This window comes from Durio zibethinus, chromosome 2, assembly GCF_047325235.1.
Source record: "Durio zibethinus cultivar Kanyao isolate XHJ-2024 chromosome 2, ASM4732523v1, whole genome shotgun sequence".
Lineage (NCBI taxonomy): Eukaryota > Viridiplantae > Streptophyta > Magnoliopsida > Malvales > Malvaceae > Durio > Durio zibethinus.
In genome coordinates, this window is record NC_143163.1 from 11,064,182 (window position 1) to 11,136,270 (window position 72,089).

At 30.2% G+C, this 72,089-nt stretch overlaps 2 protein-coding genes across 8 annotated transcripts; one reads left to right on the forward strand and one right to left on the reverse strand.

The window, feature by feature from the left end:
- Positions 1-13,659: 13,659 nt before the first annotated feature.
- LOC111309270 (uncharacterized) lies at positions 13,660-21,686 on the reverse strand. 7 transcript variants are annotated; one of them, XR_016331101.1, is made up of 6 exons: positions 21,118-21,686; positions 20,220-20,364; positions 18,447-18,631; positions 16,770-17,194; positions 14,125-14,382; positions 13,660-14,009 (listed from the first exon to the last, which is right to left on the reverse strand). XR_016331101.1 is itself a non-coding variant. In XM_089749996.1 (3 exons), the coding sequence occupies exons 1-3, from the start codon at positions 21,372-21,374 to the stop codon at positions 18,623-18,625; spliced, it is 387 nt and encodes a 128-aa protein (XP_089606122.1). In that variant the 5' UTR covers positions 21,375-21,686; the 3' UTR covers positions 17,947-18,622. The 7 variants fall into 7 exon arrangements, 2 of the variants coding, with proteins under 2 accessions (XP_089606122.1, XP_022764027.2); XR_002692393.2 differs by lacking the exons at positions 13,660-14,009; positions 14,125-14,382 and having other exon boundaries at positions 16,768-17,194; XR_002692392.2 differs by lacking the exons at positions 13,660-14,009; positions 14,125-14,382; positions 16,770-17,194 and adding an exon at positions 17,947-18,176.
- Positions 21,687-24,460: 2,774 nt separating this feature from the next.
- LOC111309271 (protein ULTRAPETALA 1-like) lies at positions 24,461-28,914 on the forward strand. Its single transcript, XM_022908293.2, has 3 exons — positions 24,461-25,016; positions 26,427-26,751; positions 28,537-28,914. The coding sequence occupies exons 1-3, from the start codon at positions 24,806-24,808 to the stop codon at positions 28,709-28,711; spliced, it is 711 nt and encodes a 236-aa protein (XP_022764028.2). The 5' UTR covers positions 24,461-24,805; the 3' UTR covers positions 28,712-28,914.
- Positions 28,915-72,089: the final 43,175 nt, after the last annotated feature.

The window sequence follows — 72,089 nt, forward strand, 5'->3', positions numbered from 1 at the left end:
GCTACTATTTTTCCCAACGTATGTATATGTGACACTTTTAGCGACGTTTTTGGCAAATGCTTCTAATCTTTTAGTGGCATTTATAAACGTCACTAAACCCCTGTAGTGATTCTTTAATTGAGGAAAACAATGACACTTTAAGAAAGATTGCCCCACGATCAAAAGGAAAATAAGAGCACCGAATACAACTAAAGAAAACTTTATTGCAATGATTTCTAAAATCAATGTCATTGAAGACAAAAAGGCATGATGGATTGATTTTGACACCACTAAACATGCATGCACCAACAAGGCATTGTTCAAAACTTTCCAAAAAGAAGAAGACAATGTGTTGTATATGAAAAATTCATCTACTACTGAAATCAAAAGTCGAGGATCCATTGATATAGAATTTACATCTACTAAGACATTGACTATTATTAATGTGTTGTATGTTTCAGAAGTTAGGAAAAATCTTTTATTTACTAGTTTGCTTAACAAGTATGGTTTCAAGTTATTGTTTGAAGGAAACAAGTTTATTTTGTCTAAAGGTGGTATATTTGTGATAAATCGTTATGCTTTTTATGGCATGTTCAAACTTAATATACTTCATAATAATAACAATGACAATAATAATAATAATAATTCTTTTGCCTACTTACTTGATTGATTCTTTTGATCTTTGGCATTATGGATTAAGACATGTACATTATAATAGAAAGAATTAAATTTTGTTTAATTCCAATCATTAAAAAAATGATGAAAAATGTAAAACATGCATGTTACTAAGATAATAAGGAAGCCTTTTAATAAGGTTGAAAGAAGTTCTAAAATCTTAGAGTTAGTACATAGTGATGTGTGTGATTTATATAGTACTCTATCAATTGGTGAAAATAAGTACTTTGTAACTTTTATTGATGACTACTCAAGATTTTGCTAATGTTTACTTTATGCATTCTAAAGATAAAGCATTAGATAAGTTTTAACTTATAAAAATGAAGTAGAATTGCATTGTTATTCTAAGATTTTGACATTAAGAATTGATAGGAAAGGTAAATATTTTCATCCTAACTTTTTTGTTTCTAATGGAATTTCTCATGAAGTTATACCACGTAATAGTCCATAATCAAATGATGTGGCTGAAAGAAAGAATAAGTCTTTAACAGAAATGATTAATGCCTTGTTGTCCTATTCTACTTTAGGTCAAGGTTTTTGGTGAGGCATTGTTAACAGTATGCCATACCCAAAATATGGTTCTTAACAAAAGGAACAAGTTAATCCCATATGAATTATGAAAGAAAAGAAAGCTAACCTAAATAATTTTAAAGTATGGGGCTATAAAATTATAGTTAGGTTTCCGAACCTAAGAAAAAGAAATAAGGTGAAAAGAGAATGTAGTGTATATTCATTGGGTATGAGCAAAATAGCAAGACATATAGGTTCATGGTAATAGAACCTTATGATTTAATACCTATTAATATAGTGATTGAATTTGGAGATGCCATGTTTAATAAATTTAAATTCAAATTAAAATCTAATTTTAAGATCAATGATTTAGAAGACTCACAAGTACAAAGGAAAAAACTTTCATAAGTAGAGAAGATAACCTTGTACCTAGAATAAGTAAAAGAGCAAAAAAAGTTAAAACTTTTGGCTTGGATTTCTAAATGTACCTAATTGAAGGGATAGGAGAAAATATCAATAAACACATTGAATATAATTTCAATGTAGAAACGGATTCTAGGACATTGGAAGAGGCTATGAAGTCTTAAGATATAGCATTTTGGAAAAAAGCTATAAATTATGAAATAGATTCCATTATGGGAAACAATACATAGATCTTAGTTGATCTTCTTTCTGGTTGCAAACCAATTGGTTGCAAGTGGATTTTGAAAAAAAAAAATAAAAGTTGATGGAACTATAGATGAGTTCAAGGCTAGATTTGTTGGTAAGGGACTTTTACAAAAACATAGTATTGATTATTTTTATACCTATGCACTGGTAGCAAGAATTGCTACCATTAGAATACTTATAGCATTAGCTTTCATATACAAACTTAAAATTCACCAAATGGATGTTAAAATGGCATTCCTAAATAGTGAGTTTGATGAATAAGTTTATATGGAACAACCAAAAAATTTATACTTCCAAGTGAAAAAAAATGTGTAAATTGATTAAGTCATTATATGGACTTAAACATGTTCCTAAGTAATGGAATAAAAAATTTGATAATGTGGTACTAGCAAATGCATTCAAGATAAGTGAATCTGATAAATATGTCTATAGTAAGTTTGACAAAGACAAATGTGTTATCATATGCTTATATGTAAATGACATGTTAATCTTTGGTGTGAACTTTTAACAAGTTGAAAGTACTAAAAGATTTCTTTCAAGCAATTTTGCTATGATAGACATGGGTGTTGCAAATGTGATTTTAGAAATTAAGATTATTAGAAACAATTCTAATATAAGTTTAACACAATCATATTATATTAAGAAAGTTCTTAAAAAATTTAGTCATCTAGATGGTGTAACAGTTTTAACACTTTTTTATCCTAGTTTGAAATGAATTTCAAATAAAGGAATGTCGATTGTACAACTAGAATATGCAAAGGTAATAAGCTGTTTGATATATGCAATGACACATACAAGACCGAATATAGCCTATGTAGTTGGCAAACTTAGTATACAAGTAACCCAAGTAATTTGCATTAGAATACAATTTCAAGAGTTCTTAAATATTTAAAGAAATCTATAAACTATGAAATTATATATTATGGTGAACTTTAAATTCTAGAAGGTTACACAGTAAAGACACTAAATTTTGTCCAAAACTTTTTAGCATGGTTAACTTTAGCCTATTTACAATCCTTTAAGAGCATATAAAATGTATCAATATTTAGGCCTAATAAAAAGAAGACCCATATAATTACTGTCAAACTCTTTTGCATGGGATTTATATGAATGATACCTTTTCATGTGAATGCATGAAAAATAAAATGGGGTAAACCTCAAAGTCAACCCTAATCAAAATAGACATTAGCAAAAATAGGTTTGGAAATTTGGAGCCTTTTTTAGTATATATGTTGTTTTATTGTTCATATATGGCTGTTGTAAATACATAGAGTTTTTGTTTTCCTATCTTTCTTTTGTTTTTGCATGGATTTTGCATGTAAAAACATAAAACCTCATCTTTTTTCTCGTTTATTGATTTCTTTTCTACATAAAGGTGCATTAGATATGGTTTATTTTGCATGTAGATTGCGTCAAAGTTTCCATCATTACTTCTAATATTTTTTTTATATGGGGTCAATTTCTTACTGGTTGCCCTTCCACTGAAATCAAAAGTTTGGTTTCATGTCTATTATTATGCTGCTTATGCATGTGGCTCATTAGAATAAGGAAGCCAAAGGTTTGTTTGTTTTCAATAATATTTCATGTTAATGGTATATCCTCACATCCATGCACATTTTTAAGTTGGTTGAGATAAATTATAATTCAAAATTCATGAATTGATCAAATTTTGATACTTATTTTTAATTTTTATGCTATTTAATTTTTCCATGCTTTGATTTATTTGGAATGCAATTTGTTTCCCATATATCTTAGGTTTATGCCAAAAAATAAATAAATAATAATAATAATAATAATATCCCTACCTAGATGTTGCAAGAATTCAAAAATCAAAATTTTAAAATAATAATTTTGCCTATATGTTAAGGAATTATTAAATAATAAAAATAAAATAATAAATTAATTTTAATGGAAAAAGAAATGTATAAAACATAAAATTAATTTTTAGAAATTATAAAATGAGCATGTTCCAACTAGTTATAAAGATAATTTTTCAAAAATTATGAAAAACAAAACTTCTTCTGAATAAATATAATTTTTTTTAAAGAATTATAAAAATAAACTTGCTCCGAAAGTCTACTTAAATGTTGGAGACTGTTAGAGAGGCTCATAAATTCTTAAAATTTGAACCCAAATTTAACTAAATCCTAAACTTAGTTTTTTAAAAAAAAATCATAAGGATTTGCATGAAAACTTTTTATAAAGTAATTTATTCCCAAATATCGCCTAGATGCTGGGTATTTATAAAATTTTATTTCATTAAGAATTTCATACATTTCCACAACTTGAAATAAATTTGTTAAAATTAACAAGTATAAAATAATAATAATAATAATAATAATACTAATAATAGGACGAGATTTTAACTATAAAATTTCGCTCCTAAACAGTGCATAGATATTAGAGAGTCTAGGTGATTTTTTTATATTTGAAAACCCGATTATTAAATTCACATTGGATCATCATTTTGCATATGTTTTATTTTTAGAATAATGTCTTCATTTATAATGCATATATATATGTTTGCTATAGTTATAAATGTTTAATATTAATTATATTATATTCTTTTTTTTTACATTAAAATTTTTTTAAAATTTTTTATTTTTGAATAAATAAAATTAAAATAGCATTTCGTGAAATATAATTGATTAATATTTTACCTAGATGTTGGAGGGTCATCAATAATTATCATTTATAAAGAATGTTATTTTATTATTTTTAGAAGGAATATTAGACAAATCTTAAATGAAAAGCTATCTTCAATTCTGCCTTTATGTCGGAGATTTTGAAGGTATTTCTTTAACTTGACGATTTTCATAACATTCTTAAATAAAGATTTTTTTAAAATTAATTTTATTTCTTACAAAGAAATGGAATTATAATTTTCATATAGAAAATGATTTTTTATTCAAAATTACAAATAACGCATAATTAATTGGTACCAATTTTGTGGGCATTGTGGGGGTGCTAATCCTTTTTCATATGTAATTGACTCCTGAACCCAATCTGTTTTCGTAGACCAAAATTATCGTTTTAATAAACTCATTGTTTTTATTAAAAAGATAAATTTTTGGATGGCCAATCACACCCCTAAAAAAGATTGGTGATGACTCCCTATGTTTTTTTCATGATTTTAAAATTCTTACATCTAACGATCGAGTCTCCAGACTAATACACTATGACACACAGATGCAAGTCGGATTACAAATATGGAAGATCATTCATTCACAAGTGGATGGTATTCATGTTTGCTAAGGATGCAATTGGTTGGAGTCCTAAGAAACAAACATGTATCACTAATTTTACTATGGCCTCAAATTTTGTGACATTAGCTTTTGCTTGTAAAGAAGTGAAATGATTCAGGAATTTGTTATTTAAAATTCCTTTATGGCCAAAACCAATGCCAAGACCAATGTTACCCATTTCTATCCATTGTGATAGTCAAGTTACATTGACAAAGGTTTATAGCCAAGTGTATAATGGAGAGTCAAGATACATTGGTCTAAGACATGTTATATTAGATAGCTAATTTTAGATGAGGTGATCATTATAGATTTTATCAAGTCAAATGAAAACTTGATGAATACATTGACAAAAGGTTTATCTAGGGATATGGTGCCTAAGACTTCAAAAGAAATGGGACTTAAGCCTTTAAAATAAGTCACACATGATGGAACCTTAACTTTATACTTAATTGCATATAGGTCTTGAGTTTTAATGAGTCAAAGGATATCATTTGAATGTAGCTATAAATACTTAAATTATTAAAACCATCTCAAGGAAAATAAGTACTTGAACCATATATTTAGGAAAGGTTGAGAATTATCTCTTAAGAATTCATAACATGGCATATTAATGTTGGAATGTTTATATGGTTGCATTCTTGATGGAGTTTACCTATATGAGTATAAGTGATGCCCTTTATAGAAGCAAAGGCTTGACTTTGAAAATACTAATGAATATACAAGACATATAACCATTGAAATGGTGTTAGAGTATTGCTAAATTATGCTTTAGTGAGAGTTTGAAGTTTAGTGTGTGGTATGGTGCATGATTAGTCGCTTAGGTTGGTTGGTTTATGTTGGGAATATTGACTCAAATCTCCTAAGAGATTTATTTGAGATTTGTTTGAGATTTGTCAGATATTGCTTGATGGACAAGAAGACTTGCAAAAGAAGAATTTTAAGAGAAAGAGGATTCTTAATAGGTAAGTTTGACTTGCAAGAGAAGAATTCTAAAAGGAGAGGATTCTTAATGGACAAGTTTGTATGGTTATAAATAGGTGAAGTCTCTACAGTGTTAGGTATGAGAAAAAAAGATGTAAGAGAGTTGTAGGGTTTTATGGGATAGACACCCTATAGGAGTGTTGGGACTTTACGTCTTATGGGTGTGTATGTTTGTTTGTGAGTGGACTAGAGGAGACTGAGAGAGTCCACATAGGTATGATGTATGAGAGCATATGGGTATGTGTTTGGTTATGTTGAAAGAGTGCACAAGGGTTTGGGTTTGTGTTTGTTTGGGTTGAGAATACTCCATAGAACTAGAGGAGATTGAGAGTGTCTTATGAGTATTGATTGTTGAGTGAAGTTGATGATTTGATGTAAGTTTGTAATTCTTTACAACTAGTGGATCTTGTTTCTCATCCATGGATGTAGGTCAGTTGGACCGAACCACGTTAAATTGTTGTCTCTTGTGTGTTTGATTTATTGTTTGATTTCGCTTTCGCTGGTGTGATTGGATTAGAGGCTTTTAGCCCAACAAATGGTATCAGAGCTGTGGTATTCCCCAACAAATGGTATTAGAGCTGTGGTGATCCCCAACAAATGGTATCAAAGCTGTGGTGTTCCCCAACAAGTGGTATCAAAGTTGAAAGTTCAAGATGTAAAAGAGATGTGAAAGAGCTAAAGAACACCAACAAGTGGTATCAAAGCTGAAAGTTCAAGATGTGAAAGAGATGTGAAAGAGCTGAAAGTTTGAGATGTGAGAAGAGCTAAAGGTTTCAGATGTGAAAAGTGCATGGTTTGAGACATGAGAAGAAGCAAGTCCAGAGGAGCTCGATTTAAGAGAAGAGTTCGAGTTTAAGATTGATGATTGGTTTGTATGAAATTTGAAGACACAAGAGAAGATGATTGTGAGACTTTCATTGCAGGTGAAGTCAAGCATGTCTAGCATGAAGATAGATGATTAATGAAATTTGAGTCAAGGTGGAGATTGTTGGGAATATTGACTCAAATCTCCTAAGAGATTTGTTTGAGATTTGTTTGAGATTTGTCAGATATTGCTTGATGGACAAGAAGACTTGCAAAAGAAGAATTTCAAGAGAAAGAGGATTCTTAATAGGTAAGTTTGACTTGCAAGAGAAGAATTCTAAAAGGAGAGGATTCTTAATGGACAAGTTTGTATGGTTATAAATAGGTGAAGTCTCTACAGTGTTAGGTATGAGAAAAAAAGATGTAAGAGAGTTGTAGGATTTTATGGGATAGACACCCTATAGGAGTGTTGGGACTTTACGTCTTATGGGTGTGTATGTTTGTTTGTGAGTGGACTAGAGGAGACTGAGAGGGTCCACATAGGTATGATGTATGAGAGCATATGGGTATGTGTTTGGTTATGTTGAAAGAGTGCACAAGGGTTTGGGTTTGTGTTTGTTTGGGTTGAGAATACTCCATAGAACTAGAGGAGATTGAGAGTGTCTTATGAGTATTGATTGTTGAGTGAAGTTGATGATTTGATGTAAGTTTGTAATTCTTTACAACTAGTGGATCTTGTTTCTCATCCATGGATGTAAGTCAGTTGGACCGAACCACGTTAAATTGTTGTCTCTTGTGTGTTTGATTTATTGTTTGATTTCGCTTCCGCTGGTGTGATTGGATTAGAGGCTTTTAGCCCAACAAATGGTATCAGAGCTGTGGTATTCCCCAATAAATGGTATCAGAGCTGTGGTGATCCCCAACAAATGGTATCAAAGCTGTGGTGTTCCCCAACAAGTGGTATCAAAGTTGAAAGTTCAAGATGTGAAAGAGATGTGAAAGAGCTGAAGAACACCAACAAGTGGTATCAAAGTTGAAAGTTCAAGATGTGAAAGAGATGTGAAAGAGCTGAAAGTTCGAGATGTGAGAAGAGCTAAAGGTTTCAGATGTGAAAAGTGCATGGTTTGAGACATGAGAAGAAGCAAGTCCAGAGGAGCTCGATTTAAGAGAAGAGTTCGAGTTTAAGATTGATGATTGGTTTGTATGAAATGTGAAGACACAAGAGAAAATGATTGTGAGACTTTCATTGCAGGTGAAGTCAAGCATGTCTAGCATGAAGATAGATGATTAATGGAATTTGAGTCAAGGTGGAGATTGTTGGGAATATTGACTCAAATCTCCTAAGAGATTTGTTTGAGATTTGTCAGATATTGCTTGATGGACAAGAAGACTTGCAAAAGAAGAATTTCAAGAGAAAGAGGATTCTTAATAGGTAAGTTTGACTTGCAAGAGAAGAATTCTAAAAGGAGAGGATTCTTAATGAACAAATTTGTATGGTTATAAATAGGTGAAGTCTCTACAGTGTTAGGTATGAGAAAAAAAGATGTAAGAGAGTTGTAGGGTTTTATGGGATAGACACCCTATAGGAGTGTTGAGACTTTACGTCTTATGGGTGTGTATGTTTGTTTGTGAGTGGACTAGAGGAGACTGAGAGGGTCTACATAGGTATGATGTATGAGAGCATATGGGTATGTGTTTGGTTATGTTGAAAGAGTGTACAAGGGTTTGGGTTTGTGTTTGTTTGGGTTGAGAATACTCCATAGGACTAGAGGAGATTGAGAGTGTCTTATGAGTATTGATTGTTGAGTGAAGTTGATGATTTGATTTAAGTTTGTAATTCTTTACAACTAGTGGATCTTGTTTCTCATCCATGGATGTAGGTCAGTTGGACCGAACCACGTTAAATTGTTGTCTCTTGTGTGTTTGATTTATTGTTTGATTTTGCTTCCGTTGGTGTGATTGGATTGAAGTCTTTTAGCCCAACAGTTTAAAGATCTAAGATCTACCTATTTCAATTTGACTAACTTAACAACAATGTATTACTATGGTAAAGATTTTAAATTATAATATACAATATCTTTACTTTTGCATTAAATTTTTGAAAGTACAATAGCTTAGCCTTATTTTGAAAATAAGTGGGAGAATGTTAAAAATATTTTTAAAATAATGAAAATATGATTAAGTAAGAAACTTAATCAAAGAGAAATTATGTTAAACTAAAATATAGCTTAAGAAAAGTTCCTATGATCATATTGACATGATTCTATTATAGAAAAAGTCAAATAAAAAGATTGCTGTGTATGAAAAATTATGATTTAAAAAAAATGAATAGTAATTTCTCTCTTTATGAAAAGTTTGACTATTCAAATGAATAAATATATATTTAATCTTTCAAAGAGAAATATTTTTAAGTAAAAGAAAGTGATCTTTGATTAAAATAATATAATTAAATAGTCACAATCTTAAATTAAATCTCTATAAATAGATATTTATGTGGGTTCATTTGAAATACAATTAAATTCTAAATTACACATTTTCTTCTCCTAACTTTCTTTTAGAAGGTTAGTTGTTTTGGCATTGTTTGATGTTAGAAAGTCTTGTTGAAAAGAAGGCACTTTCATTTCTCAGTAAGTAGTGTTTAAAAATTTGATTTTTTTAATACAAAGTAAATTAAACTTATGCTTCATTGTATATCTTGAAAGCTATTCAATTTAACTTATTTTGCCTACTTTTTTTTCATACCATAATTGATGGAGGCAAAATAAGTTTTAAGGAGTTGTAGCACACCTTAAAACCATTTTTGTTCGTGATTGAAGATTCAATTGCACTATAAGAAGGTTACTAAAAGATTATAAGAAAATCAAAATTTTATTATTTAGTATTCTTAACCTTGTGATTTTTTTTAACAAGTGAGATATGTAAATTTTCAAAAAAAAAAAATCTTGTTTAGTTTTCTAATGCAATCTACTTGAGAATGTAAAGACCAATATCATTTAGCTGTACAAAGAACATCCGCATCTCAACTAAGATACTAATCTATGTATTTTTTTTTTTCAAGTTTAAAAAGATCTATAGAAGAATATATGAATGATGAACACAATACCGTCAATTTTTTTAAATGAAAAAATTTAAAGTGAAAGAAGATTTTTTTTTAATTCAGAATTAGAATAAATTATAAATTTAAAAAATAATTTAAATTGAATTTATTGATAACTTATTAAAAACTTATTGATAATAAAAAAATTTTAATTTTATAAATAAAATATTTTATCATTAGTATCTCAACCCTGCCATTTATTATATCATTTATTCGGTTTTTCATATTAAAAAAAAAAAAAAGGACCAAAACTTTTTCCTTGGGCTTTGGGATGGATTGGCAAATTGATAATTTTTTCCTTGAGCTGTGTTGTACTACAACGAATTAAAACCTTAGCGAATCTGCAGAGGGAAGCATGATGCTACCGCTGATATTTCAAGCATTACCAAAAAGCTGAGAATACAGAAGCTTAGGTTCAGATTCGCATAAAATCTTTCGACTTTGTGCAGACTTATAAGAGCATTTGCAGCCTGTCCCCAACACTGTACAAAAGTGCCCACCATTTTGCGCGCACAACACTGAACTTGTCAGAATCTTTTTTGTATCCAACTGATCCATCCCTTTGATTGACTTCATCTGGTTCTAACCTTTTCTTTGATCCTTATCAGCTCCAACCAGACACATAAAAAAAATAAATATAAAAATAGTTTTTATATTATATATTTTTTATTAATTTAATATTAAAAAAATAAAATTATCTATTTTATATTAAAAATTTTATTATATTATTTATTTTAATATTTAAATTAATATCATCAATTAATTTGTTTACATAACATGAATGATTAATAAAATATTGATACATAAAAAAAATTAATCAATATGACACATCATATCTTCAATTGTCATATCAATATTAATAAAAAAATTCAAAATTTTTTTAATAAAATTAAAAAAAATTAAAATTAAAATATTTTTACAATAATTTGAGATATTTCAAAAAAGTAAAAAAAATTAAAATATATATATGTATATTTTTAGAAATTATAAAAAGTTAAAAAATTATTAAAACTTAAAAAAATTAAAAAATCTCAAAATTTTCATAAAAAATCTAAAAACTTTATGAAAAATATAAAAATTTTAATAAAAATAAAATTTTCTTAAAATTCAAAAAAAGATTCACAAAATTTTAAAAATTAAAAATCTAAAAAAATTTTTAAAAAATATGAAAATTTAAAAAATTTTCTTAAAAATTATCAAAAATTAAAAATTTTAAAAAATCTGAAATATGCTAAAAAATGAAAAAAAATTCTGAAATAAAAAATAAAAAATTCAAAATTAATAAAAATTAAAAAAATTAAAAAAATTAAAAAATTTTATAAAATATATAAAAATTAAAATTGTAACATTCAAAAAATAAAAAATTTTCATAATTTAAAAAAAATTATTTTTATTATTTTTAATTTTTAAGTTTTTTGTATTTTTTGAATTTTAAGAAAATTTTATTTTATTAAAATTTTCATTTTTTGAAATTTTCATAAAATTTTTGGATTTTTTTTTTATAAATTTTTAAATTTCAAGATTTTTTGAATTTTTAAGTTTTCATATATTTTTAAAATTTTTTAAATATTTCAATTTTTTAAATTTTAAAAAATATTTCATATTTTTAAAAAAATTTTAAAATTTTCTTTTAATATTTTTTTGGTATAGACTTGACTTTTTTTAACATATTTTAATATTTTATTGGATGTTTATATTACATCAATAAATTATCTTGCGACCTTAATTTCAAGTATTAAAATAATTGATGAAATAAAAGTTGAAATATTAAATTAAAAATTTTATTTTTTAGATACTAAATTGACAAAAAAATATAATATAAAAATTATTTTTATATTTAATCCAATAAAAAATAAAAGAAACCCCCCCCCCCCCCCCCCTCCTCTCCATCGAATTCCTACATTTTCCATAGCGATAAACCAAGCACCCTCAAGGCTCTAGCCGGGTTCTAGTTCTACAGGGTACATACTTTTATTTTTCTATCTTTTAATCTGCCTAGACCAAACGACAATAAAATGTATCAATAATCTGAATATTCAAAACGACCTAACTAATTATATTGGTGACCCAAAATTTTGGGTTTTTGGACCATTGGGCCTCTCTGCCTGAAATAATTAGGAAGGGGAGCTGAGTTGTCGGTATTTTGGTTCAGATACAACTTGAGGTCTTTATCTTTTAACAGTATTAATGTAGTCTTTAGAAACTCGTCAGCAGATTGGAATCATTGGTAGTCCTCATCCTCGATTTGAGCTGCTTTAGACGCTTCTTCAACATTCAAGCTTCTTGTCAGATTTTAAATAAAAATTTAAATGATATATTAATATTTTTAAGTTATTCAAATATAATTTAAATGAAATTTGAATTCAAATAAATTATTATTGAGTTCAGTTTGAATTTGAATTATTTGATTTATTGATTAAATTAAATTTAAATATTTTTATATCTAATTTAAATAATTTATAAATTTAATCAAATTTTTATATTTTTATAAATTTTAATTATTTTAATTAATAAAATATTTTAAATTTGAATTCTAATACAAATAATTAAATTTTTATTTAATATAAAAAGTAAATTTATTTTTTTATATTAATCGAATTTAATCAAATAAATTTGAATAACTTAAAATTTATCTCAATTTAAGTTTGAATTAAAAAAAATCGATTAAATTCAAGTCGAGTTTCGAATTTTTAATTTAAAATTAAATTTAAATTTAAATTTAATATTATATTAACTCAAATTTAATTAATTATACTAAGGAAAAACTCACAATAAGACAAAGGCTGAGGTTGGTACCCACCAAACATTCACCAAAGTACCAATGAAATGTCAAATAATACGGCACTAGAGAGCTAGGGTGTGGGCATTCAAAATGGTATATAGTGGCGGATTTTAACATTTTGGTTACGAGGGAGCAAATTAATATTATATTTTAATTTTTTAAAAATATTTTTTATTATATTTATTAATATAAATATAAATGTATAAAAATGTGTTAATAAAAAATTGAGTTTATAAAATTATAAAAAAAAATATTATTATACCAAACGTTTAAGAATAAAATAACTTTTATATTAATAGTAGAATTACTAATTACACAATTTTTTAATAAATATGAAATCTTTTTTGATTCTTTTGACATTTTATGTCTAAAATTAAAAAAAAAATACACAAATCAATATTTTTTATAAGATTAAATAGATAGTTAAAAAATTTTTACAAACAAGAAAAATAAATATGCTTTTAAAAAATGAAGTTGAAAATTTTGTTATTAAAGATTAATTGTGTTTTTTTAACTTTTTAAAATAGTTTTAATATCATTTTTGTGTTGAAAATATTGTAGAACGACACGAGATCATAGAGATTTAGAGTAATTAAAAGTGACATACAATATGACCGGGAACAATTACAATTAATTAAAAAAAAGAGAATAATCGTATGATCTGTTGATAAAATATTAAATTTTTAATTAATAAAGTATTAAACTTTTAATTTAATTGATTCCAAGTTTTGATAAAATAAAAAACTACATTTAATACTTGGTTAGACTTTGTATTGTTGAAAAAATTAGAAAATTACAATCACATTATTGTGATTTAAAATTTATAATGAAACTCTTAATAATGATTAATAGATACATTAAAAAGACAAATAATACTATAGTTTTAACTTTCTTAAAATGTAAACCATAAAGTTAAATTATGAAATTATAGAAAAAATAACATTAACGGTGTGTGTTTAAAGAATCATTTAAATTTGTTTAACATAAATGTATATACATACTAAAGGATTTTAAAATATTTGGGCCCCCTCAAGCATATGCGAGGGTCGGCCCTTGATGGTAGGCCAACTATCGAAGATAAAATTGAAGAGGTCAATCCAACGTCAAGCCAAGCTAGATAGCTCCTTCAACGTCGGCAAGCAACTGCTGTAGCTGGTTCAACCACGCAGGCACCGCAGCATGTCGCCATGTGGCAAAAGTCATTGACAATTTTGCTAAACCATTGATTTTTGATCCAGTGGCGCCGATTTCGTATGGCTTGGTTGCTCTAAAATTAAAAAAGGGAAAGTTAGCAATCATTGTAATCAGCAACGTGATGTGTTATATTTGTAAAGTGACATGAACCTAATTTAAATGTTCACATGCATTATTTTTAGACGCACCAATAATAGTGTGCTGGCTGCACTTCTTTGGATAATAATTGGTTGACTGTGCAGCACCTTTTTTCAAGTGCAGAGCAGTCGCCTCGTTTGCAAGAACATTAGGCCACTTTGATCTGTACCTATCTAAGCAAATCAATAATCGAATTGCTACTGGTTTATCGCGTATGCTTGACGGCAAGACAGTTGAGTCATGTCTCCTACTTTCCGTTGAGATTATGATGGCGTATCAACCTTATCAGGACCGCTGCACTAGCCATTCTACCACCAAGGATTTGTTTGGAAGTGGCATAACGAAACAGTCCAAGTTATGCAACATTGGTTCAATGGACGCAGACAGTTTAAGGTTAATCGATTATTTTCATATATAGGAACAAAAGCAGGAAGTTAGTATAAGATATCTGCCCCTGCAGAGCTACAGGAAGACATAACTTCTACGAACAGAAAATCTTATTGGATTTCAAAGCAGATATATGGAATCAAAATCAGTAATGCTGAAGCAAATCCGACTGACATGCCAACTAGAGGAATATAAGGATATATGCAGATTATGCAAATGCTTATAGATTCCTTTTAGTTTAACTGAATCAATTCAAGGCATATTTCGAGATGCTAATGGATAAAGGGGTGCCACACCACAAATTAAGGTGACAGAGCAAACAGTTGAAATGCTGTCATTCCGTGAAGTGCAGAATTTCTTTCCTGAAATGATCATGCTTGGAAAAGCTCATCTCCAAATGCTGTTTAAAATGTAGTATGATGACTGCATATCACAGTCGGTCCAAAATTCTAACTGAGCAATGATGCCCTTTTGTTCGACTCAGAAAACCACAAACAAACAGATGTAATCTGATGGATTGCTGTCAAGCCACCGCTGCACTTATATAGCCTAATGGAAAATTACTAGTACTTAACGCTGTATAGCCTCCAATTAATATATATTCGCAAAACTCGAGCATAAGAAATGATTTTCCATTGGTCTACTTAATCCTGCTCTCATCAGGAGGACTTGATCTTCATCAATAATGAAGATAATAATCCAGTACTGCAGGCAATGCAAATTTTAATGCGTTCATGCTAGTTCGCAATTTACAAACTAAAATGTTCTTTTAGGAAGCAAATCTTGAGCACTGCAACTGTAACGTGAAGATTATAGCATGAGAACAACTTCATGCGGGATAGACATCGTAATGTTCATTCACTTTATAATTAGTACTAGTAATCATACAGTAAAGAATGTGGACATGCGTACTTTGAAACTTTGGGAGAATAAAGAACAAAAACACTATGTTCGTTTCCAGTTTATATTCCTACATATTTTAGACATTTTATTGTGTTGAATTAATTAAGAATGACTAGTAATCTTTTTTTTTTTTAAAGAATGACTAGTAAGCTTTAAATATTTCTACTTGTAGATTTATTGAATATAGATTGTTCAAGCATGTTCAAATCTATCTTTAGAGACGAAACACAAAATTATGGATGCTATATATGATAGTAAAAACGACATACATGCAAAAGGAAAAGAGAAAATTATAGGTAAGGATCCTTTTTTATTCTCCCTTGGAGACATGGAATGATATCCATGACTGAACGTTGGACTGCTTTTTGTTAATTGTCACAAGAAATAGTTCTTTCATACGGTGGTTCTTAGGTTGTGATTTGGAATTTCCAACTACAACTACATTGAAAATCAAATTAAAATATTATATGACCCAAGAGGTATTGATTTAACTGTAACAAAACTTTTAATCAAGTACAGTGTGATGATCATTTGATTATTGCCTGTTGTCAGACCAAACAAAAATGATTGTTTTCTGTCCTAATAAGAACTATATAGCCCTACTTTAACATAAAGCAATTGCTTTTAAGTGTAGTCTCAAAGGTTTTCAATAATATCCTCCACATATATTAAAGGCCTGCTTTTTTTTTTTTAACTAATAAACAAATTTGATTTTTCTTATATATAGATTTAATAGAATCAGTGTATTAATATGTCTTACTTTTAAGCTTTTGCGATCCACACTATATATGACAACAATGTTATCAAAAAGTAGATATATAGAAAATTATAGGTAAAGCCTGATGGCTCAAAAGATAGAGCAAGATGATGTATTACTTTATTATACATTGTTCTTTAGTTAAAGTATCTTATTAATAGAATTGATAATTAATAATAAATACCTGGCTCAAGCCCTCAACTTTATGTTCAACAATCTGAATGAATAAAATTCCGGGGAATGATCAAAAGCTTGTGGTATAGGGTTTCGATTTTGGTGTCTTTTATACTATCTGTAGTCTTCCTAGGCATCAGAACAATACCATCTTATCTTATATCAGTAAAGAGATCTCTAATAGTACTTGTCAAAGTTCATAACTGAGATTGAGTTCTACAGCCTGCTTATATATATATATATATATATATATATCCCTTACAAGGGTTCAAGCACAGTGTTACTGCTGAGTTGTTCTACGAGGAAAAAACTTGAAAAGATCTGAGATCAGAGACTGAAGCTTGGTTAATAATAAAGGTCGGCGGTGTCTCTTTGTACTTGGATACTCAGGTTAATGCTTAAAAATGAAGAATATGGAAAAAAAAAATAAAGAATTTAATGAGTAGTACTTGAATGGAGAGAGATTGTAGATACCTGTGTCAGAATAGGTTCCGGATTAATTTAATCAGAATTTTGTCCAAGAGCATGGGGCTGACGAGTTCGACCCGACTTGACTTGACATGTGACAATTCAATCGCACAGTGACATATTTGCCTGTTCATGTGTCTTCGCGAGGGTAAATAATCAAGCCGAGCTGATGTGAACTCCAATAAGTTAGGTCAGCCACTCAGCTAGGCTTTGAATATTGCCTTAACCAAATTGCTAAGTCAGACTAAAAAGAGCAAAATCTATTTGACTTTCGAACCCTAAAATACTCTAGCAGCCAGTTTGAATTCCATCAGAACATCGAATCTAAACTTTTTTTTTTTTCGGCCCTCAACTGCATCCAAGTGTATTTAGATAAATATCTCAGCAGTCTAGTTGGAGGCTCTGAATTACATTGTCCTGCCAATTTTTCACTTGAGAAAGAAAAGTTCAGTGAGTCACTGATGGTGGGCTATTAGTGTAAAATTGAAAAAAAAAAATTATGGTAATCTATAATTTTTATAAGATAATTGATTGTTGATCTTAATTTCATTATCATCATTGTATTTATATTCGAATACATAACTTATCATTAATTTAATCACACCTCAACTTGTTTCACATGCTTTCATATTATTAGAATCAGCAATGAACCAAAAATTTTATTTAATTGGTTTTTATAGCTACATTAAAAGAAACTTTCAATGAAGATTACAACTCTCACTAAAAATTAATATAATCCTCACTAAAAAATTCGATATGACTCTTTCAGGCTCTCATTATAAACTCTCTTGCTAATTATATATTATGAGAGATAAAACTTAACCTTTACTGTATCAATCATTTAGCAAGGATTAAAACACTCGCTAAATATAAACAATTAATGAAAACAACTTTTGACCTTCACTAAATATAAAATCTAATTTTGACTCTCACTATGTCTTTGATTTTTAGTAAAGATTTTCATTGATTCTCGCTTAAAATTTTTATTTTTTATGAAAATTTCCTTTAACCCTTACTGAAAATTACTTTTATTGAAGATTATGACCCTCTTTATGATATTTTACATCATTTAATAAAAAGACTTGTCATCCTTGAAAAAATATTTATTTATTTTTATTTAATTTGTTAATAACTACATATATAATTTTAATATTTCTAATTCTTACTCTAAACAAAACATAAATATTTGAAAAATTATTGTATAAATCCAAATAAGCATTCGGATACACTAGCTCCGAACAATTTGTGCTATATCCACAGCATACAAAGGCACTTATATCAACTTGTCAGAATGATACAAAATGAAGAAAAGGATACACTGTCACTTTTTCTTTATGTCTACCTCCCTTCGACCAATTCTAGGAGTGTCAACAATTAGGACAATGGCCTTGTATCCACATTTCATGATAATTCCTCCAACATAAAACCAATTGAACAAAAATTAGAAGGAATAGTACAAAATACTAATATCCAGAGATAGGAATTGTATTATAAATGTATCACTTGATAAGGACAAAGTATTAAGTTAGAACTTTGGATACTTCTTCCAGTTTACCTGATGTAAATTAAAAATTAAAAATTAAAAGAACAATAGCATGTTGCTCTTATGATTTACATTATAGATTAAACAAATTATTTCTAACAATATGTACTTGCAAATATATTTAATTTAATGTAGCATACCTTTCGTATGAAATACAAAGGAAGATCCAAGAAAATTGCATAATTCTCAATAATTGCAAAGTCATGCATCATGATCGGTTATGATATTGTTATTGGTACTGGGTTGTGTATGAAACCATCTTTTGAAATAACTCTGTACGTGATAAATCGTGGCATGTGCGAATAGCCAAAAGTAATCATCTCACCTGCATGCAGAAATCACTGGTAGAATTAAAGTCATGCAACCGTGCTAAAAATTAAAGTCACTGGTAGAATTCGATAGAGGGAAAAAATGCACACTTCAAATAGACTTTAGATTTTTACTTGGTGAATACATCTTCAAATAGTTAAAAATTAAAGACACTTTACTAGTTACTTCAAGCTTACATCTTCAGTTATGCTCATGTCTACCATAGCATTAGTAAGACCAAACAGAGTAACTATTAGTTAACCTTAAAAAACTTGAACTGTAAAATGGAAATGGATAATAGACAAAAATTTAAAACAAAAAAAAGAAATTAAAAGAATCTAGGAAAGAGAAAATGTGTTGTACTCAACTTGCAATTTTTGCAGCAGTCTCAACAATAATTTCATTATGGGTTGTACTAAACTTGGTTCAATGGCAGATAGAAGGAAAAATTATTTTAAACATTTCCAATATTAGCAAAAAGGTGTGTTTAAGTGATCACAAATAGAATTCACATGTTATCTTCTGTAACACCATTACTTTTCCTTACTGTTGCCAAGACTGCAAGTTATAAGGCACATTTCAAAGTCCATAAGAAAAGTCAATGCAAGTGTAACAATTGTCCTACTCAAGAACAAAAAAAAAAAAAAAATCAAAATGCATTTAAATGCATTTTCTTCAGCACATTCGTTTTTCTTGTAGTGATTAGCACATCCATGTAAGAAATTAAACAAACAAATTAACATAAAATTGAACTAGAATTTGAGACTTGAATTGAGAGCTAAAAACTTCAAGACCTCTTTTTTGCCATCGAGAATGGCTTCGCATGAATGAATACTATTTGAACTTAATTTTCAAACTCTTGTAATTTTAACTTTGCCCGCTAAATTGGCAAGCCAACCTATAAAGTTAGAGTTTTTAATCATTCCATTTAATTTAAACAACCTAATTTTCAAACTGTTGTATTTTTAAATTCATTTTTCAATATCATTTATGATCTTTTGCCTAGTTATTGTTAGATCATGCCCTTTTTTACCTAAAACGGCAATAAATTTTTGCTACAATTATGTAACATATGGGTAGAGGTCAGCGAGGATTCATGTGTTAAGACAGTGAACATGTTTTTTTTTTTTTTTTTTTTTTTTTTGGGGCGGGGGGGGGTTAATAATGGTGTTATATTATACAACCATAAGTGTTATCCATCTTTTAAATGGACATACTTCCATCTAACCACGGCATTTATTGCTAAACCTAGCTAGAGCATTTAATATAATTAAATGAAATCTTTAACAAGAAATCTCAAGTCTTATCTCGTCATTAAAAGAAATCACTTCATTTATTGTCAATAGAGTTTTCAGATTACACAACTAAAGTTAATAAGGTGACATTTTATCCTTTAACATTTATTTCATAAAAAAAATTAATTAAAAAAATAAACATGTATCAATCTCTTAATTCCATTTGTGAAATTAAAAAATTATTATATCAAATATTAAGTCAAAATATAAACTACCACTATTATAAAATAAACTCATAAAAGCTACACAAAAGTTAAACATCAATTTTTTGTCTATATAGACCCAAGTATCAAAAGAGAGAGTACCTACCATTACCCACATTTGCATTAATTGAAAAGCCAAGATTCTCGTGGAGCAGTTGTTTACTAGGATATTGCTTAGCACTTTACAGCTTGTAAGTTTTAGCTTGCTGGCATGCCTCTTTAATTCTCTGATATTGAAGCCACAAAGGATTCTAACCAAAAAAAAAGAGTAAATGTCTAACCAGAAAAGTTACACTCAGCTAACATGAATGCAAATCCTAGAAGACACATACCATGTATGAAATCTACAGCTTGGCATATATCAACAAATGATAGCGCAAAAAGATAGTCCCTTCTAGGAATCACCAATGATTGATGTTGTGAGCCGACCAGGGAAAAAGAACAAAAACAATGAATATTTCAACTTTAAGGCATGGCTAAGACAGAAAAAATACTATGTTTCTGATAGAAGGTCACATGCAGCATTTCTAAAATTCTGCTGTTCATATCATAGCTACAATATGCACCTGACCTACCTTTGTTGCAAGATCACTAAGAGAAAACTAAGTTCCTTTTCAAATCCATAAATTAATTATAAGACCCAATTGGTTAGGGAGTATTTCTGAATTATAAAACCTAAAGCAATTGGCTTATATATAAGACCCAATTGGCTACAAGATCACTAAGAGAAAACTAAGTTCCTCTTCAAATCCATGAATTAATTATAAAAACTAAAGCAAATCCTATTTATAGCATTAGAGCATAGCAAAATATAAGTTTCAAATTACTCAAATCAGTTAACTTTTTAACTTAATTCTGTATTTAAGAGGAATTGAATATCAATTGAGCTTTAATACATTATGATTTTGGCTTTCAATCAACGAGGAACATTTCAAGTTTCGAAATTTTCACGATATCGAAAGCAACATTGAATTGAGATAAGATCTGAAAGGACATGATTAGACCTTCTTGAACTTGTCAAGGATGCCGACAACAGAATTGCGGAGAGAAACGGCGTCGTCGTGAAGTTGGAGGACGTCACGATGGCGCGAGGAACATGGAGGAGGGCGGCAACGCTTTGCTCCTCTAGCGAAGTGGCGATCTCTTCGGAGACCATTTGGAGCTTCATTTCGAGATCCACCATGTGCTTGTCGAGGGAATCCCGAGGGTGCCGAGTCTTGCACGCTGAGTTTATCCATTTCTTCAAATCGAATTTCTTCATAGAATAACTTGCCTTTTCAGTGAATTATTCTGATTAAAGAAAAATCAAGGAGCAGCTCAACGGCGATTGAGGTCTAGAACAAAAAGGAATGGAATTGGAGGGTACTGTTTGATGCTCAGTGATGACTAGGCTTATTGAGAAGAGAGAGGGACCGTGGCGTTAGTGGTGACAGCTTCGGTGTTGGTGACAAAGGCGACGACGGTGACAATGCTAAATTGGGGCCAAAAATGAAATCCTAATTCTTATTGGTCGAGTGAAACAATTTTTATTCTTTCCCTAGAGAGAATATTGATAATTTTTCTTTGCCTTACTTTCAAATAAAAAAGATTGTTATGATCAATTTTTTTTATTCACGGTAAAAAGATGCGGCGAGGGTCACGTTTGACTTTTCTTTCTCACTAAAATTACGAATGAGGACTATCTTTTTTTTTTCCTTTGAATATTAACTTTCATTAAAATCATAAATTATGATAATAATTTTTTATTTACTGCTTTTTAAGAATTTTTGTACTAAATATTTTTTAATACTTTTTTATAGAAAAAATATTTTTTTTATAAGATTATAATGATTTTCACAAAATTTACAAATTTTTTATTTAAATTTTTTTAATTTTAAAAAAATATAAATTAATAAATTTTATTTATTGAGATTTAAAATGACCATCACTAAATCTATTTATATTCATTTTTAATTCTCATTTCAATTACAGATATGAAATTTTACATTTGTAAAACAAATTTGTGAAGATTAACTTTAGATCTTCACAAAAAAAAATTAAATTAATAAAAATTATTTTTTATTCTTACAATAAAGTTACTTTTAATAAAGTAAAAATGTATTACTTAATAAAATTATTCTTAACGAAGATTATGGATAATCCTCACCACCAAAAAGAGTTTTTAGTGAGGATTAACACTTGACTCACGTTACAGTTCTAAAACACACTTTTATTGTAGTGTTAATTGAAATATATTAAATTATAAACAATAATAATAATGATGATAATAGTAATAAAAAATTAAAACTTAGTTTATTTTTTAAAAAGTTGCACAATAATTTTGTTATCAATCCTTTTGAATATGTATTTTTTAAATGTATACAATTAAATTATTATTTAATCATTGATTTTTTTTTAATTATTTAAACGAGTCCTCAAAATGTTCAAGGATTCTTCAATGAAAGAATATCAGAATGAGGAAATGGAATGATCCAATTTTATTATTATCCAAAATTTTAAATATCTGAGGGTTCAATTTGTTTGTAATGTTTAATATTTATTTGATTATTTGAATTGTTAAACTTTTTTTCTCGAATAAATCATAAATTTTGTTAACAGTATTAATGATGAAAATGATCTCTCTAATTTATTAATTATAACGGGTAAAATCAATATTAATCTTAATAATAAATAAATTAGATCATTAAAATTTTTTGAGCTTTATCTATGACTAAAACAAATGAATTCGTTTTTTTTTTTTTTTGGACTCTTAAAGGATTGAAGCTCCCATGGACACTCTAGGTTCGACCTTACTGCAATATCAATGTTGTAGTATATATCCGCAGCTCCATCGCCAGTGTTGTTATGATGACTAGGTCCTCGATTTCTCTTTTTTTTTTTTATGATAGTCTTTCATTTTGGTATCATTTTTTTTCCTTTGAAGGAAGTATCTTTAATTTTTTTTTTACAGAAAGAATTAAAATTATGCAATTATTATAGCATAATTAATTATAATTTAAGAAATATTAAAAAATTATATAAAATTCATATTTTTAAATGATAAAATGTTTATATAATTTTTTATTATAATTAATTAATTACAAAGTTATAATAAAAAATTATAAATAATATATTTTTACTCAAATCAGTCTCATTATTCAGTGAGACGAGAGGCTTTAAACACAACTCTTTAAATTGAAATACGGAGTTAAATTATCAATCTTACTATCATCAAGAAATCAAATTTACTTTGTATAAAATACCCATGGCCACTATGCACTTAAGTTTTTAATCTAACGATGAAGGGCATGTCTTTTTTGTAAAAGAATTAAAATCGAAATCTTCTCTACCACAAAAATCTTATGTTAAATATATATATAAAAAAAAAAACCTACGGTCACTACAAATAATTGTGTGGCCTTTTTCGTGTTAAATACAAAATTATAATAAATTTGATGATTGGTATATTTTTATTATATAAAATATTAAAATTTATATATTTATATTATATTTTATATAAAAATTATGTGTTATAATTTGTTTAAATATAAAATATAAAATATAATTATTTTATTTTATTAAATTTATATATAATTATTATTATAATTTTAAATTATATTATATTAATTTTTATTTTTATATTATATTTATATTTTATTATTATATTGTATTTTAAATTATCTGATTTAAACTGCAGCAAATGAAAAAAAGGAAAAACAAGCCATGAATTCGTGTTTAGAAACAAAACCTAAGTGGAGTTCTTCCACAAGAGCTTTTTTTTTTTGGTTACATAAGAAGACTAAAATCTTAATACAAATAAAAAAAATTAATTTAAAATTAAATTTTAATATTTTTTCAAATATCTTTAATAACTAAATTAAAAGCTCTAGGAATTCTTCCACAAAAGTTGTACTTAGGGTTGTGGATATACATGTGTTAACCCTTATACAACAGTGATAGTGGTAGACTGGATAAGAAAAGTCAGTAAGTTTAACAAGTAGGACGCAATACAGAAATTAACTGCAACTGCCAGCACAGTAAATTTGTCAAAGTTGTCTCAATGAGAAATGTTGGTTCCACCACCCAAATAGCTAAAAGGGTAGACTAGAGTAGAGCGCATTGCAATTGCGTTGGAGAAAAATTTTAAAAAAAAAAGGAAATGAAAGGCAAATAAATAAAGATTTAATCCCCAACGCTAATTTCAATAAACCTCGTATCCTTCCCATGAGAGAGATTTTCCCATAAACCAAAGGCCCTGACCCCAAAGCCGAAAACCAAGCCAAAGCCAAAGCCAAGGCCTCTCTCTCTCATGTCATGTCATGCAAGTAGCACCAAGCTTTTAACCCCTCTCACTACCCTTCACCCTGCGACATTTGTTTCTCTTCGCCAGCTCATTCATCCCCAAAAACACACAACTCCAACTCCAACCCCAACCCCCCTCTCTCTTTTTCTCTCAACGTATTCTCCACCAGATCTCCGGGAGTAACCCCATAAAGATGCGTGATCTTTCGTTTAGACCTCTTATAAAATAAAAATCTCCTCAGACAACAACCAGCTCTTTTCAACATTACCCATATGCTCCTTTTTTCTTGTTGATTCGATTTTTCTCTTGGGTTTTCGGGGTTCTTTGTTTTTTTTTTTTTTTGAGGAAACCTAATAAGGGAGTGAGCGTGCGTGTGTGTGAACCACTGGGGGGTTTGTTAGTGAGAGAAAATGGAGAATGGGGTAGACAGAGAAAGTGGGTCGATGATTTTTAGCGAAGAGGAGTTGCGTGAGGTAAGTGGATTGAAGAAAGGAGGAGATTTTATAGAAGTGACATGTGGGTGTACCAGCCATAGATATGGTGATGCTGTTGGCAAGCTTAGGGTTTTCTCTAATGGTGACCTTGAAATTACCTGTGAATGCACCCCTGGTTGCAATGAAGGTCTCTCTCTCTCTAGCGCTTTTTCCATCCGTTGTTTCTTTCGTTCTCCATCCTTTTCTTTTCCTTTGATGCTGTTGGGAAAATGGTTTTTGATTTTTGTGCTTGTTTAATGCGTACTTTATTCAATTTATGGTGCATTTGACGTTGATGGGTGTCGCTTTCTCTTGTGTAATCGAGTTTTTGATAGAGTGACAAGTGGATGATGGGAAGCTTGAGTCGTTTCGTTATGGTTTCTTTTTCACACAGTTTATGTGTATGTTGTTTTGTCTCAGTGACTTTGCTTTCATTGGTTGTAACACAGCTAGGTGATATTCATACATAGTTTGGGACATTCCATGAGTGTCTTTGTTGGTTAAAAATCTTATCTCCGAGTTTGCATCTTCAGAATAACACCTTCATTGTCTTTTATTGTTGTGATTCTAAGGTCTTCGATTCAACCTTTTCAGAATCTAGTTTTCCAAAGCTTCAGTTCTGTTTCTTGTCGCTAGACAGAGTAAAAATTTTTCAAGAAACATTTTTAGCCATATGGATTCTTCATATGTTGTAGTTCTTTCTGTTATGATGGCATGTCATTGTAAAGTATGGGTGGTGAGGGATGCTTTTGAGCATGTTCGTGCTTGGTGTTATAAGGATAACAATGTTTCCAGGGGGATGAACGTCTTCTTTTATGCGTTCTTTTTGTTTGCATGTCTTTTTCTTTACATAATGCTACCTTGTGAAAGTAGTGCGAATATGGCTTGGAGGTTCAAACAGTATTTCTTCTAGCTGGTATTCTATTATTTTAAGACTTTATCATTGAAACACTGTTATTGAGGAAACCAAGTTTGCAAAATGAAAGCTTTAAACATTTGTCAACTATTACAGTTTGATCAATGGTTAATGTTACAAATATTTCTCATCAAAAGGATGTTTGGTTTAGGAGTAGATTGCATACCTATATATTATCTGCACGTGAAGGAATCATAGGCCTGTAAGGAGGCTGTGTTTTTCATACGAAAGAAAGCATATCCATGTCAAATGAAAAAAAAAATGGTCATACACTTCGAACCTTGAAGGTAAACCTTCATCTCGTGGCTCCACCCCCACTTTGAGACAAAAGTGAGGTCAATATTTTCTTTATACAGTTGGTCATTTTGGGGCTTGTGAAAAGAACACCGTGAGTTGGGTGGCAGGACTATATAGTCAGCGTCCTTAAACTAAATATAACTAAAACTGGCTTAAGCTGTCTGTACTGTTATCTCGGCCTTTATTGTTTAATAGAGCCTTCCAATATCAAGTGCATATGATATCATTTTTTCTCCTTGTTCTGATCGTCCTAGTTCCTTTTTACTTTCCTAACAAAATGTTGAAGCTTTATATTTTTATTCCCTTTTTCTTTCTAATTGTGTGAATGTTAACTTCAATTGCTAGATAAGTTGACTCCTGCTGCGTTTGAGAAGCATTCTGGAAGAGAGACAGCTAGAAAGTGGAAAAATAATGTTTGGGTGATAGTTAACGGGGAGAAGGTTTCATTATCAAAGACTTCATTGCTGAAATACTACAACCAAGCATCTAAAAATGCCAATGGTACTCACAGATCCCATAATGGAAGAGTTTGTCATCGTGATGAGTTTGTTTGCTGTAGCAGGTGTAACAAGGAGAGAAGATTTCGATTGCGAACAAAAGAGGAATGTCGGATTTACCATGATGCTTTAGCAGATGTGAACTGGAAATGTTCTGATCTTCCATATGACAGGTTTGTCTTCCCATTATTGATTATGCTCTTATTTGATAAATTGTGTTTGTCATGTTCAAGCCTGTTTTCTCGTATGCATAAAGGTATTAGTCATTCTAGAAATGCTTCTGGACTTAATTCTTTTTTTACCCTAAAAAAATCCAACTGCTAAAAATTAAAATGTAATTTATAGATAACGCATGTGATAGCAAGAAACTTCTTGATCTCCAATTTTATATATATTGAAAGTATGACTTTTCTAAATCCAAAAGATTCTTCCATGATCTGTTTCTTATTACTTCTCTATCATGAAACCAGTTCATGTGCTGTAGCTCCAACTATGACTACAGGAAACCAATGATCAATCCATTCTTTCCATGTTAACTCCTTTTGAACTTTGCTTTGCTGAGCCTATTTCTTGTGTATCTGTATCATTTTGGCCCTTTCATATGGAGTTGTTTCTTCTGCTTAATATGCATTTAGTTGAATTAAATGGTTAGCATCTTTTACAGCTTATAAGCACCTATATGTTCACAGCTTCTGAAAAGTATCAATATTCTTTGCTGATGTAATAAGCACCAATACCGTGCATGATTTTCACTTAAAAATCTGATGACTCGATGTTAGGGAACATAACAAGTAATTTTGGGTGAAGAACGTAGAACTGAACATGAAGAATAATTTTGGTCAAACTGCAGTTCCTGATTATTCACCTTTTAGGCAATTTGACAACTATGCTACATTTAATCCCCGGGCTTTGTGTAAAGCTGGATACCATAATGAGAAGTATAAAATCTTACTGTTTCATCTATCGGAACGCGAAATGACATTCCTATATGCTCATATTGGAACCGTCAGTTAAGGAGGTTACAAGAAATGAATTGGGCTTCATTGAGTGTCCTTCAGATCAGAGGAAATTTACAGTCAAACACTCTATTTGGGGCATTACTGCATCATGTGAAATGGTGACAGGTTATTTTTCAAAGTTTATGAAACTGGGGCTGTGAGTTATATAGGTCTTTCTCAAGGAAGGGTTCTAGATGTCCTATTTGACATATTCAAAAATTCCATTCCTTTCTTGATATGCCAGATTTGTTTCGTTGGTAGTATCATGAAAAAAATGCCAGGTATTTTTTACTTGTGTATCTTGCTTAAATTTTTGGATCCAAAAGATGTTTTACTTGCCTGTGCAACTAGAAGCAGTAGGTCTATAAGTACCAGATATGTTTTCCTTGCATGCTGTTAAGTCCTACCATTCTAGCTTTCATGTTTGTTTGATTGTCGCCCGTGGTGTTTTGCTCAACTTATGCATTAACTTTCACACCTTAACTTTTTTTGCTGAAAATGCTTTTAGTTGGCAAGTTCATAAAAATTATATAATCTACCAGAACATGCAGTTTTGCTATCAATTGGCTGACCAAGCTGAAATTTTCTGGCTCTGTTTTGAGTTGTGTTCTTGAATACCACCAACTTTTCTTTTTTGAATTGAGTGGGAGAGGGGGCAAAGAGTTCTGACAAAGTAGACAGTTTTCGAATTTTATTCCATGATGCTCTGATTTGTTATTAGTAATGATATGAAAGCAAATGCTGAGAGAGGACTTTCTTCATTGTTAGGATTTTATATGAACGTTTTAAGGGTTCTGGACAGAAATTTTAAGCCCAACTGACTCTTTCAGGTGGTTATAAGTGATGCTATGCTGAATTTGCTTGCTTGCAAATGTAGAATACTCTCATCATTTGCAATATGTTATGGCAAGTGGGCAACATACTCTTTAGTTTGTAATTAACTTATTTTCTACATTTCAGAATAACATGTGATGACGATGAAGAGCGAGCAAGTAGGAGGGTGTACAGGGGCTGCATCCTTTCTCCAACATGCAAGGGTTGTACTTCCTGTGTGTGCTTTGGGTGTGAAATCTGTCGGTTCACTGATTGCAGCTGCCAAACATGCATTGACTTCACTAGGAATGCCAAATCTTGAGTCTTCAGTGCAGTAGTTTTGGGTGGGTTCTTTATTTGTTGCTTTAGTTGAGCCCATACCCACAGAAGAAGCCTTCAAAGACATTGTCTTTCATGTTAGACTTTTAAATTGCCAGTCCCTGAGTTCAGCACTCATGGAGCTCATCGACTGTTTTAAAAACTTAAAATTAATTAAATTTGATCTCCACATTGATGTTTGGTCCATATTCCAATTCTTCTGCTCAGCTATTTTGTTTCGTTACAGCACTATTAAAAGTTTATTACATTTATTTAAATTTGTTTGTTCATTGATTTTATTGACAGATTCCATATTTCTGTCTCAAAACTGTAAGCCGACTTTTATCTGTTGGATTTCCCTCTGTAAAAAAGAAATGAAAAGAAAACCCTGCAGCTGCAGCAACTAGTTGTTGAAAAGACAGACATGGTCAGTGGGCCTCCTATGAATTTAGTGTCTGCCTTGAATGTTTCTTTAATTAATTAAATTAATTTTTTTTAAGGGTTCTCTTTTTTTCTATTTATTTTTCGGTACATTCCGTCTTATTTTTGAACTCGACAGATCCTGATTAATCATTGGAAACATGCAACGCTCGTTACCTATTTATATCTCCTGTATTGCCTCAACTTAAATTGCAATCATTCAGCATAAAATTACACACCAAAAAGAGTTTACATAAATCAAGCAAATCTAACGGGCTGATGTCTACACTCAATCTTATCATCAAAAGACAATTCATTAGGATTTCGGATGACTTTGTCACCGCTAAAACGATCACGGCCGATATGATACCGTTCTCTTCCCCGACTTGATGATGAAGCACCTACGTTAAAATTATGGGTTGGTTCAAACTTGCCTTGAACATAATACACGGTTGCAAATTACGGTACCTTTCTGCCGCGAGTCCATTTGCCAAGATATCTTGTAATGCACCAAAGTACTGCTGGCCCTGCATGGCCGTCCCAAATGTGTTTCGATTAAAATATGGGTATAAATGATACATCAATACTCGTAAGATATTCGGATTCGATTCGAATAAATTCGAATTCGATTCGATTATTATCACGTCGAGTTCAAGTTCGAGTAGTTCGACTTATCGATCGAGTCGAGTTTGAGTATTTTTATATCCGACTCGAGTAGCTCGTGAACCTAATCAAACTTTTATATTTTAAATTTTTTATTATTTTAATTAATAAAATATCTCGAATTCGAGTTTCAACACAAATAATCGAACTCTTTTCGAATATAATCGAGCTTATTTTAACATATTAATCGAGCTTAATCGAGCGAATTTGAGTAGTTCGATTTCGATCACGAATCAAGCTCGAGCTAAGAAAATGAAACTCGATCGAATTCGAGCCGAGTATCGAGTCTCGAGTTAGGAGCTGAGCTCGAGCTCGAGCTCGAGCTTCGCACTTTATTGGCTCGACTCGGCTCGATTACACCCCTAAGCTAAAGGTCGAAATGGCATTCAATCCCTAGCCAAAGAGCACAGGCTAGTTGTCACGGGCCGTGTATTCCTTAGATCAAAATCACATGTCCGTGTGGCATCATAACTATTTATAGTCGAGGTCAACCTTTCACGAATTCATTTTCTCATGGATAGCTCAATGTTGATTCTTCAAGCTGTATACTCATGAGCCTTTCTTGGCTTTGACCCCATAGGGTTACACCTTGATAGGAAGGAACCCAACTCTCATCAACTCATCAGTCTATGATTTTAGGGTGGCCCCAAGCACCCATCTCTACTAACAAGCATTAAGGTCCCGAGCACCAATCCTCAAATTCTTATAGGGACTTGTAGTCTCGATTCTCATAAAATTATTATTTTTTAGAATGCTGAGAATCCAACACCATGCCCACCCGTATCATATGCAAGCTCTTGTGCTAAGATCTTGTGAGCACAACACAAATGCTGGTCAACAATCAGCTCGGAGCCTCTAGGCTTATCTCGCCCTACGAAACTCATTTTTTAGGGTCTCAACCTTTAGCTTCATTTTAGGTTACTCGCATATATGATGGACACTCAACATATGTCACCACAAACAGAGACTAAAGTAAGTGTTGGATTCAAAACTGGTGTTAAAGAGTATAAATTGACTTATTATACTCCTGAATATGAAGTCAAAGATATTGATATCTTGGTAGCCTTTCGAGTAACTCCTTAACTCGGAGTTCTGCTCGAAAAAATAGGGGTAGTAGTAGCTGTTGAATCTTTTACTAGTACATAAACAACCGTGTGGACCAATGGGCTTACCAGCCTTGATCGTTACAAAAGGCGATGCTACCACATTGAGCCCATTACTACCCGTCTCACTTCGGGGACTCGGGTGTGCTACCTCAGTTACAACACCATTTTATTGTTGGTCGTAAGGGTTTAGTAGCATGCCTTCCTATTAGCTTGCTCATCCCTCAAGCTCAATGGTGCTCCTTTTACACAAGCATCATCTTATGATCCTTCTAGCTAAAAAAAAAGAAATCGAGAGACATAATGAACACTATTAACTAACCTTATGGTTTAATGCAAAAGTGCGATATGAGGCCTATTGGCCCTAACAGTTACTGGGCTTACCATGACCCGATGAGACATTATATCACACTTGTGACCCTATGATACCTGTCCACCTAAATATCACATGTGCCTAGTAATAGCTCACTTCAAACTAGCAAGGCCACTGTCTATCCACTAACTAAAGGGTGGTAGAGAACTGACACCAGTCGTCCCCCTCTAAAGAGCATAAAAGATTTTTCAGACCTTTTATAAAGAATTGTAAGATTGTCTAAAATGGGAATATTTTTCTCCCCAACCATCTCAGGGCCTTTCTTCACCCAACTCAGGGCCCAGTTACTTTCTTCTTGGTCACCATAATTCTAGCACTCTATTCGTTGCTCTATCAACCCACTCGAGGTACCCGCACATGACTTCAACCGATAGCACCCAACTGGCTAATCGACTCTAGGGTGCTCGCTTATTATCTTACACTTACTCATGTATCTTGGGGCTTAGGGCTTACATTAATAGCACATAATATTAGCAACATGTTTTTGTGCTTAAAATGCCTGCACATAGCTCTAGGATCTTTGCCCCGACAACAAGGCCTTGTCCACTACTCAACTTAGGGTCAATTATGGTAAGATCGAGGTACACCAAGACTTGACCATGACACTCTTCCCCACTTACTATGTCGATGCCTTTATCGATGCCAAGACCACATCCAATTTTTTTGTTGCACACAGTTGACATTTTCTCATATGTCTCTCATTTGTGCCCTCAAAGATTGGGTTGAGATCCTGTCACATGAGGCATCACCTACAGTACTCGTTCATTACTGATGTAAATGGGTCTTATTTTAGGTCTAAAGCCCTTTTGCATTGATTCCACTTTTGGTCTATACTCAATCCATTTCTCATTGGTACCACTGCATTACCTCACCCATGATCACCTCATGTTATGACCTCGAAACACCCTTGTTGAATATAACCTTCAGTAAAATGAATGATCACTTGTTTTGCCACATATTGGTGCCTCACTGGACGTGATCCATTACACTAACCAAGCACTTGCATCACCGACTCTTTGATACACCTATATGGACGTAGTGCTTATGTCAACTGCACTCATATGACACTAACCACAATAGACCCTAGCATGATGGCATTCAAGCACTTCGATAACCTTACAACTTATGTCCTTTTGGCCCCTCTAAGGTCACCTCTCTAGGTGTGGTCCTTTGGCCAACCATTCTCGTGGTGGCACCTTAACGTGCACTACTTGATCAATATCTTAGACTCAAACATAGTTCTTAATAAACTTAGGCTTCATTACTTTGGCTCAATTTCATTAGGAAATCATAAGTCTCCTCTATTTTTACTCGAACTCAACTCAGTTCTACACTCAACCATATTTTTATGATGATTTCATAACCCGTCTGCCTTGACTCTAACATAGCTTATAGGGCAATTCAAAGCCCACTCGATGCTTTAAAAGTCGTTGATCCAATCAATCACATTGTCTACTGACTTGTTCCACTCGAGGGTTCACCAACCCACTCAATTCTTAAGGTCTACTAATATACTTAAACTCAAAGCCATCCCATAAGCTGATATTTACTCAAACTATCCTATATATGGCTCAATGATCATCGACTTATCCTTTGCTTTGCTCAAATTTATCTAATCTACTGATCGGATGCAAATTTAAATGCTAATATCATCAGTTAACTTAACTCAATCGATCTTCTGACCAGCACAACCTATAAGGCCTTATCAATTGGCTAATTCCCACTTGCTTATTCCATTAAACTATACATTGTTGTGGTTCACTGACCATCACTACTCATAACACTTTTTTTTTTAGCCAACATAAAGCACGGTTCACTGACTGACACACTTTCATGATCCACTGATCGCAAGAACTCATCGTCCATTGACAATCACAACTCATGGCAACAATCCTTAGCTAACTTAAATTTCTCTACCTTTATAGAATGGCTACATGCTTGGACTTAAATACTCGACTCATACCCTCGTTAAGGCACCTACACCACATAACAAGTGCACACATGTTAGTAATTAATCTCAACAAGCTCACCTCAAGTCCCTTGGGATAGAATTCATTCGACCCATAATGCCTCACACAACACCTTTTCAAGGTGTATGCCCTTTCGTATTTTGATCTCAATATAATTTTTCTTATCTAAAAGGCATCACATGCCTGTCTAGGCCAACACTTTTTGCTAGGTGAGGCTAGACTCGTGCCCTTTCACTTGGGGTCTAAGAACCTACTTGAAGGCCTTTCACCTAGGCCAATTTTTTTTACAACATGCGTCATTGGCTCCTTATTGAGCCCACATAGCCACATTATCACAATTGTGCCTCAATAACTCTTTTTGAGCTTAGCACCATTTTGGTTTATCACTATCATACCCACACCAAGGGTTATTTTAGACCCATAACTGAGCCAAACATTGCTTTGATATCATGTGTCATGGGTCACATGCTTCTTAGACTAAAATTATGCATCTGTACAGCACCAAAATTACTCATAGTTTAGGTTAACCTTTCATAAGTCTATTTTCCTATGGACAACTTAATATTGATCTTTCAAGCCACATACTTATGAGCTTTTCCTGGCTTTGACCTCGAGGGTCGCATTTAGATAGAAAGAAACCCAAATCTCATTAACTCATTAGTCCACAATTCTTAAGGTGGCCCTAAGCACCCATATTTGCCTACAGGCATTAAAGTCCTAAGCATTGATCCTTGAATTCTTATAAGGGCTTGCAACCCAATTTTTCATAATATTATTACTTTCTGGCATGGTGAAAATCCAATACCATGCCTACCCGTATCATATGTAAGTTCTCATGCCAAGGTCTTATGGGTATAATTAAATGCTGGTAAGCAACTAGCCTAAAGCCTCTAGGCTCATCTCATCTCATAAAACTCATTTCTTAAGACTTCAACCTTTAACCTCATTTTAGGCTATCCACAAACATGATGGATACTCAACATTATACCTATCCTGTCTCGGAGACTTGGGTGTGTTACCCTAGCTATAGCACATCTCTATTTATTAGCCGTAAGGGTCTAATAACATGCCTGCCTACTAGTCCGCTTATCCCTTAGGCTCGATAATGCTCCTCTTACACAAACACCATTTCATGATCTTTTTGACTTAAAGAGAAAAAATTGAGGGCATAGTGAACGCTATCACTTAACCTTATGGTTCAATACAAAGACGTGATACAAAACCCACGGCCCTAACCATTTTTAAGCTTGTCATGATCCAAAGAGATACCATGCCATACTCGTGATCTTACGATACTCGTTTACGTAGACACCACATATGCCTAAGAGTAGCTCATTTCAAACTAGCTAGGCCCTTGCCTGACTGCTAACCAAGGGGGTGGCGGAGAGTTGACATTAGTTTTCCCTCTATAAAATACGTAAGAAATTTTTTAGGCATCGTACTAGAAATCATAAAATTGTTTAAAATGAGAATACTTTTCTTCCTAGCCATCTCAAGGTCTTTTTTCACCCAACTCAGGACCTAGTGACCTTTCTCTTAGTCATCATAATTCCAGCATTCTATTTGTTGCTCCACCAACCCATTCGAAGGTGCCCATATATAGCTTCGACCGATAGCACCTAACTAGCTAATTGACTCTAGGGTGCCCGTCACTGCCTCGCACTTGCTTGCGTGTCTTGGGGCTTAGGGCTTACATTGCTAGTACATAATATTAGCAACATATTTTCGTGCTTAAAATGCCCGTACATGCTTCAGGACCTCTGTCCCAACAACAAAGCCTCATCTATTGTTCAGCTCAAGGTCAGTCATGGCAAGATCGAGGCATATCAAGGTCTGACCATGACACCGGTATAGCATATAAATTTAATTGACCTCAAGTTAAGACTACATTAGAAAGTGTGCTCAAAAGAGGATCAAACTATTACTGTTAATATGACATCATGGCATAAACCGTGCTGGGGTTGGTAAATGAAGAGGGTGCTGTTAATAATTCTATGAGAGCAATAACATATCATCTGCAGAAAACCAATTGGCAAAATAGCATTTTGTGGCTACTAGCCTAGTATCCCATTAGTCCAAACTCCATTTAAAGGTTTAATAAAACCAAAAAATTGTGGCATGACTAAAAATGGTAAAAAAAGGCCATATCCACTGATAAAATTTTGTTCTCTTATGACAAAATATGAATGATTATGATTATCCAAATATGAGAAACTATGTTGATTTTGATTAAATGGAAACTGACCCACTATTATTGATGCTTGTTGGGTTGAGTTCCTATCATTTTTTCAAGCTTTATTCGTACTTCTAACCTTCTTTTTATTGTTATCCACTCTCTAGTCATCCATGATTCTCTTTGTCATTTTTTGCATCCTCTTCTACTTAGTCATAAAAAAACTTAGCATCATTTGATAGCTACTCATCATTCTCACTAGTTGCATCTTACATTTTCTTATGAAGATTCATATCATTGATAACATGATTAGTAAATTCAAGGGTAAAAGATATGCCTTCATTGATCTCAGGTGCTTCACTCTCCGATTTATATCGTACAACATAGTAGTGTTTTTTGTCTAAAGATTTCATTCACCAATCCCAGTGGTTTATGGTTATCCATTAAACAGAACCTTCATTCAAAGGGTTGTGCTTCTCTCTTCCTTCAATAATAACTTTGGTGCCAGTCATCTTGTAATAGTGTAAAGAACATCATTAGACTAACCTAGCTAGAATCTTTTACAACTTCAAGTAAATACTAAAAATATATCCATTAAATTTTTTTTATCATCTGCATTTAACATTTTTTTTATAAAATTTATTTAATTTAAAAAACAAAAGTTTTTTTTTTTAAAATCAAACAAGAATGACACATAAATATTGTAACTAGATTTTTTTCTCATAAAATTTATCTAATAAAAAATTAAAATTAAAAAATCAATTAAAAAAATGAAAAAAGAGAAATAAAAAAAATTAAAAAAAAAACCTAAAAATATAAAACAATGGAAAAAAGGAAAAGAAAGTTTAATGAGTATTATGTAGACATCCTAATTGAGTGGAAACTTATCTTATATGAATTGTTTTAACATTAATATCCATTGGCTCATTTGTTGCAAATTTTATTTAATTAAAAAAAAAGTCAAAAGGAGAAAAAGGTAAATTAGGGTGCTACGAGGACACTTACATTGTTTTTTTTTTACATAATTTATTTAGATTAAAAAAACCTAAAAAAGATTTAAAAAAAGAAAAAAAATATAAGATGACACGTTGAGACCTTAAATGAATGTTAAATAAAAGTAACAATGAGCAAAATTTACATAACAAATGAATAGATGGATTACATTTTAATTCTATATAAATATAATATTTTTATTAAATTAAGATATTAAATAATAACTTTATTAATATAATATAGATATATAAATATTTTTTTTATTTTAAATTATCTAATTAAAAGAAACCGAAAAGGTAAAAAATTGAAATAAGGTGACACTTGTATACATCCGTTTTTTTTTTTTTTTTCAAAATATCGTCTAACTAAAAAAAATGAAAGGGAAAAATTTTAAAAAGTAAAAAGAAATGGTGAAAGAACAAAAAAAACACTTGTATACAGTGGAGCTACCACGTGACATTAGCAGTGAAATGCTTTCCTTGCAAAATTTACATCATGGACCTATATATTTTGTTTTTATATTAATTTACTTTTTTATATTTAATAATTTTTTGTTATATTTTTTATTTTTTGCAAGGCCAATTTGATATTACTAATTAACAATATCTTTCTCTAATTTTTTTCTTATAACTTAAGACAAAAAAAAAATGTTCGAAAAACAAAAGAGAAAAAAAAATCAAATCCAGTTACTACATTGACACTTTCATTGATATTTTTCTCGAAAATTATTTAATAACACAAAAAATATGGTAAAAATGGAAAAAGATATTTTTAATCAATAATATAAAATTGACCCCACGTTTAAAAAATATTTAAAATATTTATTAAATATAAAAAATTGAAAAAAATACTAAAAGCAAAAAAAAAAATAAAAAAGAAGAAAGTTGCGTTGGCACGCAACATCAATAACAATAAATTAAAAATGAACAAAATCTAATAATGAATTAAAAAAAACTAAAAAAAGAAAGGATGGAAAAAAATCAAACTCGGATGTGACGTATACACATTCGTTAATCCATTTCTTTTAAAATGTTCAAATAGAAAAAGAAAAATAACAAAAAAAAAAAGTTTTTAATAATATCAAAAGTATGCAGATACTTCATTTTATTCAAAAAAATTTTTAATATCAAAGTGGATTTTAAATTTTAATGAGATGCAAAATTGTAATTGGGCATTAATTTGGAAAATAAAATTTGGGTCTAAAAATTAAAACTAAAAAATATTTATTATTATTTTACGTAGGTTTTATTTTTTATTTATTTTTGTTCAAAGGGTCAAAAAGTAAAAAAAAAAAAAAAAAAGAAACCAAAAAAATAGTGATTTGCAAAAGGAAAGTTTGTAGATTCCGTTTTTGGATCCGATTGAAGGTTGGACATTTAATAATTACTTAGTTATCAATTCATGAAAAAAAAAAGAAAGATTACAGAAAAAAAAAATCTTAAGAGTAAATCAGGATTCGGTAGGACTTAGAAACTTTTCAAAGTGAAAGGGGATTAATCCTTATAAGAAAAAACTCAATTGTAATCAAAGAAGACACATAGAAATGAGCAATAAGCAATCAAGTAAATCACAGCAATCAGAACTTTAAAATTTTTTTATGGATTTTAGCTTTTTGAATTTCTCTGGTGTTTACAGGACTTTGATATGGGTATTTGGATTTTCAAGTTTTTGTTTTTTATTTTAGGATTTTGGTTTGATTTTTTTTTTGGAATTTTTGTTTGATTATGAGTTTTGGTTGATTTTTGGATTTTGATCTAATCTAAGTTTTATTTTGAATTTATGAGATTTTTTGGAATTTTAGTTGAACTTTTTAGGTTTTTATAGGTTTTTATTTGAAATTTTTAGTGAATGCTTAAATTTTTCGATAAATTTTACGACGATCCAAGGATTTCACTATAATTAGCTTTTGAGATTTTTGAATTTTCAGGTGGAGTTCAAATTTTTTAACAACCGAATTTTGAAAAAATCGTCAAATTATGGGTTTTTTTGGCTGGATTTTGATAATCGTTGGAATTTTTTGTAAAGTTTTAAAGAGAGGTCAAAGAGAAAAAAGCCATAGCAAGAAAAAAAAAAAAAGGAAATTCTGCATAAAACATAGGTTTTTTGACTTTTAGACACAATCAATACGACACCATTTTGAAGAGCCCTAACCTATGTGTGACCTGCGTATTGAACCATAACTGACTTGATAAGAATCGTAAGTTTTTATTTTTTTTATTTTTTGATTTCGATTTTATTTTTTAATTTTTTGATTTTTTATATTTTATTATTTTATTATCTTTTTGTGTGATTGAATTAAAGTGATGAGGAAAAGGAAAGAGAAAAAACAGTTTTGGTAAGATTTTTATATATAACTTTATTTGCATGAATAATATATATTTGTATGAAATTTATGGTACTTTTGTATGAATAGTCTTTTAAATACTCAATTTTGTTCGATCTGACTTGAATCTATTCGATTTTTAAATTTAATTTTAATATTTTAATTTCGACTAACTTAATTAAATTTAATTAAATTAAACTCATTTATATATTTTTTAATTTAATCATTTTTGAATTGATTCGCATAATTTAAAATTTAACTTAATTTAATGCAAATCGATTTAACTTTTGTTTGAATTTTAAGTTTGATTCAAATAATTTAATTTAAATTAATTTAAAAATGATAATTAAATTAATATGTTTCAAACTTACATTGGATTAATTGTTTTTAAATAATTTATATGAATTAAAATCTAATCCGATTTAAAGTTTAGACCTAAAATCCAATTCGATTTAATTTCGAATCAAAATTCAATGACTTGGGCTTGATGGCCCAATGGAGGCTCAAATCAAAATTTTGAAAGCCTCGAACTCTAATTTTAAGCCCAGACTAATTTTTAAATCGCATTTTCATTTTTATTTCTTTATTAATTAATTAAAAATTAAATAACCAAAAAAAAAAAAAAAAAAAAAAACATGAAATGAAAAACAAGTAAAAAAAATGAAATGGACAAAGAAGACAAGTTCTAGTCTCTGCATGGCCCGCCCCAACACCTTGCCCACTTCATCCTGTACTCGACAGTCCACTACTCTGCCAATATTGGACTATTCTACAGCTATTCACAGATAAAAAAAAGGGCGGCCAACACCCATAGGGACCTTGGCAGCACCTTCAAAATCGGCACCCTTGCCCCGGCGAAGCCCTACCACTTTCACCACCTACACCCAGTACCCCAACCCTTACTGAGCACTAGTCTTGGCCAACCATTCAAACTGGCCCTCGCCCACACCCTTGCCAAGCAACATTAATCACCCACACTCGCCTGCACGGCCCTCCACAACAGCCCCCTCAAGCCTCATCCATGGCCCTCCACAACAACAACCCCAACCTTAAGCCACAGTTTAGCACTGCACCAAGTCCATTCACTGCAAACCCAGTGGCAGCCGCACAGCCAAGCCCTGGTCGAACTCCAAACACGATAGCCACCCTCGTGGGCACAGCCATAGCATCGCCACAAACATCCGGCCGCTCACAACCTTTAGAGACCTAACCCATCGGCCTAAGCACCAGCACGAGACCCTTCATCACCTACTCGCTCGTACCCTTGCCCGCAGCAGGCATTTACTTGCACCACGCCCAGCACCGGCTCTTCTAAAAAATGAAGCAACACACCCATTCCTTACCAGCTGCATCCCTTAACCAGAACCCTGGAGAAATAGCCCTTTTGTTTTCCACGCACCAGCTCGCGCAGCTCTGCATAGCCCCATTCAACTAGAACCAAAAATCCCAAAACCCATCTAACCACCTCTACTACCAAAGCCTGCCTTTAACAAAACTACTCACCGAAAATAATCACCTTCATCCCACTCCAACAACAGCCCTTAGCCCCAACACCAAACCCCGACATCCCACGTAGCTTTTTTCACGCACACCACCTTTCCCCATCAAAAAACCACTGAAAGGAACACAGAGAAAATAAACGCAACAAAGAAAAAAACCACCCGCAACCTTTCAACACCCAAAAATAGAAACAAAACAAAAATCAAAGAAGCCACAGTCCTCTCAAAGGGGAGGAACCTCAGTGCCATCAAAAAACAAGCCACGGCAAAAAAAAAAAAAAAAATGCTAAAGACGTAACTTTTGTCTTAGATCTATTTGTTTTAGTGGGTTTTAGGGTGAAATTGAGGCCAGATTTTTTAAGAAGAGACCAAAAGGTTTTTTTGGTTGAAATTTGGTAAAGTACAGGTGCCTGCAGATGGCGACCAATGGTGGAGGAAGAGGCGACAATGATGGTGGGCTGGCCTAAGGATCGGTGGATTCTGGGCTGGATTGAGAGAGTGTTTGGGACATTTTTTTGGCAGAGGAGTGGAAAAACTTATTTTAAAAAAAGTTGGCTATTAAACCCAAAAAAAAATTTAAAATGGTGCGTTTTGAAAAGCTGAAGACCCGTGTATAGCCCCAACCAGGATTCGGGGTCCGCGTACCTGATTCGTTCACCCCTGATCGATTCAAATGAATTGCCTGCGAACCGGCTAGAAACCGTTTTGGACCACTTGTGCCACTCATAAACTGGCAAGAATCCCTCCAAACAAAAAAAAAAAAAAACCTTGCTTGAAATGGCTCGAACCATCCTAGACCATTGACTAATGTTGACCAGTCGATTTTTAGATTTTATTTTGTTTTGTTTTATTTTTAAATTATTTTATTTTATTTGTTTATGCATATTAGTGTTTTTAAGTAATTAAAAAAACTACATATTTTTTTAAGAAAAAAATTAGTGTTTTAAACTTAATAAATTAAAAAATGTGTCTAAAAAATTAAATAAATAATAAATATAAATAATAATGATAATGAAAATAAAAATCTTCGAAAATGAGATATTAAAGAAGTTCGATAAATAATTTCTTAAAATCTTTAGATAAGAATATTTTTTTAAAAAATATTACCAAAATAATGAAGTATTTAAAAAAATATTCAATACAAAATTTTTTTTTTATTTATTTAACTCTCCTATGACATAATGATAAAAAATGATCAAAAGGAAAAGTTACCTTTTTAATAATAAAGTTAATATAATGATACATAAATTTTACTTGTGATAATTAATAATTTTTGTTTTAAAAAATAATAACATTAATAAAAACTTACGAATGCATATTGCACCTTATCATTTGCATTACATAATCTTGAAAGTAACGTAGGTTTTTTATGATGAAATTTCGAAAAGTTCAAGTAATAATTTTTGAGAATTCTCTAGGTAAGAGAATTTTTTTAAAAAAATATTATCAAAAAATTAGAATATTTAAAATAATTTTCAATACGAAAGAATTTTTATTTATTTTTCATTTCTAAAAACGAACTTTTTTATAATGCACTAGCATCACAAATTAATCCATGTGCTTTATATTAAAAAAATAATAATGGTAAATGAAATATTTGAGGATGAGATCTTAAAGAAGTCCAGGTAGTGATTCTTCATAAATCTCTAAGTGAAAAAATTTATCTAAAATGCTACCAATTTATTGAAGTATTTAAAATAATTTTTGATAAATATTTTTTTTTTGTAAATGACATAAGAAATGAATTTTTAGAAAATATTATTTGATTTTAAGTTATAGGTATCATATTTTATAATATGTTTATTAAATTTAAATTTTAATGATAAATATGAACAGCTGAAGATATGATTTTTAAAAATTTAGAGTAGAGATTCTTAAAAAATTCTTAGATGAGAATGTTTCTTTTAATATTATTAAAGTATTGGAATATTTTTGGAAAATTTTCAATATGCAATGTTCTTATTTATTTTTTAAAAATAAAAAAATACTAAAAAAATAAATATGTTTTTTTTGCAATAAAGAAAGTTAAGAAAATTAAATTTTAAATATCAAAATTTAATACCACTTTAGTCATAATTAAAAGATAACATATAATTAATCAGTACTGTTTTAAACATGCATTGTGGGGGTGGTAATCTTTTCCCACACATGATCAATTTTCGAATCTGAATTGTTTCTGCAAACTCAAAAAATTATATTTTGATAAAGTTTAATTAATTTTAAAAATTTTATTAAAATGATAAGTTTTAATAGGTAACCAATCATACCTAACCAAAAAAGATTGTTAGCAACTTTTTTTTGTTTTTAAATTCATCTAGCGGTCTTTCAAAACCATTATGATAGTTATAATTGCATGATATTTTGCATGGATTAATTTATTTGCATGGTTTATTATTATTTATTATATGTTTGCATGATTATGTTTTAATTATAATATTATTGCATTTTTTTATGATATTTATTGCATGATATATTTGTGTGATTTTATTATGATATTTACATGATTTTTATTATGGTATTGATATGATTTTTTTATTTGCATGATTTATATGTATGTTTTAATTATAATATTATTGCATGGTGTTTTTGATAGAATTTTTGTATGAAAATATTCTATAGATCAACACTTATTCTTTTTAGGGATTTTTAGTTTAAACTTAGGATAATTTTAAAAAGTATAAAGTCACATATGTAATCAATTACACCTAAATAAAAAAAAATTGATAATAACTCTATAATTTTTAATGTATAATCAGCAGATTTTTGGACCTAAATGTTATGACACCTAATATTAAAAAAAATAAAATATTTAAATTTTTTATTAAATAAAAGGGAAAAATTGGAATAGAAAAAAAAAAGAAAAAGGAATCAAATGGCTTAAACACATGATATATTCTCGATATCAAATGAGTGCCCAAAAAATGAAATCTACAAATTATTTATTAAATATATAAAAAATAAAAAAAGCAAAAGTTACAAACTAAAAAAATCTAGTGATATTTTATTGGTATCAAGCAAGAGACCCAAAAAAATTAAAAATTTATTATTTTTGTAAAAAGGATAAAGAAGAAAAAATTGGTATTGAGTCTAAAAAAAATTCAAAATGATTATTAGATATTTTAAAAAAATTTAAAAAGGACATGTGGGACTTAAGAAAAGAAAAGGAAAACAATCTAGAAGAAAAACAAAAAAAAAATATTAGGTGTAATTAAAAAATAATTTAAAAATGAGTCCAATGAAAGAATTAGAGTTATGAAATATATAAAAAATAAAATAGAAAAAAAATGAAAGTGGGTTTCATGAAAAAAAAAGTTAAAAGTGGATCTCATAACATAAAAATTAATAAAAATGTTATGAAAATAAATAAAAATAATAAAAGAAAAAAATTTAAATATGGATCCCACAAATAAAACTAAAAATCTGACAATGTGACCCACATGAAAAATTTTTTAAAAATATGAAATTTGAAAAAAAAAAACCAAAACCTAAACTAAAATCAAAATAACTAAATAAACAAATAAAATACTAGAGTCAATGAACAAATATTAAAAGTTGGCCTTGCAATTTAAAAATTAATTAAAAAATTATGATAATATATATAAAAAATAAAAGCAAAAAATACAAAAAATCTTAAACAAGGGTAAAGGTACTCAAATTTTGGTTTTAATCCAATTAAGATATCGAATTGATTTATTTCAGTTAATTGATCGATTGTCGAATTAATTTTGATTGGTTATCAAAAATAATTTTAAAAAAAATTTGATTCTTGATTAATTAAATTCAAAACTTGAATTAAACAAATTAACTGAAATTTTAATATAAACTAAAAATGTATGAAATTACTCATTTATTTCAAGTTATTAAAATTTTTAACTTAATACTTGGTATTTGAATATTTTTGCTAGATATTTTATTTAATTTATTTTAAATATAAGAATTTAAAATATAATTTAAATTAATATATATTTTATTCAATTAACCAAAAAAATTAATCAAATTACTTGAATTAAATTCGATCAATTTATTTTTGAAATTAACAGAATGAGTTTGGTTAACAAAAATAAAATAACATAATTCAATTAATTTGATTTTAAGTAATTTAGTTCAAAATTAATGATCCGATTAAATGAATACCTTTAGAATTGTGAGTCTTATGGATAAAAAACAAGAAAAAAAATTGATTTAAGGGACCCACTAAAAAATAAAAAAATATTTTAAAATTAAAAAAAAAAAAAACCCAAAAATAATAGAGCCAACATGTTGTGTACACTGCAAATAGTACATATGCAAGATTTATATGTCAGCTTGAAATGATAAAAAATCACCACACTCCAAAAATAGGGGTATATTAACGTTTAACAAAATTTGAGTAACATTAAGGCCTGGCCTTTGTCTTGCAATAGAGTTTCCAACTTGAACGTATTGACAACGAACAAAATAGTGGCGGTGTAATGGAATAGCGGTGATTTCGCCAGAGCGACACCGCTTGCCACTGATATTGGGAAAAAATGGTTGTAAAATTAAAATAAGATCAAAATAATGCATTGTGATCACTGAAAAATGGCTTAAAGTGGAATAGTAGCAATAACAGACAGTCGCAATAACGTTCTATTATTACCACTATCCCCATTTTCCATCAGCAATTTATGTTAAAAAAAAAAACCAATTTCCAAAACAATCAAATTGGATGGGGTGGGTTTTTTTTTTTTTTAATTTAGTATTTAATATTATTAAAATATAAATTAAAAATTTTTAATTTATGAAAATTTTTTAAAGGAAATCTAGTTAGAGAAATTGAGAGAAGTTTATAATTGAATAAATTAAGCAATTAATAATTTAATATGATGTATATAGAGATTTTAGATTAAAAAATTTGGTAAATTTTTTTTGTATAGGTTGGATGAAAAATAATTAAAATTAAATATTATATTTTCATTTTTGTTATTTATTAATTGATTATTTTGTATTTGGAATTTAGCAATTTTTTTTATTATTTTGGTATTTATATTATATATTTTCAAATTTTTTGCTATTAGATTAATTCTTATTAAGTGATAATATTTTTGTGTGATTATTGAAGATTCTATTCATTATATAATATATTAAAAATAATTTGTGATAAAAAATTTTACATCAATTAATGTGTCAAAAAGATTAAGTTACTTAATAAATAAAGCGTTTCATGATTTATTACTTTTAAGATTAAAAACTAAAAATTAAAAAAATTTGACATAGATTTAATTTTTAATGATGGAATAAGTACTATTAATATTTGTAAATATAAGTTTATTTTGTTTTTATACAAAATAGCAAGCATACCACCATGTTAAAAGTTGTCTAGTAGAGTGTGTGCCAAGTGATTATATAGGTTGGCATTTTAGAATACCTGTGCCAAATATAAAAAAAAAATTTTTAGGTAAATTTTATGACAATTTTAAAAAAAGGAACAACACGCTTCAAAGAGCATATTACTTATAAAACTAGAAATGTTGCACAATACCATAATTAGGAATTTAAAATTGCAGTCGCAGACACGTTTTTCGTTTCATCATGTTTATTATGGTTGCAAATATAATAGAGATTGTTGTGATCATTGTGATCATCACGATCATCACGATCATCGCAATCGTAATTTTTTTTTTTAATTTTGCACAACTAATTATAAAATATAATAATTATAATTATAATTATGATGATATAAACTCTTATTTTATAATTTTTAAAGTAATTTATGGCATTTTAGTTTTTTCATTTACAAGTCAAAATAATTTATTCACATTTTGTAGTTATAATTCAAAATTAACATGAATATTTAAAATGCTATTTGTTAATAAACCCATGAAATTCATGAACTTACATACTATAAATATATATGATGGAAAAATATCTTATATGAAGTTAACATCATAATTTAATTTAATTAGAAAAATATTGATGAACATGTTAACTATTTTAAATAAAATATGATTATTAAGGGAAGGTGATTTAAGCTTAACTTTTTTAGCATGGATAAATATATTTTACTATTGTTGACAAATAATTTTATTCGAGCAAAATTTTGGTCATTTGTGAAGTGCTTAAAATTCAACTTGGTTCAAATCTAACATTTTTTTTTTTTTAATTTTGACAAATTTCTAAATCAAAATTAGGACCAATTTAATCCAAATACTTAAAAGTCAAAGTTGATCAAATAAAGTCAAACTTAGTCAAAATTGATACAATTGGTCCAAACGAATCAAATAGGATTGACTCTTAAAATTCACAATCAAATTGGAACAAATGTGAATTAAAATTGAAGTTTGTGATTTTAAAGCATTAAAAAGTATAATTGCACTTCGAGAAGTTTAAATTTACCAAATGCCCCTTAGGGATATTTTTATAAGTTGGCCATCTCAAAGTTGGATTTTGGTGAAAATTTCTATATCATAATTGAAATTTTTAACGAATTTTTTATGTATTAAAAACTTAGATCGCACTTTGGAAGGTATGAAATTACTTAAATACCTTTTAGGAGTATTTTCGTAATCTGACCTCCCTAAGGTAGGAATTTTGTAAATAGCTTTAGTCATGATTTATATTGTTTGATGACTTTTGGAATATTGAAAACCTTGATTGTACTTTAGGAGATATTAAATTACAAAAATACCCTTTGGGGTCTTTTTGTAATTTAATCTTTTTGAGGTAAGTTTTTCATGAAACTTTTTAAATCATATTTTAAAAACATTTGATGATTTTTGGTGCATTCAAAACCACCGTAGTACCTTAAGAGGTGAGAAATTACCAAAATACCCCTTAGGGTAATTTCGTAATTTGATACTTTTCAAAGTTGGAATTTTATGAAAATTTTTAGATTTTAGTTTCATATTATTTCATGAATTTTTTTGTGCTTTAAAATCCCAAAAATAAATAAATAAAATATTGATTTTAAAAAAATAACCTAAAGATCGAAAAACTTTGTAATAGGGGCAAAATAATCTTTTTACTTAGGACCCAAGAGCTTTAAAAATCCAACCCTTGGCAATGAGCATCTTGGGCCATTAGATCATTTTGGAAATCTTGATCAAAGGGTGAAAGTTAACTCCTTGGAAACCAAAACAAGGTTGAAATATAGGCCATTAGATGTCTTTTAATCTAAGGGCTAATATTTAGGCCTAAGGGATATTTTCTTCCTCTTCACCAAAGAGCCATTTTGGTTTTTTGCAATTAAAAGGGAAGAATAGCTCGTGAAAAAATAGAGGGAAAGAAAAACAAAAAAAATGTGAAAAAAAAGAAGAGAGAAAAATTTTTGTGCTTTACTTGCTTGAAGGTATATTTTTTTTTGCTTCCATTTTATATTTTCTTGCATCCTTATCACATTTTCTATAGTATTTTCACAATGTTTCATCCATTTTTAAAAATTTTTCTTGAAAGTTTATAGTTCATTTTCCTATTCAAAACTTGAATCAACTTCATCCAGTTAATTAATAGTTGGATTTGGATTGAAGCTTGAATCCAAGCAACAAAAAAAAAAAAAATTCAAATCCATTATTAAAACCAAGTTGGAAGTTTGGCCATAGTTTTCCTATTGTTCACTGAACCTTCTCTTGGCCTTTCTTAATGTTTCCCTTGTCTTTAAATGTTGTTTATGTGGATTACATGATGTGTTTTGTGTGATTTTTGGATGGTTGGATATATATATATATATATCATTGTTTTGTTGGTATTTTGTTCACATAATTTCCTTGCCATTTTGGATCATTACATGTTTGTTGAAATTGTTTTGATGTTATAAAATCCTTCATGTAATAAGTTTCCAAGTGATTGGTGTTTGTCTAGTGCCATCGGCCATTCAGCCATGTTGATTTTGTGTGATGGCTGAACCTTGTTCTTGGTGTGGAGATTACTTGTTATTTTGACTCATGTATTAAATTGTGTATTTGTTTTGATTTTCTTGTTTTTCAAAGTGTTGGAGCCAAATTTTAAATGAAAATTGTTGTTTTGGTAAGTGATTTTGGTGATTTTTAAGCTTGTTTGGTTAGGTTTCGAAAAAAGAAAATGGTGAAACATTCAAACCAATTTTAAAAGTTCTTCATGTTTGATCCATTTTTCTCTTGGATTTTCATATACAACTTGTTTGTAATTTAGTTTTGTAAATACCTAGGTTTACAATTATTTTATTCTCATGTCATTTTTTTGTAACATGAATCATTAATGCCATTTATGTAATATACTTTGACCTCATACATTTCCTATTAAACCCCAAATTTGAAACCCTAAAACCTAATCATAAACCCTAAACCATCACCCAAAACCTAAACCACTTCTTAAACCCTAAATCACTTTCCAACCCCTAAACCACATTCTAAACCCTAAGCCACCTTCCAAAACCAAACAAACCCTCAAACCAATCAAGCATTTGTATTTTGCTTAACTTTATTATATGCATTCATAAATTGTTATGCATTCATACCTTGTCATTCATATTATGCATTCATCATATATTATGTTCATGCATGTCATATATAGTTTTTTTTTAAATGAGTTTTTAAAAGAAAAAATATTTTAAATAAATAATATCTCAATTAAATATAATCATTGAGATCTAGCCTAATTATAGGGAAACTCTTGGTGATTATTATTTATATGAGATGTTATCTCAGTTTTAGTAAGGCAATTTAAAAACCTTTAAATTATAAATATTTTTGAAACTCTACTTAATTATTAGAGAGTGGATGAGGCGTTTCGATATTTAAGGAGTTTTTATCTTGATCCAAAACATAAAAAAAAAGTTTTGTTTTTAAAATTTGATTTGTTTTTGTTTTCCAAAAAAAAAAAAAGAATTAATATAAACATTAAAAAAATAGGACCATTTTAACAAAAATTAAAGAATAGCATGCAATCAGTTGGTCAGCTTTCGACGGGTGCTGTGAGGGTACTAATCCTTTCCCATACATAACTAACTCTTGGACCCAAATTTTAATTTTGTAGACTGTAAAATTATTCTTTTTATAAAACTTTTAAACCTGTTTTAAATGTTTTATTAAAAGAACAATATTTTTGAATGTCAAATCACACTTTAAAAAAATTGATGGTGACTCATCATTTTGATTTTATCAAAAATGCTTTTTAGCCCTCGTTTTCCAATTATCCATTCATTCAGCTTTAAAGTCACCCACTCCCAGGTCTCAAGATGTCATGATAGCCTGATGACTCAATTGGGGATACATTTTAAAGAGTTAGGCTAAATTTTGATTGCATGTTATTCTTAATTTAGGATTAATGGTCCTAATTAGTGTTTAATCTTAATTCTTTGACTTTAATTTGTCTATTTTTCAAAAAAAAAAAAGATGAAAAAAATGAAAAAAAGGAAAAAAATGCAAAAAATTGTGTGTTTTACATTTCATACATATTTTAATTATGTCATTTTCATGCTTATTTTAATTATGTCATTTATTATATATTGTTATTTTTTATTTTGTTCTTAATATTTGAGAGGAATTTAAGATAGGGGTAATTTTAGGAAAAGTATGAAATGTTTGTTTGTTTCTTTGCACAGACTCATATTGTATTGTATGCATAAGCTCTATACCCGGGCTCTAGCCCTATTTAGGAGAAAGTCGCTAAGCCTTTGTGAGGTGTAAACCTTTGCAATGGCTAGTGAAATACTCTTACTCAAAAGGACCTTTTTTTTTTCGTAGCCTGTGATGGGTGAAGATTAGGGTGCCACACTAGTCTGTGATGGATGATAATATGAGGAACAATTTGAGAACTTTTAGCAATGTCAGTTCTTCAACCCAACATATAATGAACTTTAGGGAAACAGTCCTAGATAGAGTCATGTCATACCCTCTTCATAGAAATTACCTAAAATAAGTCACATGAATGAGCTCCTATTACCTTTCTCGTTTTCAGTTTGCTGTTAATCTATTAATTTGCATTCATTGCTCTTAATAAAAAACATAGGAAATCATTAGAAATGAAAATAAAAAAAATGAAAAGAAAAAAAATCAAATTGATGAAAAAAATTGATTTTTTTTTTCAAAATCACTAAGAACTTGAATAAATGAGATTGCATGTTAACTTGTTTTCTTGCATTGCATTTTTTTAGTTTTTTCATACTAACTTTTTTATATTTTTATGTTTTATTTGTTTGTTTGTTTGCCTTATGCATCTTTTTAAAAATAAAACATCAAGGATATACATTATAGATAATTTGTTGATAGAAGTTCTCATGGCATCTCAAGAGCCTCAAGTAGGGTCTTTAGCAAGTAAGACATTCTGGGAAGTATAAGATTAGTAAGAAAGTGGGAAATAGAAAGAGGGAGACTATCTGATGGATGGATCTGTCTCTAAATTGTTAGAGTTGGTTCACTTGGATTTAAGAAGAAATGATATGATAGATCGAAAGTGTATTTGAAGTTAGTGGAGCTTGGAAAAGAAGACAACCTTTGCAGCAAAATATGAAGATATTACCGTTTTCATATAAGTGAAATCCAATGATCAAATGCTAAAAGCTACAATTAGATTTTAGAATCCAGCATACCAATGCTTCATGTCTCTCCAAGCTCGATATAATATATTGGAAAGCACAAAAGTTAACTAGATATAAGAAAAAAGTTGTCAAAGATAATTAAAGTAGAGGTTCAAGTAATTGTAAAAAAGAAAAGGATAGGGGAAATGATAACATTGACTTTCCTATGAGATGGTATGCTCGAAAGTTTTGATAAAAATTAAGTTATGGACATGTTTGCTTTGGCAATCTATGGTTTACTAATCTTTTTGAAGGCTATAGGTTATAAGATTTATTCGTATAGTCGGAGTAGAAAATTAGCCCTTCATCGATAATTTTGGTAGAAACCATTAGATCTTTGAATTTTTGCCAAAAAAAAAAAGAGAAGAAAGGTTGATCTATTATATTAAGTTGTTGTATGTATGGATTCAGAGTCAATTTTGGGGCATTAATTGAGTTTCATTGTTGTTCTACACAAAATTTTTAGCACCTTTAGCTAAGTTCAATGCAAAAGAATGGCTTAAGAATCTTTCAAAGGAATCATGGATGGTTTTTTTTTGTAGCTTAGAGAAGGATTGAGTGACTTGAAAAGTACCATAAACACCTTGAGTTTCAATTATACACAGTTGAGAAGGCCGGTCGTGGGTTCCATTGCTAGTATTTGAGAACTGTTAGTTATGCACCATTAATGGTCAGACAACAATATGGGTTTCAATAATTCATTCTGATGACTCAAAGATTGGATCTGATCAAGTTTGACTATGGTATTGAGTGTTGTATGGCTAGAATATGCATCATCATGAAGGTTTGAGGGCACACATTTAGATCAAAATTGGAAATATACATAGAAAATGTAACTTTGAGGTACATAGTTTATAGAGCCAAGCAATTCAATGACTTAGTGTTACTAACAGATCAAAAGATGGTGCAATCGATTGATCCATGGGCTAAGCCACCACCATCAGAGTTAGAAAGTTTAAGATAGAATTTGAAGCTGAAATGGAAAAGGTGAAGAAAGAAAACCAAAGACTACAAGAAAGGATACGCTAGCTAAAGTATAAAAATGGCCTACAAAAAGATAGGTTAAGAAAGATGACAGAGGAAAAAAATTTCACATAGAGTGACCTTAAGGAGCTAAACATAAAAAATCAAAGGTTAAGACCTTATTTAAAGGAAAAGGATAAGGAAAGCAAATATTGAGATGAGATAGAGTAGCTTAGGAAAGAGGTTCAATTTTGGAAGCATAAGGCTTGGGATAATGAAGATAAAATCACCATGATAGTACAAGAAAAGAAAGATTCATATAAAGCCCTTTCAGTAAACAAAAGGGAATTAAACAAAACCTAAGAAGAAAATGAAAAATTAAAAGAAAAGTTAAGAAGCGAAAAAAAGGCATTTAAACACTTAAGGTGAAAAAGATGTGCTCGGGATAGCAATCAAAGCCATAGAAATGTGGAGATTACATTGCTCACCTACGCCGAGAATAGTAAGAAAAAGATGCTAATAAAAAAGAACGATGGTTGTAAATATGCTTCCATCAAACTTTTAAGGTAGATGGAATGTTATTAAATAACCATGCCTAAATATAAGAGGGAATTGAAGCACATTCTCAATTATAATGAAATTGGACTTGCATGCCATGCACCATTTGTTTGTCCTCTTTGTTTTTCATGCTAACTAAGGATGAGGGATGGTGATTGTAAGTATACTTTCATCAAACCTTTGAAGCAAAAAGATATGGTTAAAGGTCTTACCTAAATATTGGAAGATTTTTAAAACCATCTCTTAAGGCTAATAATAAGATTTATATCGTGTGTTTATGACTTTTAGAAATTAATAAAATGTTCAAGGATAGTGCGTCATAAGAAAAAAAAACTAGTTAGTTCTGCACATTTACAACACTCAATTTCGTTCGAGAATAATGGAAAATAAAATATAAGTTGAATGAATAGAATGACAAGGGTTTAAAAAAAATCAAAAAGATATGAGAATGCAATAGAATATGGATAGACAACTAACAAAGTTGAAACAGATGTTGGCAGGGTTGGTTAAAGGAAAAAAAATTATTGAAATTCATGAAATAGGGGAAGAAACCACAATAAAGGAGCCAATGTATACCGAATTTACATATCCTTATCCACATATTACTGAAGTGCCACCAGCAACTCATCAATAGTATGCTAGTACTTCTGATTAGCCATCACCAGTTTAAGTGAATATTAATCTTGGATCCACTCCTTTTGACCCTATTACTATGCCAAATTTGGATGATCCAAAAGAGTAAGAGAAGTTAAAAAGGGTATTTGGTGCTATGAAAAGTATTGAAATGAATAACAAGTATGATCTATTAGAGGAAAGACTAAAAGCCATAGAAAGACATGATATGTAAGGGAATGTGGATGCCTGAGAGCTAAGCTTAGTGCCCTATCTTGTAATTCCATCCAAGTTCAATGTCCTAAAATTCAAGAAATATGATGGAATAAAGTGCCCCTCCACATATATCACAATGTTTTGTAGGAAGAAGATTGTTCAATGATAAACTACTGATACATTGTTTTTATGACAGTAGCAAGATACACTTATGGAAAGATCTGGCTAGGGAAATTGTAGCACAATAAAAGCATGTTAAAGATATAGTGCTAGCTCAGATATCCTTGCAAAATATAGAGAAAAAGGCAAACAAAACCTTTAAAGAGTATACCTACAAGTGGATAGAACTATGCAAAAATCAATTTTGACCTAACAAAACCAGTTTATAAGTAAAATTAGTTTTGATTTTTTTGGTTAAACATATTAAATCGTTTGGATATCAGTTTGGTTTAGGTGGCCGATTTTTGGTTCTAAGATTCATGAACCAAACTGACTAAAAAATTTGATTAAATATTATTAAAATATTTTATATTTTTATTAATTTAATATTTAATATTTTTTTTATCTTTTATCTTTTATAATTTATACAAAACTAAAAGTAAAAGTCTAACACTCTGAAAGTGAAATTGTGAAACCTTATTTCTTTTGTTACTTTCTCTCACTAGCGGCCAATGTAAGTACGTAATCCTTATTAGCTCACCTAGACACCCACTCAATCACTCACCCTTGTAGCCATTTTTCGATCGATCTCAAAGGTGCAAGCTTTAATCAATGGCAACTGCAACCTTCAACCGACTCCATTCACCTTTCACAGCTTTTCATCCACTTGATCTTTTCTCTTCTGCAACTCAACTCAACTTAACTTAAGGTAAGATCTTTAATCCATTTTTACCCATGCTTTTCACTTGATCTTCACATCACAAGTCAAATTTTACTCACTTTAATGCTCTGTTTCAACTATTTCTCATCATAATTTTTGAATCCTCAATCAAAATATATTTGATTATTTTAAAAGAATTATGGAAATTATTTGGTTACAAGTGGATTTTGTTTGTAAAATTCACAGATATATAGTTGACAATTGGAATTGCTCTCCGATGCTTCACTGTGAAGGAGAGATTACATTGTCATTGCCATTGTTTGTGTTTGATAGCTTTTGCATTAATCACCCATCACACTTGTTGGTGGACCAACAACCACAAACGCATCTTGCAATTTGGACCCTTAAACATGCTTTTCTCTCTTGAAGACATTTCAATCCCAGTGTCCCACCTATTTTTCATCCCTTAAATAATACTAATACCCAAAATTTTTTTCATATATAATTTCTCTAAATTTGCTTCTTCACTTATGAAAGTGATAATTTAGTCTACAAAATTATGGATATCTGTGTTCTTTTATCACTTTCCAAGCTTTGGTACCCATATTTTGTTCTCCATAATCTTTATATACCATAGCCAAAATATAAAATCAACCCAATGATTATTGCAACAGTAGTCTTTTTCATGATGATATGAAATCTTAGTAGGGTGAAGAAAAATATAGGAATAATGCTAAGCATGGCTTAGCAATAGTTAACATCTATTTCAATGGTTAATTCATCAATTAGATTGTCTTCATGATTTTAAAAAAATCTAGAAAATTGAAGCACACCAACTTTAAACTAACAATTTTCTTTTTGGATACCATTTATGAATTAAATTTAATAAAAATAATAGGGTCAAAAACTATATATGCAAAAATGTTCTCCTCCATAACATGTTGATGGGTGACAAAACAAAGATATGTGAATATTAAGAAATATATAAAAAGGAAAGGTATCAATAAAAATAAAGGAAAATAAAGAATGATGCATATTTTCAAATCCATTCAGGGTAAAAATTGTACCACTTTTGAATGAAATATTGGCAAATGAAACCATAGTTTTTGTGTCATGGTAGTCCTTCATGCTCTTTTTTGGTGACCTTCTATTTAGTCTTTTTTTTGACATGCAACAGAAAAAATAGTTCATTTTGGTCTTCCTTGTCATGACAATAACCAAATTCTTAAACCAAATGTTTAATGGGCTCAAGTATTAAGAAAACTAACAGTTAAGCTCTAGTAAACCTAGCTTCTGAAGGAAACCAAAACCTATCTGGTCCCTCAGGAAGGATCAAAGGAAAATTTCTCATAAGGTTTGATTTGCTTTTACTCTATCCAAATCCATTGAAGCCAATAGCCAAAAATAATTTTATCAGTTTTACTAAATATAAAAGCAGACATATATTTTCTCATTTCTTAACTACCTCTCTCATTGTCAAAATTATGAGCTTTTATGTCCTTATTTCCATTCCATTTAATTCTTAATCTTGCCACTTGTCAGGTCTATTCAAAAACAAATTTCATGAACCAACTAAAAGATAATAAACTGACATAAAATTTCTTTTTCTGATGATGACTTGGGAAAGTTTCAAATGACCATTTTAAACAAATTTATTTGATTGAAATTGTGTAATCATTCTACTTTATGAGTATAATGTCAAGGTAAACCAACATATGAAATTATGGTTATGGTCCAAGTGTTGAAATGGCTAGAAATTTGGATCAACGATATGAATGATCCAAAAAATTGTTATTAGAGAGATAAAAATTTCCTTGATTATCAGTTCAAGTTGTATGTAAATGCAAGAGGTTTGGCTCATTGATTTATCAACTCTTACAAAGATATACAATACCCTTATAAGTTACTAATTTTGGAAAATTTTTTACGAAGTTTGTTTTTGTTCGAAGAAAAACAAAGAATTAAGCTAAGAAAATAATACTTGCATATAGCTAGGCAATCAAGTTCCTCAATTTTGCATGTTGCAACTTGAATAAATGAGAATTGGCTTCTTCTTTACCTTTAGCTTATAGGCTTTGAATTTATATGTTGGACAGCAAGCTCTCATTGTCACCTTTTGAGTCAGAAATTCTTATATTAGTTTAGTAGAAATCTTTTTGGGTCTTGGTTTAGGAAGAAATGTTGTACGTTGAATATTATAACTAGTCAGTATTGGAACTTGACCCTTTAGTTTGTTTTGTCATTTTAAACTCCTTTTATTTGTGTTCACATACCATTTCTGGTCTACTGATTTAATCATATGATCATTGAACCATCATATCAATAATTTTCCTATTCAATATTTCATGTTCAGAAGTTAGCAAGCTAGCTTACAAAAATATACTTTTTGATAGGGGTGGATATTTGGAATTTGACTTCTGCAATGCTGTAATATTCATTATGTTACCATCAAATTTGTTCTTGTAAGATTGACTTTATGCAATTACAAAGATTGTTTTTGTTATTTGATTGGACATTTATTTTTAACATGTAATGCATATTTGATTGGACATTTATTTTATTATTTTTTCAGTTTGTATAAACTGTGTTTACTCTTGAAACTTACTTATATTTTATTATTCTTTTATTGAAGATGAGTGATAAAGATACTATACAAGCAGATATTCAATCAATCCCTCAAGGTGAAGGAGACACACATGGAACCAAATCGAAAAGGAAATGACCTCACATATGGTTGAAGGTATGGGATCATTTCACAAAATTTACTAATGACAATGTTGATCTCAAAGCTTAATGCAATTATTGTGATAGAGAATTTTATACTCACTTTTAAAAAAATGGAACCTTTACATTAAAGAATCATATGAGTGTTTGTACTAAATTTTCTCGTGCTAGTGGTGATCCTTCTCAAACATAATTAGTTTTAAGCTTAGGAGGAGATGCGTCTTTAGGTATTTGAAAGTTTAATCAAGATGCCATTAGGAAAGGTGTGGCTAAGATGATTATTATAAATGAATTGCCCTTCAGATTTGTGGAAGCCAAAGGATTTAGGCATTGCATGTCTATTACTTGCCCTAGATTTCATATGTTGTCACGATGGACTATTGCTAGAGATTGCTATCAAATTTATGTAGATGAAAAAAAAATCCTAAAGTAATTCTTGAAATCATTTACTGTGAGAGTATCTCCAACCATTAAAATATGGATCTTATTGCAAAAAGCCAATTATATGTGTCTTACTGCTGATTTTGTAGACAATGATTGAAAACGTAACAAAAATATTTTAAACTTTTATCCCATTTTTAGTTATAAAGGTGAGGCTATTGATAAGGCAATTGAGAAATATTTACATGATTGGGGGATTGATAAAGTTTTCACTATCATAGTTGATAATGCTAGTTCTAATGATGTTGCAATCTCATACTTGAGAAAAAAATTTAATAATGCAAGAACTAATATTGTAGAAGGCCAATATCTTCATTTTAAATGTATTGCTCATATTGTTAACCTTATTGTGAGTGATGGGTTAAAGGAATTGACTGATTTAGTTGCTCATGTTATTGGGGTAGTTAGATAAACAATCACCCTCTAGGTTAGCCAAGTTTAAAGTAAGAGTTTGTTGTGCCTGGATTTAGCACTAGGTGGAACTCTACTTTCTTGATGTTGGAATAAGCTCAAAAATTTGAAAGAGCTTTTAAGGCAATTAATGATGTTGATCCTTATTATAGAATTGAACTCTTGTTAGGAGATGGGGTGCCCGATCAAAATGATTGGGCCAGTGTTAGAAAATTATGCCTTTGCTTGTAAAAATTTTATAATCTCAAAGTTAAAGTTTTAGATTCTACATATGACACCACTAACAATTTTCTTAAAAATATATGTGGTATTTATGGCATTTTACAAGATTGTCAATTGAATATTGATGTTAAGTTGAGTGCAGTGGCTAAGAGAATAAAAGATAAGTATGACAAGTATTGGGGGAAAGTAGAGAAAATGAATATATTACTTTATATTGCTTATGTTCTTGATCTTTAGAAAAAACTAGCATTTGTAGAGTTTTGCTTTATAAAAATGTATTCTCATGATCAAACTTTAGTAATGATTAAGAGAATGTAAGAAGCAATAGTTGAGTTGTTTAATGAATACAAAAACATATTACAACCTCAATTTGAATAAGTTGATGATAGTAGCAATGTGAGTTAACCAGCACCATCCACCATTGAATTTGGAATAGTGGACATATATGACTCATAAGCTGTTATGGCTGAGTTTAAGAGGTTTAGAAAACAACAAGGTAGAGAAGAAAATAAATTAGAGTTGGATAAATATTTGAATGAGGAGTTTGATGCTATTAAGGGGGGGTGGACTCTGATGTTCTTCTTTGGTGGAAACTTAATAGGCATAGGTTTTTTATCCTTTCTTATACAGCTCATGAGATATTGGCGATTTGTATATCTACAGTTGCTTCTGAATCTATTTTTAATATTGGTGGCCATGTACTAGATACATATAGGAGTTCTTTAACTCCTAAACTTGTTCAAGCTCTTATTTGTGCTCAAGATTGGTTACGTGAAGCTTCAAATTTTAATCTAAATACTTTAGAGGATAAAGTGGAACAATTAGACAAGATTGGTTTGGGTAATTATATTATTTATATCATTAATTTTCAATGCTTATTTCTTTAAATCTTTTAGTTAAAGTTGACTTTTTCTATTTTTTTATGTATTTTTAGATTTATCAAAGATTAGATTGGACCCCGTAATTGATTAATAAAGTTTATTAATCAATTGAGGTAATATTGGCATTACTTATGTAAAATGTAATCCACATAGTTAAATCTTTCTCTTTTAGGTAGTTTTAAATGGAATAATTTTTCATTGAATTGTGTTTTGCTTTTATTTATTTATTGTTAAAATTTTAAAGGGTGTTGCTGCCTACTGCTCATTGCCTTCTACTTGCTGCTACCTACTACCCACTGTCTATTGCTGTATGCTACCTATTGGATATTAATGTTTGAGACTTGGAATTCAAGTGCAATAATTGGTTAAGATGTTTGTTATTGCTTGTTGAATGTTGTTTGATAATTAGACTTTATGGATTGTAATTTGCTATGTATTGTATGTGTTTATGTTGTTTGAGACTTAGACTTAAACTTTATGAAGCTTGTATTTAGATTTTATTTGAGTATTGCTCATTGATTTAAAGCTTGTGTATTGTTCACTGATTTAGAGCTTATGTATTGCTCACTGACTTAGACTTTATGAAGCTTGTGTATTGCTTACTGATGTTATTTGAAACATAAACTTATTATTTATTGTGTATTGCTTATTGATTTAGAGCTTGAGACTAAACTTATTGTATATAACACTTGTGTTTACGAAGTTTGTGTTTAGATTTTATGAAACTTGTGTCTATGAACTATATGAATTACATTGAAAGTTGAATACAGGAAATAAGAAATCAAAATCAATTATACCAAAAAAATTGACCAATACGACAAGATGAAATCGGTTCAATTTTTTTGGTTTTATATTACTATTCAATTGATTCGATTTTATCTTTAGGCTAAATCGATTAAATTGATTTTTAGATTTTCTCAATCGAATTAACTGAACTGACCAATTACTCAATCCTACCAATGGAGAAATATGACTACATAGGTTCAACTGCTACTAATAGGAAAAGAAACCACTATTCTTTTTGTAAGCACTCTAATAATCCCTTACTTTGATAAAATAGTGGATAATGCTACCAAAAATTTTATCGATAGGGTGATATTAGGTGTGGTGATTGAAAATATAATAAAAAATGAAAAAACTGATGGACAAGAGGCCTTAAGCATTAAGAAAACTCTGGCTGCATGAAAAAAGGAAGCTAAAACTCATGAAGTAATTGTTTCAAGTCCATCTTTCATTCCATACCATCCATATCCCACATACACACCTTATTACCCATTCGCCAACCAAGTATCTCAAGTGCCATGCCCATACATACCACTATTATAGCCAATATATCAATCTAACTTTCAACCCAAAGCACCTCAGTTCACTCTAACACCAACTACCTGACCATTTTTCCCACTAAGTAATCCCATCCCAGAACAAAAAAATCCTCTCACCACCAACACATGGGAAAGAATTCCTATCAACCCAATACCCATGTCCTATGCAACTTTTTACCCATAACTCCTAAAAGCCACGTTATCACTTTTGTCCCTATTGAACCTCTCAAACCATCATATCCTAAGTGGTACAACCCTAATGCTCGATGTGAACATCATTTTGGTGTCATAGGTCACTCTTTAGAAGACTATACTACTTTGAAATATAAAGTGCAAGCTTTAGTAAAAGACAAATGATTAAATTTTATATCCAAAGAAGGCCCAATGTTGGAGGAAACCCATTACCTAATCATGTCAAAAGTATAACTAATGCAATAAAACAAAGGCAAAAGAGTTAAGAGACAAGTGGAAAGGGTGAAGATCTCTTTGGAAAAAGTCTATGGTTGCCTAGTTTAGATTGGTGTAGTTCAATCAATAGTTTCTAAAACCATTGATAGTCATTGAGAGTTAGGTTTAGTTTGTGAATATCATGGAATGGTAAAAGGTCATTTAATCTAGGACTGTGAAGAGTTCAAATAAACAATTCAAGGGTTGATGGACATTGGAATCATTAAATTCTAGAATGAAAAAGAGAAGGAAAAAATTAGCATGATAGCAAATTAAGGATTTGGTAAATTGTTTATCCATGAACTTTTAACCATTTTTTATGATGAACTAGAGTCGACGTCAAGTGAATCGACTCCTCAACCCACAGCATATATGACTATATATGTACCTAGCTCATTTCCCTAGAAGAGTGATAAAATGATTCCATGGAAGTATGGTTGTGATGTGGAAGTCCAAGGATCAAACTATTCAAACATCGAGGATGCCACTAACATATCTAGAGTTGAAGGAATAACCCAAGGTGGTCGAATTTATATTCTCGAAACATTAGAGCAAGCAAGAAAAGAAAAAGCAAAAAAAGTGGAAGGAGATAGAAAAGAAAAAAGGATCCTTGTTGTAATGAATCCAACAATACAATACAAAAGACCAATAATAATAAAAAAAAGAGGCTTGTCAATTTCTAAAGATTATCTGACATAGCAAATACAATGTGGTGGATTAGCTCAATAAGATGCCAACTAGAATTTCATTATTATCTCTGTTGTTGAATTTTTAACCCCATAGAAATGCACTTTTAAAGGTACTGAATTCGGCTTATGTGGCTTGTGACATTTCCATTGAGAAGGTAGACTATCTGTTGGGAAGTATAATGGCCTTACATTACATTACCTTTAATGATGATGAGATTTTACCAGAGGGGCTAAGAAGTGTGAAGCCTTTACATATTACAGTTAAGTGCAAGAGCCACACCATGGCAAAAATATTGATTGACAATGGGTCCTCCATTAATTTGATGCCAATCGCCATACTATCCAAGTTATCAGTCAATCTTTCTTACATGAAAAATAGCCATATGATAGTCAGAGCCTTTGATAGGTCAACAAAAAAGTAATTGAAGATATAGAGATTCCATTGCAAATGGGACCTTGCACCTTTAATATCGAATTCCAAGTTATGGATATTTCACAGTCTTACAGCTATTTATTAAGGAGGCCATGGATTCATATCATTGTTGTGCCATCATCTTTGCATTAGAAAGTAAAATTTGTGGTTAATGGAAAGTAAGTATCTGTTGATGAAGAAAAGAACCTACTGGTTAGTAAAACCTTGATGACCCCTTATGTGGAAGTTGCTGAGGAAATATTTGAATGTTCTTTCCATGCCTTTGAGGTTGTTAACACTACATATGTAAGAGAAGGCTTAGCCATACCTACTTCTCGCTTATCAAAGGCTATTGGAATAATGGTTAAATAGATGTCGAGAAAATGATGGTAGCCTAGTTGAGGCATGAGGTCCACATTGCAAGGAATGAAAACTCAAGTTTGTAAAAAATAAAGAAAGGCTTGGCTTGGGTTATAAGCTTACTATTACCGACAAAAGGAAGGCTATACAAAAGAAGAGAGAAAAGAGAATGGCCTGCCTTAAAGAGTAAGAGGTGGATGGAGAAAGAATGGTGTTTCCTTATCTTTATGATACTTTTTGTTCTAGAAGATATGTTTACCCTATCAGAGGTAGGGATGCAATAAATGAAATTAAGGTGGCCTTATCAAAGTTGACTTTGAACATAGAAGAGGTGGACAAGATAATGACAATGGAGTAAGAGATCTTTATGTTTTCTTTCAATGTTTGAATGATGAGTAGTTTGTTGAATGCCATTTGGTTTATGTAATGTTCCTATCACATTTCAAAAATGCATGCTGGCCATATTGTCCAACATGGTGAAAGAAGTCTTAGATACATGCATCTCAAAAAATAAGATTAAGTACTCAAGATAGTGGAAATAATACAAATAGAAAGAAGCAAATTCAAGAATCATCTCATACTTTCACTACATTCAATGTTTTCTAAAAAGCTATACTTAAAGTTAATCAAAGTTACTATCATTAGATTATGAGAAAATACTAAATGGAATGATATAATGATTCTAAACATGTAAAATTAAGCTTAAAACATAAAATTTAAAAACTTTTGAAAAAATTTGGCACAAATTTTCTCTCCTTCTAAACTTAAATAACACATTGTCTTCAATGTGTGCAAATACAGTATGAGAACATGAAAGGGAAAAGAGAGACTCCGTTAAACTCCAATGGTTGAATATGCCTTTGTATGGATCTTCCATTGTCATGGCTTGTTCTATCTTCTTGCTCCTAATTCTTACCAAAACAAAAACAAAAAAAATCGACGCATTATCTGTTCCAAAAAAATAATAATAAAACAAACTAAAAGTAAATATGCAAAACTGAAATTTAAAAACTTAAGTTGCCTTCTAAGCAGCACTAGTTATAGTCAAGTTTGACTAATACAAAAATCTAAAAGGTTACGTAATTACTCCATACTTAACACCAGTATCCACCCACTTGATTCTCTTTTTTGTTACCACTTCTTCAACAATGAATTCTAAATGGTCGTGCTTAGTGATTATGGTAAAAATGGATATGTGACCCACCTTAAGCAATGTTTTCATTATAGCACTAGCTAAACTAAGATAGGTGTGAACTAGCTATAGTAACAATGAAAAAGGTACCACCATAGAAAGTATAGGTTTGGGCTCTAAAGTGAAAGATTCCTCTATAGATAGTGTAGTATTAGTGAATGAAAAAGGTGAAATGATTTATGGTTCTAGCTGAGAATCAGAGGTTAGGGAAACTTCTAAATAAATAGGGAATTCTATGACATTAGTTCTATCCTCCTTAACATTGTCTTCTAAATTCGAGTGTTTATTTAAAAAAAATTTAATCCTATCATCATCCAACTCTTCTCCATTATAATCTTTTGCCATTTCTTTAGAAAATGCCTCTATTTCATCCTTTTCAGTAAGCTCAATAAGGGATGATTCTAAAGGTGTAAGGAAATCTTTGAATACACAAGCCTCATTAGTAGGCTTATCCACTTCAATCATCTCAAAATTATCTAGTGTTTGATCTTTAAAGGGTTGAAGGAATGACATGAGTATATTAAAAGGCTCAGGCATTCCTTCAATGGGACTAATGCTAAACATTTCTTAAAATTCAAGTTCCTTAATTACTTTATTGTTTTCTAAATATCTATAAACCCTAACTGCCCAAAATCACTACATAGCTCCAAATCACACCTAACCTCCAATGCTAACATACTATTTTGCTTGGTACTTTGTGAAAAGAACTTATACTTGTACAATAGAAGAAGTTTGAACGACTTGAAGGACCAACTTTAAAACCAAACAACATGAAAGGCAGAAATGTTTTTTTTTTTAGTAAGTAAAAGCAACAATATCTTTTATCCCAATGGAAACTATCTATTTTTCTTGGTAGTTTGTGAAAAGAAGTTATACTTTTACGATGAAAGTAGTTTGAATGAGTTGAAGGGTCACCTTTGAAACCAAATAAAATGAAAGCGAGAAATTCTTTTTTCAGTAAATGAAAGCAACAATATTTTGTATCCCTACAGGAACTATTTATTTTGCTTGGTTCTTCATGTAAAAAGCATAGATTTTTACAATGGAGTAAGTTTGGCCAAATGTTATAACCAACTTTGAAACTAAAAAAAAAAAAAAATGAAAGGGAGAAATGCTATTTTTAGTAAACAAAAGCAACAATATCATATATCCCAATGGTAACAAACTATTTTGCTTGGTATTTTTTGAAAAAAATTACACTTTTATGATGATAAAATTTGAATAAGTTGAAGGACGAACTTTGAAACCAAACAAAATGAAAGGAAGAAATGCTTTTTTAGGTAAATGAAAGCAACAATATCCTTTATCCCAATGAGAACTATCTACTTGCTTGGTACTTTGTGAAAAGAACATAAAATTTTTATGCTAGAGTAAGTCTGATTGAATGGAAAGACCAACTCTAAAACCAAACAAATTGAAAGAGACAAACACTTTTTGTTGGCAATCAAAAGCAACGATATTGTGTATCCTAATGGTAACAAGCTTTTTGGCTTGGTACTTTGTGAAAAGAACTTATACTTTTATGGTAGAGGAAGTTTTAATGAATTATATGACCAATTTTGAAACCAAACAAAATGGGAGAAATGCTTTCTTTAGTAAACGAAAGTAATAATATCTTGTATCCTAATAGGAACTATCTATTTTGCATGGTACTTTGTGAAAATGACTTATATTTTTACGATGGAGAAAGTTTGAATGAGTTAAAGGATCAACTTTGAAACCAGATAAAATGAATGGGAGAAATTTTTTTTTTGGTAAACAAAAGCAACAATATTGTGTATCCCAATGCTCACAAACTATTTTGCTTTGTACTTTATGAAAAGAACTTATACTTTTACAATGGAGGAAGTTTGAATGAGTTGAATGGTCAACTTTGAAACCAAACAAAATAAAAGGGAAAAATGATTTTTTTTTGGTAAACAAAAGCCACAATATCCTATATCCTAATGGAACTATCTATTTTGCTTGGTAATTTATGAAAAGAACATAGATTTTAATGATAGAGAAAATTTGACCGATTGGATGGATCAATTTTCAAACTAAACAAAATGAATGGGAAAAATACTTTTGCTAGTAAACAAAAGCAACAATATCATGTATCCTAATAGTAATAAATATTATTCTTGGTATTTTTTGAAAAAAATAATTATACTTTTACAATGGATGAAGTTTCAATGAATTGAAGGACCAACTTTGAAACCTAACAAAATGAATGGGAGAAATGCTTTTTTGGGTAAACAATAGCAACGATATCGTGTATCCTAATGGTAACAAACTATTTTACTTGGTACTTTCTAAAAAGAACATATATTTTTACTATGGAAGAAGTTTAAACGAGTTAAAGGACAAACTTCAAAACCAAACAAAATGAAAGGGATAAATGTTTTTTTTGGTAAACAAAAGCAACAATATCTTGTAACCTAAAGAGAACTATCATTTTTCTTGGTACTTTGTGAAAAAGAATATAGCTTTTTACAATAGAGTAAGTTTGATCGAATGGAAGGACCAACTTTGAAACTAAACAAAATGAAAGTGAGAAATGCATTTTTTGCTAAACAAAAGTAACAATATCTTGTATCCCAATAAGAACTATCTATTTTGCTTGGTACTTTGTGAAAGAAATTATACTTTTATGATGGGGGAAGTTTGAAGAAGTTAGAGAACCAATTTTGAAACTTGACAAAATGAAAGGGAGAAATGATTTTTTTGGTAAATGAAAGTAGTACTATCTTGTACCCCAACAAGAACTATCTATTTTGCTTCATACTTTGTGAAAAGAATTTATACTTTTACAATAAAGTAAGTTTAAATGAGTTGAAGGACCAACTTTGAAACAAAAAAAAAAAGAATGGGAGAAATGCTTTTCTTGGTAAATAAAAGCAAGAATATCTTGTATCCCACTGAGAAATATCTATTTCGCTTGACTCTTTATGTAAAGAATATAGATTTATACAATGGAGCAAGTTTGACCAAATAGAATGATCAACTTTAAAACCAAATAAAATGAGTGGGAGAAATGCCTTTTGTGGTAAACAAAAGCAGTAGTTTATGTATCCCCATGGTAACAAATTATTTTGCTTGGTACTTTGTGAAAAGAACTTATAATTTTACAATGAAAAAAGTTTGAACGAGTTAAAAGACCAATTTTGAAATAAACAAAATGAAAGGGACAAATGCTTTTTTTGGTAATGTAAGCCGCAATATCTTGTATTCTAATGGGAACTATCTATTTGGCTTTGTTTTTCAAGTAAAGAACATAAATTTTTAAGATCGAGTAAGTTTGATTAAATAGGAAGACTAACTTTGAAATCAAACACAATGAATTACAAAAAAAAAAAATTAGGTAAATAAAAGCAACAGTATGGTGTACCCCATCACACCTCAAAGCAAACTAATGAGCATCTTTAAATAAAGTAGGCTAATACAAACTTGATTATAACACTATGGCCGTAGTTCTTGCTCCTCCATAATGCCTACCATATTTAGATGAGTGACAATGTTGAAAAATATCTTCAACTTCATCTTTAGGAACACATCTTCTTAAGATCTGATCCTTACATTACTTAAGCAAGAAAGGGTCATCCCATGCATAATATTTAACATCATTAGGAAATTTCTTTCTTTGTTGAAACGTCAAATCAGGAGAAAGAACATTACTAACTATAAAATTAACAAAATCAGCATACCATGGCAATGTTTTGGAGGAGAAAAGCTGCTCATCAGGGAAAGATTCATGAATTAACTCACTTTCTAATGCTTCATTCTCTAATCTCAAAAGATGATCAGCCACTTGATTTGCAGTTCCCTTTCTGTCTCTAATTTCCAAATCAAACTCTTGAAAAAATAGAACACATCAAATCAATCTTGGCTTAGCATCCTTCTTTGCAATGAGGTACTTTATAGCTAAATGATCAATGTAGACCACTACCTTAATGCTAATAAAATATGACTGAAAATTTTCAAAAGCAAAAACCACTACCAATAACTCTTTTTTAGTTGTAGCATAATTCAATTGTGTCTCCTTAAAGTCTTGCTAGCATAATAAATAGGATGGAAAATCTTATCTTTCTTTTGGCCCAATAAAACCTTCACTGCATAGTCATTGGCATTACACATTAATTCAGAAAGCAAATTCCAATCAGGACATGCAATAATTTAAAACCAATTTTTCTTTTAAAGTAAGGAAGACATTCAAACATGCATCATCAAACTTGAATTTCATATCCTTTTCTAGCAAATTGCATAATGGCTTGGAGATTTTGGAAAAATCTTTAATGAATCTTCTATAAAAACAAGCATGTCCAAGAAAACTCCTTATGCCTTTAACTGAATTTGAAGGTGGTAAATTCTCAATCACCTCAATCTTAGCCTTGTCAACTTCTATTCCTTTAGAAGAAACCTTGTGACTTAGCACCACACCTTCTCTCACCATAAAATAGTGCTTTTCCCAATTAAGCACCAATTTGGTTTCTTCACATCTTTTCAACAACACCTTCATAGATGGGTTAAACATAAATTTTAAAAAATACCAAAAATAAAAAAATCATCCATAAAATAGCTCCAATAAGTCATCTACCATGTTAGAGAAAATAGCTATTGTACACCTTTTAAAAGTCATAGAAGCATTGTAGAGGCTAAGTGGCATTCTCTTAAAGGTAAAAGTCCTATAAGGCCATGTGAATTTAGTCTTCTCTTGGTCCTTAAGAGCAACAACGATTTGGTTATAGCCAGAATAAGCATCAACAAGCAGTAGAACTCATGGCCAACTAATTTGTCAAGCATTTGATTAACAAAAGGAAGTGGAAGCTAGTCATTTCTAATTGCTTTGATAAGCTTTCTATGGTCCATATATACTCTCCACCTAGTGACTATTCTTGTTGGAATGATCTAATTATTTTCATTAGTCACCATGGTTACTCCATTTTACTTTGGCACACATTGAATTAGGCTAACTGGAAACTATAAAAAAAATCGAGTAGATAATGCTTGTATCCAACCACTTAATAATTTATTTCTTAACAATCTCTGTCATGGCTGTGTTTAGGCACATTTGATGCTCAATGGTATCCTTGTGATTATCCTCTAATAGAATCTTGTACAAGCACAAAGATGGGCTTATCCCTTTAATATCAGCTATTCACCAACCCATTGGCTTCTTTTATTCCCTCAATAGAGCTAACAACTTTTTTTCTTGCACACCATTTGAAGATGCCAAAATTATAATAGATATGGTAGACAAATCCTCTAAAAAGGTGTACCTAATATGAAAAGGCAATGGTTTGTGTTTTAAAGTGAGAGGGCTTCTCAATGGATGGCTTTAGATCACTAGATGCTTTAAATGCTTCCAATACACCAAAATTTTATGATTCCTCCCCAAGTACATCTTTAATTAATTCCATATCGCAACATGATTCAACAGTTCCCAGTTCCTCTAAACTTTCAACCTTAATTACATCTTTCACCACTTCATCTAACTTATCAACCTTAATAGGGAACTTGACAGCCTTAGACATGTTGAAGGTCACCTCTTGATCTTTCACTCTCATAGACAGTTTTCCTTTTTGCATGTCAATAAGAGCCCTGCCAGTAACTAAGAACGACCTCTCCAAAATGATTAGAACTTCCTTATCTTCCAAACAATCTAATATAAAAAATTAGCTAGGAAGATAAGTTTACCTACTTTTATAAAGACATCTTCAATGACTCTTTTTTTATGCTTGAGTGACCTATCAGCAAGTTGAATGGTAATAGTAGGCTTTGTGATTTCTCCAAGTCCAAGTCTCTTAAAAATAAACAAAGGCATTAAATTAATATTGGCACCCAAATCACAAGAGCTTTATTAAAATAAAGGTTACAAATAGTACAAATAATAGTAAAACTCCAAAGATCTTTAAGCTTAAGTGGTAAGCTTTTTTGCAAGATGGTGTTGCTTTCCTCAATGAGTGCTATGCTATCGCAATCCTCCAACCTTTTTTTCTTTGAAAAAATGGCTTTCATGAACTTTGCATGTATTGGCATTTGCTAAATGGCATTAGCAAATGGAATTGTGATTTGGAAACTTTTAAAAGCTTTACTAAACTTTTCAAATTGCTTATCCTCTTTTTGACTGTGAAACCTTTGAAGGAAAAGGATTGGTGGCCAAAAAATCCCAGGCTTTGGCTTAGGGGAAGTTTCAACTTGGTCTTACTTAGCCAATGGCATTTGGGTTTCCCTCCTTTCTTTTTCTTTTTCTCCTCCATTACTTCCACCAAAAGCTCCTTGAAGGTTACTTTAAGGGTGGTTTTTATATCTTCACTTATAGTTTTCCCACTCCTAAGAGTTATAAACTTACAATGCTCCTTCTCATACATTCTAAGGTTTAGCTCAGAAGTAGTATGTATGATTTTTAAAAGATGGTTGTTAAGGGCATTGGTTATCTATCCTTTTTATACCTCAAGCCTTTTAATGGATGCAGCTTGGTTTTGTGAAATATGGGTAAACATCCTCCATGGATGTTTTCTTTTCTTAGAGTGGTGGAGATGGATGATATTGTTAAGGTGGTGATGGATGGAAACCAGATGGGTTAATAGGTCTAGTATAAGAATTAAAAACTTACCCCTAGTTATTACCCCATGAAAAATTTGGATGTTGCTTCTATCCAGAATTATAGGTATTAGAGTAAGGGTTAAATGTTTGCTTGGGTTGAGCAACATAGTGGACAAGCTCTACTCTAATTGGGCACCTATCTAAGGAATGGTTCCCTCTACAATTATCATAAGAAACAAAAAGGCTTTGGATGGCATTTACTTGGCTGAGCATAGGGTTGGATCCTAAGTTTTCAATCTCTTTCGCTAAGGCAGAAACTTGAGAGGTTAAAGCAGTCAAGACATTAAGCTCATAAACCTAGCAAATTTCTTAGGAAACTAACCTATCATTGGCCCCCTTATAGTTGTTCATGGCCATCTTTTTAATAAAATCATATGCTTCATTAATGGACTTACCCATTAAAGCCCTATTAGTAGCAACATCAATGGTAGTCCTAGCTTCCCCCCCCCCCCAAACCATTATAAAATATTTGAACTTGAAGCCATTTAGGTAAATCATGGTGAAAGCAATTCCTTAACAACTCATTATATCTCTCTCAAGCATCAAAAAGAGATTCAGCCTCCATTTGCTTAAATGATGTGATATCATTGCACAACTTGTTTGTATTTTAAAGAGCTAAAAACCTTTGTACAAGGCTATCCCATGTTGTAGTAGAACTAGAAGGTAAAGACATAAGCCAACTCTTTACTTTATCCCTAAGAGAAAAAGGAAAAAACCTTACCTAATGGCATCCTCAGTAACACCATTTTGCTTAATTGTATCACAAACTCAAGAAAATTACAAAGATGCAAATTAGGGTTAGCAATAGCTAACCTATTAAACTGAACCAAACTTTGAATCATGCTGATAATGGATGGTTTCAATTTAAAATTATTGGCCTGAATGGTAGCCTATTAATACTAGGTTGAAAACCATCTAGTTGAGGGACAACATAGCCTCTAAGAGTTCTTTGATCCTGTTAGGCGATTTGCAAGTGCACAGAATTGACAAGTAATAATATAATAATAAGTAGAGTCTCATTCCCACGAAGGATTACAAATAGAGGATAATTAAGTACCAAAACTGTATCAACCTAGTTATATTGAAACAACCGAAAATAAGCAATTAACTAATGTATTATGCAAAATTAAAATTAAACTAAAAAACAATTAACTAAACTGAATGTAATAAGTATAATTAACATGAAAAACATCCACAAAAACAATGCAGAAAATCTAAAATAATTTTTTAAAACTAATGCAGGAAATTAAAACTAATAAACTAAACATAAAAAAAATCCTAATTCTATATGCAGAAAAAAAAAACTATAAAAATCCTAACGCAGAAAACAAAATCAGTAAATTAAATCTAATGCAGTAGCTAAAATTAAAGATCTTTAAAACTGTCAAAATTGTGAATTAAATCTAAAACAGTATGCAGAATCTAGAACTGTCAAAAGTGTGAATAAACTAAACTAATGCAGAACCAAAAATATCAACACAGAAAATTATACAGCAGCTAATTTAATTATGCAGTAAATTAGACTAATTAAAAAGAGAAATTTTAAAGCTTAAAACTCATGAAAACCGAAATAAAAAAGAAACATAAAATCAGAAAACAAAATTTCACCTAAACCGCAATTATGGAAGCAAGAACAAAAATTAAATTTGAAAACTTTCAAGGGGTTGAGCAAAAATTAAAGAGCATGAATATGAAATTAAACTTAAAATTAAATTGCAAGAACTTGAAATTAAATAAAACTTTAATTGTAAACTTAAATTTAAAGTTGCAAGAACACAAAAACAAAAATTGTTTTGAAAACTTAAAGGAATGCTAAACAATACTAAGAAGAAAACTTAGAAAAACCTAAAGCTAAAGACATAGGTTAGTCTCTCATCCCAACCACCTTGCACCCTTTTTCTAACATTTAAAATCATGTATTTACAAGCTTAAAAATCCCCTAGAGCGTTCGGCTGAAGATGGGATTCCAAGAAGACTTCACATTGTTTCGATTGGACTTGGGGTTTTTTTTTTTTTTTTATATCGGGAAATGATGGTTGAGATGTTAAAGATTAATTAATTGCAAATAGAAAAACTCACAAAGAAGACAACTCACAAGAATTTGAATAATGATAGAATATTTGTTATTAGATTACAGGGATAGAAATTCACCACCAAGACTAGACACTAAGGGATGCGTAAACACTACTCTAAGAATTATAATCAAGGATACAAAACTATAGAAATCCACTACTCTAGGAAATCTACCTAAGAGATACAGAACTTGAGAAAAATCTAAAAGATTACTTAAGGATAAAACAAACTCTACTCTCTTGCCTCCTACAAACAATAATAAAAAATAACTAGGCTTGAAACATCTCTCCAAGCATGGAAGCTTCAAGGTTGCCTTTTTTGGGTTGCTGAATTAATGGGATTGCCTTCAATCTTATCTTGCTAAGATGGTGCCTAAAATCATGGGATTGATATTTGAACACAATAATCTGCAATGTAAACATAATTA

What these genes read in the sequence shown, in the direction of transcription:
- LOC111309270 (XM_022908292.2), bottom strand. Translation starts at nt 21,374, where the DNA reads ATGAAGAAATTCGATTTGAAGAAATGGATAAACTCAGCGTGCAAGACT. An exon ending in TCCTTGACAAGTTCAAGAAG is followed by an intron (nt 20,365 to 21,117) that starts GTCTAATCATGT and finishes TTTTTTGGTTAG; the next exon opens with AATCCTTTGTGGCTTCAATA.
- LOC111309271 (XM_022908293.2), top strand. Translation starts at nt 24,806, where the DNA reads ATGGAGAATGGGGTAGACAGAGAAAGTGGGTCGATGATTTTTAGCGAA. An exon ending in CACCCCTGGTTGCAATGAAG is followed by an intron (nt 25,017 to 26,426) that starts GTCTCTCTCTCT and finishes TTCAATTGCTAG; the next exon opens with ATAAGTTGACTCCTGCTGCG. An exon ending in TCTGATCTTCCATATGACAG is followed by an intron (nt 26,752 to 28,536) that starts GTTTGTCTTCCC and finishes TCTACATTTCAG; the next exon opens with AATAACATGTGATGACGATG.